We start from the raw sequence: 72,089 nt of genomic DNA on the forward strand, positions 1-72,089 counted from the left end.
TGCTGTAAAATAGTTTATTACTAACTTGTGTTCTGGTAGGTAAGAGAAATGACATTACAGATCAGAAAACATTAGTGCAAACCTTTTCCTAGATGAATCTAAAGTAACTATACATAACGCTTTATAAAGATAATTGAAATATGCAAGGAAACCACTTTTCTTTAGAATGACCTTGACCTCTAAATAAACAGACTTCTAACCACAGTGTAAGACATCATGCTGAGATTTTATCTCTATGTACACTTATCATGTAAAGATCATTTTTCAATGACCTTGACCATTCACTTTTTGACTCTAAAGTCAATAAGCTTCTTCCCTACAAGCAAGTGAAAGTTGTCCACAGTGTTTGGCATCTGCAGACGGTGGACATCTTGTTCTATTGTGCTAGACCAATTTTCTTCTTTCAGAGAGTGACAATGACTTTTAACCAGATATCAGTAGGGTTATTCCTCTTATTAAGTGCAAGTCATCAACAAACTATGGTAAATGGACCAATCAAGTTATTCTTTACACCTTAAATTAGTAACAGTCACATAACTAGACAATCAGATGTCATCATAACACAACATAATCCACATTATGGCAGGAATATATAGAAATGCACAAATGTATAACATTGACAGAATACAGGCACTATTGTTCAACACCACCAAATGACTTTACCACTGGCCAAACATGTTCAAAACATCAGACATACCTGTTTCAGTTTCACTGCCATGAAAACATGTGACAACATAACCTGGAGAATAGTAGTGATATGAAATAAGTACTTATCAGGCAAATGAAAATATAAGAGGCTATTCCACTATGCTCGTTTCTTTGCAATTGGTAAAACTAGCAAATGTTAAAATCCTTATGACAAAAATATCTTGCAAGAGAACAAATGCACAATACAAAAAAGATCACATTTATAAACTGAGAAAATGAATCATTTTCCTATCAATTTTATGGAATTATGACTTGATGCAACAGTGCGTAAGTTTGCTACACTATCTAGTAATTGCATACCCTATGCAGTCACCATGTTGGCTTATAGTGATGTTTGACTTTCATCGATATTTACAAAATTCAAGGGCATTTCATGGTTGGATAAAACCTCTTTCTCATGACTTTTTCCTCGATTTTCTGGTAGCGTGAGAACCCTGTTAACCAGATAATTTCACTTATTGTGCAGAACTGAAATTATCATATTCTGTCATAACATTTCAAACGTCTGTAAACAAAGAATACATTTGTATTTACATCCAGCCTTTTCGTTTGTTTAATCCTGAACCCTTATATAGAGCTCAAAATGAATCAATAATATTTAAAAACGAAATTAGACACCTATGTTCCCAGCCTCTGAATGTTGATAGATCAAGTATTTGCACTAATTTAAATTAGGAAAGAATATTTACACTTTAGAGTTTAATAGAAAATCCCCCCATGCACATAATCATGCAAGTAATATGCAGTGTAATTATCAAATTTGAGTGTTATGCAGCTCATCCCATGGGAATGGCATACGATACAAATTATTACTAGAAAAGGAACACATGGTTGCATAAATGTATGAAATTTCTTCAGTTGTTGATGAATCCTACAGTTAAAGATGATACCCTTTCAATGAAATAACTATTTCATCATTTACGTTATATCAATTTTCATGAAGTCATATGATCAAAAATGTTCGAGTTACGTTTTTGTTATTAAAGTTGTAAAGATGGTACTTGTTTACACTTAAAGAAAACTAAGAAGAACGAAGGCACATGTAGAACACTAGTTTGATGTATAGAACTTTAGGAACATGTGTCAAAATGGATTTTAAGTTATGCTTACAAAACAAACCGTACAAATGTACAGCTTCTTTACTATGGAAACAGATATATGCTAATAAGTTCCTAATTGTACATCCATAATAGCAATTTGGGGGTAGACCGATTCCAAACATGTTCAGAAAAATAAATTTGGCATGTTCAAGTCATTTCCATGGAAAATGTTAAGAATGTTTAGTATGATATATTTGTTCCTTGTTTCGACAGTGTCTGTGTCAATTTATAACCCGTTTTCATGAAACATGAAAAGAAAGTGATCATGAAGTACTGAAAATAAGAAAAAGGGACTTTTATACCTCGTTTTATTTATGTGCAAACTTTCAAAAATATATACTAAATGGTTGTCAATTTATACTCCTGAAATGTATGATAGACAGAAGAGTTGGTATAACACTTTTGCTTTTTGCAATAAATCACGCCATTTAATCTAATTTATGATCACTACCTGATATGAAATACAAATGTCTCGACCTGAAAAAATATTCGTGTTACAAACATGCATTGCTGCTTTTACAGACATATTAATTTAGTAGTAAACATCTCAGATTAACAAATGAACAATACAGAAACACACTGTTAATCATGTAAACGATGTGGTATTTAAATTTCATTCGCAATAACATTATATCCATGTCGGAAATGCACGTCAAGTATATGCTTCATTACATTTGGTACTATCATTTAATTCCCGGATACAGGAATCATTACAGTAAAACACATCTTGTGTACTATGTGATAACTGGTATAGCAGTCATATAATTAAGGATACGTTTTTGCTTCTCTTTTCCTTTTCTCCACATGGTGAGATGCTTATATCTCAGTAATATTCAATATGTGTATAAAATTAAGCAAACCAAGAAACATAATTGTACCCTGAAATGAAATGGTGGCTACCCCAGTTACGACTTAGTATTGTTCGAGTCTAGTGTTTCCAAATGTCCCTAATACTCTCTTGAGAACCTGCAAATACTGCCCGATTTACACTATGAAGAAAAATGGTAGTGAAAGACGTAAGAGAGACCTTAGAAAGTGCCACAAACTAAATGAACAGCCATCAATTTTTATTGTTACATATACTCTCACATCTCCAGCATCTTTATCCCTTGATGGAGTGGAATGCATAGACCAAACGAAATAGAGATCTGTTCTCAAAAGAGTTCAGGTACAATGATTTGTCAACATGCACATCTGATGATGATGAATAAGATCTGTACCAAGTTTCACAGTAATCCACCAAGCCCTGCACATGCAGTTGCATTCATAAAAAATGGCATACACTATATCTAGCATGGAGTCTAAAAATGTCACCACTTTACATAAAAACCTGATAGAGAATAAAGATTCATATATGCACATCTTCTGACGGTAACAATTATATGTACAAGTCTGGCACATAATCATAAAAAAATACTTGCTGAAAACCACTAATAAGATTGTCTCATACAGTGCTTGCTGACAACAAAAATGGCTACCAAATCCCACAAACATTACTTTAGCACAGTCACTTGTTGATATGCTCATGTTCATGTTGATATGTAAAGTCCCTCAAAGAGCCATGCTGTAGAATCTTTTCAGCATTCCAATATAAGCCCAAGTTTCAGCAAGATCAGCTATTCTGCCAATCCAGAGATAACATGAATTTCAACATGGCTAGCAGAACATCCCTATTGCATTTCCAATGCTCACCGTTTTCATTTCAAATTAAAATATATAATAGAAGCATTTCAGTGAGAAAAAAAACCATGTTAATGCGGGAATCCATTGATGAGGAAATAGCAGTATTTTTTAGGATTACCACCATGCTAGCTAGATAATCTTTAGTATTCCTTATTGATGAGCTGGAGTCATTTACTCTTAATGTATGTCTTTGACCACCTCTATAGGTACATTTTCTTATCCAGCAAGCTCTCTTTTTGGCGGTATCCTGGAAGAAGTCATTTAATGAGCAGGTGGCCGAATGCTGTTTTAATAGTGGGTACATTTATTTTAGTCCATTTAAAATGTTTTGAAACAAATCTTCATACAACTTCATATAGATTTTTCAATTTCAATATGCAGTTACTTTCATATGTAGTATGTTAAGTCCTTGACTAAGATAAGGATATGATATGTACATATTTAACTATTATTGAACTATGATGATACAATTTTTAATACACACACACACACACACACACACACACATATATATATATATATATATATATATATATATATATATATATATATATATATATATATATATATATATATATATATATATATATATATATATATATATATATATATATATATATATATATATAGACACACACACACAGAGTTTTATATCACAATAATGTCTAACTGTTCAATGCTGACTTAGTTTAATATCAATGAACAACAGAATCCTCTCCAAATATTTAACCTTGTGTCTTGTATGCCTCCTCAAATTAAAAAATAAACATGGTACATGTTGTTTTATTTTGTCATATATTGGTCATTTCTTGGTCAAAGCATATAAACAAAGACATACTTAAGGCATGATATTGTTTTTTAGTATATTAAAAGTGCATGATCAGTAAATAGTAATACCATATGTGACTAAATGTATCTTAAAAGTAACATTGATATAAAACTATGGTCATTAGAATATATATTTTGAAATGAAAACTTTTGATCAAGATGTCACATGCTTTGTGCAAAATAAACTTCATTCACACATTCACAATACAAATTGATGCAACTGGGATAATGGGCAAATTATTTATTTTGTAGTTTATCATTATATCATTTACCAATCTTTAATCATCCAAATATGTAAAATATGGTACCATTATACTGACTTCATATTCTATATGAATGTAGATTGGATTGAATTATATGTCAGGTTGTTAAATAATATCATTCTTCAACAGTTTTTCATTTGCATACTATTTTCAAAAGTCTCTATATCTCAATAAAAATAAGGATGTTCCTGTCAAACCATAGACGATTGTGTAAAGCTCCTTAATCTAATTATTTGATAGATGAAAAGAACAAAATTGTGAAGGAAACTATTTTACGAGAATTATAGAGACATGATTGGCTCAGTTGTTGTCTAAATTCTTCATCACTACAATGACTTCCAGATTTGTAACGTTCTATTTGACGAGCCCTTTAAACAACATAGTCTGTATCGTCAATCACTTCACACAAATCAACATCATACCTGTATGCAAAATTAGCATTGTTTGATATCTTATGAAATGTCATGACTCTGTGGTCTTAAATTAAGGAATGTATTTCTATAAGCTAAAGAGTGAACATTTAAGAAGAACCTAGAGTATTGCAAATTAAATCTCCAATAATCCTAAACATTTTATCACAAGTGCAAACACAGAGAATGTTCCCAATTAATTCAAATAATTTTCAATGTGCAAATGTACCAATATTTGTAATGTCTTTATATAAATTCCCAATAATCCAAAGTCTAAAAAGTCACTAGGAACTTTTTAATTCCATCAAATAACTTAAATAATTCCATCCAAATGATGTTTGAACACAACTATAAACTCTGATCATAGATTCCGTAAGACTGATATTAAAATCAGGACCGAGAACTTTGTTTACAAAACCTATATATATTATTTCACTTGACCCAAGACACAGCAGAGTTTCCCAGGGAAAAACCCAGGTATTAAACTCGAATCAAAGTAAACATCTTTTTTGTAAACTATGAGAAAAGCATGTATGCCTAAACTCTAAGTCATAGACAAAAAATCAAACACACAATACACTGGTCAACAGTGAAATCATTACTGACTTGAAAAGGCCCTAATCTGTAGTATTTTGGTGTGCCGAACACGAATATAACCGTGAAAAATTTGTATTGGCTCTCGTTTTGAAGATATTCATATACCTCATTTTCTATGTTTCACTGTGTAAATTTCTCCAGTAGGACTGCAGCAACATCCGGAATAATGATGTAACATTGCATAATACCATCATGCTCACATCATCCACAGTTGATTGCATCATTTTCTGATGCAATGCAATACTAATGCCATGCGGCTGCTGAAGTAAGTTGACGTCAGCAGTGTACTATACATGTGTAGGCCTATTATACTAATGCCAGGCGGCTGCTGAAGCTGACGTAAGCAGTGTACTATATAAAGCCCAATCAGATAGGTTCAGCATTTAAAATATTTTAGACGTTGTGCGAGACAGTTCAAGCTACTGTTACATAAAACTTATTATTTTATCCATTTACGTACAATAAAGAACAGTAATGCCTCGAAAGTGTGTTAATACCGCGGACAATTTTTGCTATATTTGTGGGGAAGTGACATTTGCCAACCAGAAGAAAAGTATCAATTCTCAAGTGAAGAAGGCATATCATCTTTACTTCGGATGCAAGGTTGGTGACCAAGACAAGCCTTGGGCTCCGCATATATGCTGTGCTACATGTACAACACAGCTTTCACAGTGGTTGAATTGCAAAAGGTCATCAATGCCGTTTGCAGTCCCAATGGTGTGGAGAGAGCCAAGCAACCACCTAAATGACTGTTACTTCTGCTTGGTTCCTCCTCTTTCCGGCGGAATAACGAAGCGAAAGAAGTCGAGAATAGTCAACCCAAACATTCCGTCTGCATTGAGACCAGTTCCACATGGTGAGGGACTTCCTATTCCAGAACCTCCAGCAGAATATTCTCTTGATTCATCTGACGAAGACAAAGGTGAGTCGACCTGTTCTTCTCCTGGTCCATCAGCATGCAGTGATCCAGATTTTCACTGTGGTGCATCATCAACCCCACACAGAATAACACAGGAAGAACTAAATGACCTGATTCGTGATTTGGACTTATCAAAGAACAAGGCAGAATTGCTAGGATCAAGACTCCAACAATGGAATCTTCTAGAAGAAGATGTCACAATTACTGCATATCGAAAGCGCCACCAGCAATTGGAGCCTTTCTTCAGAAAGGAAAGTAATCTGATATTCTGTTCCGATATTGAGGGCCTCATGAATGCTTTAAAAATCACTCATGACCCACAAGAATGGAGACTATTTGTGGACTCTTCGAAACTGAGTCTCAAGGCTGTGCTTTTGCACAATGGAAACATTCTTCCATCTATTCCAGTAGCGTATGCTGTCCACATGAAAGAGACATACGATAACTTAAGGCAGCTACTGAATTCCATTGAGTATAACAAGTACAGCTGGCACCTCTGTGGTGATTTGAAGGTAGTTGCCCTTTTAATGGGACTGCAGCAAGGATATACAAAATACATGTGTTTCTTATGCGAGTGGGATAGCCGAGCAAGGGAAATGCACTACATGAGGAAGGAATGGACTCACAGGCAGAATGTAGCCATTGGAGAGAAGAATATCCAACACCCAGCTCTGGTTGAGGCTCAGAAAATCTTGCTACCACCCCTTCACATCAAACTAGGTTTGATGAAGAACTTCGTGAAAGCCATTGACCGGACTTTGCCAGCATTCCGATACCTGCATGAAAAATTCCCTCGACTCAGCGAAGCAAAGATTAAAGAGGGAGTTTTTGTGGGTCCTCAGATTCGAGAGCTTTTCAAAGATGACCGGTTCAACAACTTGCTGGAAGGTGACGCGAAACAAGCATGGAATGCTTTTCGCCTAGTTTCTACAAACTTCCTCGGAAATGTTAGGGCAGAAAACTATAAGGAACTAGTAGAAGACATGTTGATGAAGTATAAGAAACTTGGCTGCAATATGTCTCTAAAGATTCACTTCCTTCATTCCCATTTGGATTTCTTTCCTAGCAACTGTGGTATTGTTAGTGATGAACACGGCGAACGTTTTCATCAAGATATCGCAACAATGGAACAAAGATACCAGGGAAAATGGTCCACTACAATGCTGGCTGACTACTGCTGGACACTCCTCAGAGATGCTCCCGAACAGCTGTACAAGAGACAGGCGAAGAAATCTAAGATGTAGTCAATGACTTGATTTTTTATAGGTAGGCTATTACAGTTGACCTTTTACTATTGGAATGCATTTCGTTATGTAAACATTAATTTCTTGCAGATTACAAAAAAACTAGAGCCAATTTTGCAATTTGACTGTCATATTCGTGTTCAGCACATAAAAATTGATAAGAATTGACTAATTTTATTTCAGTAACATGACTTTTGTAAAAATTTGTTGTCCAGTGATATCTATTAAATATACACAACAGATGAAACAATTAACAACTTGAATATATGTAAATTCCATCTTTAATTAATGATTACAAAACACAGTTCTAAGACAGTGAAAGGAATAAAATTTCCACTGTTGAAGTGGCATTATAGGTCCTTTTGTAAGAAAGCAGTATATGGCTATGAAGGTTATTCATATCTGGTATATGGCTCTCAAGATCAGGAAACAAAATGGTAATTCTTTGGATTATGTAAAGAGTTGGCAAAAATTGCAAAACAATGTTGCAAAATACGTTGATATATCTCTAATGGTTTATGACTCTCAGAATAAAATCCACCATGCCCCCAATATACTTATGATTCACAAAAGCAGTCTTATGGATGATGAAAGTGGCTTGTAAACATGAGCTAAAATTAGCCTAACATGAGTATGTGTAATGGGCTGTATTGGACCTGGTATTGCTGGACAGAAGGATGTGTGTGTGACGGGTTTGGATTTTAAACACAGTTTTAACAATTTTGCTGTCGTATCACTATGATATCTGCAGCATGTCAGTTTATAGTGATATCTAGCACTGGGGCATCATGCCGATGACATGTTGATCATGACCCACCCAGTTCCATTATCCTGACACCAGGCCAACCAGTCTTAACACTAACATCTTAATGCTGAGTACCTAGCAAGGCAGCTGTTAGTATCAATTTCATAAGTTTTTGGTATGACTTGGCCAGAGTTCAAACCCACAACCTCCCGCATTAGAGGTGGTCAATCTAACCACTAGGTCAGTGAAGTGATCACTGGACAGAAGGAAAATTTACACCATGATAGTGGTCTTAATAAAGATGTTGCTGGACTCATAGTACTAATTCAGGTCCCATAGCAAAACTATGGAAGCATTATAATACAAAAAAAAAAATGTGTATAACTCTAAATATCTGAATGCTCATGATCAAATCTATCAATATAGACATAGCCTTATTTTTAGCTTATGTGTAGAGAAAACCAAATGATTCACAGCATATTTTGGATCTACATGATTTTGAAACACAATTCTGCACTAAATAAGTGGGTGCTAATTTCAGTAATGAATTTTCTAAAGTCAAATATTTAAGGGACTGAAATTCCATTAGTAACAGACAGTCTCTTTTTTCTGCTACAAATAGGATAAGCTTCCAAACCATTCTTTTAAAAAAATTATTTTTATTATCAACCAATCCTGGCCAGACTAATATACCCTATGTAATCTTCATCCATTTTTAAATTGGTTCCCATTCTTCCATTATAGTTAGTATCATGACTCGATGTACTAATGATATATAAGAATTGGAACCAGTCTAGGAATTAATGAACAAAACATCTACTTTATAATATTCATGGTTTTGGCTGGCCATGATTGTCTGATAAAGTAAACGTTAAGTCAAATGAATCTTCTGAGTGGTTATCTTAATTGTAACTGAAAAAGTAGACAATATTTAACTGATTGAATTTCAATCCTTTTACAGACGAAAGTGACTGGAAAACTCCTTTCTCAAGCTCCTTACTAACTGGTGCTGAATTGAAAACACATTTCAGACACATTTAGAGGCATAAAATGCTTTAAACCTCTATGGTTTTTCTCGACATATAAGCTGGAACTAAGGATGCGTTTGTGCTGATATACATTCAAAAATTTAAAGTTATTGAATTTTTAATATCATGGTGCATGCATGGGTTTACTATGGGAGTTGAATTAGTGTCTGCAGTCCTATAGACCATTTTATGAATGTTATCTCCCCTTGAAAACACCGGAGGGAATCTTGGTGCAACTCACTTCCTGATAATTAATTCAATAAAGATGACAAATGTAGATCAAGAAAATGTGACAGACTGCTCACATTCCGCAAGCAAGATCGATATCTTAAAAAGAAATTCTATCAATATTTTATCAATCGTTTTTACACCTTTTACTTTTTTCACTAACTTTTGGTGTTCCCAGCTTTAAAATAAATGTTCTCTGTTCAGAATTTCATTATCTTTCCAGTACTACCTCATGCTCTATTTTGTATTATTTGATTGTGCGAAATTGTATCACTGCGTACAAAGATTGTTACTGCAATTTATCTTGCTTGAAGAATAATGAAAATATTTGTACAGCTTTAATCATTTCAGTTAGTGGAGGTTGGACGACAACGAGAAAAGGTATAACTTCTTAAGGGTTTTCTAATATTGATTTTGATTGCTGCATTTCTATTAATGTTCTTTATATTTTTCATGAAATGGCTTGAGTTATATCAAGGCAAGATGTATCTTTTAAAAATGCAGAAATGTCATCCATGCCTAAACAGACAGGCACACGTACAAGTCTTCTTGATGATTTTTTTATAAAACAAATTTCCTTGAACAGTTGGAATTTTTAAGGTATACAATTTGGAAAAATATCACTATGCATGCATAAGACATTTGTGGCATTCACTGTCTGTCTGTCTGTCTCATTTCATCTGGTGCATGGGTATGTACATATGTGAATCAATGTGTTGTCATATCTATATTACATAAACATACTTCTGGTTAAAAACGAGTATATAATGGTGCTAAGATAGAAAGACTGACTGATTGATAAAGATGACAAGTATGAATATTTGTGAGTATCCATTTATCATTGACTTGAAGAGCATGTTCTTACAAACAGTCTCTTTTTTAAATCATACTGTCTGCAATTTTACATCCGGTCATGTGGATCAATATTGATTTAAAAGGAAAACCAAAGTAATAGGAGGGAATCTGTTAAATAATTGGACCTTTTAGACTTACATATTCAATGCAAGGAATGTAAAACAGAATTAAATTATTTTTACGAAGGTTGTTCCACAATGATTTGTTGGTGGCAATCAGAGATGTTGTCTTAAGACCCCAGCAAATTTGAGAGCTATTACAATGTGTCAGCATAAGCAAAGAATTGTTGTTGCTGTTATAGTGTTTAACGCCATTTTTCAGCACAAGATAGAGACTATATATGGTGTCCAGTATTAATTGTGGAGGAAGAACCTGGGAAAACCTCGGAAAGAACCACCGACCGACGAGAAGCTACCGGCAAACTTTCTCACATATCCACATTGGCAGAGCCCGAGATTTGAACCCACGCAGAGGTGAGTTGGCAGTGATTCGGGACAGAGAGCGCCATAAGCAAAGAAAAATCATGCTGAAAGATTATGCTGAAAATTACTGCATGCACCGTCCAATATTTGATGTAAATAATTAAATATTAGGCTGAATGAATGCATGGCTATATTTGACTGGACATAGCAAGAAACAATATGGATATGAGGAAACACTTTTTTGATTGTTTAAAGATGGGAGAACCCCTCCCCTCCCACCAAATAGTAAATGACACGAAAGACGTAATTGGGCATGTTAATTAATCTGGATAATGTATGACATTTACACCCAGATATGAATAAATATTTCATCTGCATTAATTACACTAATTTATCTTCATAATGGTTAATGTAATTATTGCTTTGCTAAGTTCCTCTGAATACATTAATATACTGTTCCACTTTAAAAAAACTGTTCTAGTTTAAATTACTTAGCAATTATTCAGCATTATAGATCAGCTGACATATCGAACTCGTGTTATAATTTTCTTATCAAACTCGTTTTATAACTATCTTAACTCGAGTTATAAATGAACTAGTACCCTTGAGAAAATATTGAGAAAGAAGGGTATATCAATGTGTGAATAATGCTAATTGTTGAGATGGTTTTTGTTAAAGTTATGCAGCCAAGAATGTGCAATAAATGTTTAAAATCGGAGAGCAAGGTGAAATTTTCCTACAAATGTATTTGAAATTATGGATGAATCTAGCTGGTATTAAATAAATATGGACAATGTATTTAATAAAATGTTTTGATATCATTTAAGTATGGACAGTACATATTATTTAATTATCTGATGAAATATAAAAATGGACACCGAATCTAATTATCTGATGTAATGTTTATAATTATTCTTATAGTATGAACAAAAGATGTTAGACATAATTTATTCAATGGATTGACCATAATGATCTTTAGTACAGCTAAGATTCCTTATTGTTGACTTTATGTTTCACTAACCAAGCGTAAAACGGTACAAAATTCTGAACTATCCAAACTGGAATTTTTTGTGGGGATGCGCATTGGAGCTAAGGGAGGTAATTTTAAGTGCTACGATCAGTAACTCTGTTGCAACTGTGAAACCCTCTATAGAGAACAGCAGCCCTACAGTAATTCAACACAGGCATAAGCAATTAACTTTACATAAATGTAAAATTATGGTTCTATTTGTTGGTAACAAACAAACTGAATACCGTTTCTATACCTCAAAGTGACTTTCAGTAGGGTATTACACATACTTTCAAATATAGCGATTACTGCCATGAACGAGGAAGGTCAGGTTGGTCTCAACAAGTGGGTATTTTTGACTGCTAGTTGGAGTGTTTTGCACACTGGTTAATATCTGTTCAATCAGGTGTATAGAGTTTATACAATTTACCATTTATAGAGTGAATGTGGTAAGCAATGTGACATCTCCCAGCTGTATTTTCAAAACACTGTCTTTCCTTGTTTCAGATGCAAATAGGATCAGCTTTCAAATATCTATAAAATAATTCTTGCATTTATTATCAACCAATCCTGTCCAGCCAGACCCATATATGTAGAGAGAAATACTACTAAGTTCAAGAATATATCCGAGGAATTATCACTGAGAATAATAGCAAACTAATCATCATTTAAGTTAGTATGGATGGATTGTCCTTACATATTGTATAATAATACCAATAATTTAGATCAAATACTATCTTAATAATATATTTTTAGCGATCCAGAAATTTATATTTTTGTATTCATCACAGACCATTCTGCTCAATAAAAGTTTCAAAACTTGGACATGATGATGTCTTTTAATTGATATCCAAAACTGAACAACAAGGAAAATAATCTTGCAGTTTAAATAATTGCTGCTAGACAACAAAAATGTGCTGCATTTTAGCTTTGGAGGCAAACAAATATTAATAGAATGATCCTATGTATGTCATCTTCTATGCAAAGCAGAGACAACTATATGTCTCTCTTGACTGTTTAAAAGTACTTTTTAATTATGTTATTAAATTGTGAACTTTGACGAGGAGGGAAATCAACCTATCTTCCCAGATGTGAAGAAGCCTTGGGCTTTGTATTGTTTATATACTTGTAAGGTGCATTGTAATAAAGTTCTGGTGCTTATATGGCATGAACAATTCAACCAAATTTTTTTCACAACCTGTCTCAACATAAATTTTGGTGTTCGCATTGTGATACCAGGTGCAGTTGAGAAAACATAAAGTCACACATGTATTCATGAAAGGAATTAATTTTATAGTATATCTGCAACCAACATTTGTCAGCAGATTGCCTTGGAAGAGAGTAGTGCAATGGATATTCAACCATGGGTGTAAACATAATAATATATATTTCCCTAACAGGTGGTTTAGATAACATACAAATTGTGCACGATTTTCAAGTATTCCTTAAACCAATTTCTCAAAAGCTACACATGCTTTTAATTTCATGATGCCTAATTAGCCTACAGGATACTTTCAGTTGTTGTGATGTAAATTTTAGATTTATTCTATGATGCATTTGATAAGTAGATTATTAAAGTATAGTTCATAGCATTGTCAGACCCATTTTAAATTTACATTTGTTCCATGACTGTACACGTCCAAATTATTAAAATAATTTAACAGTCCTTTTAAATATTGTTCAGTCAAGATTCAGTTAGTTTGTTTAATTACTCATTCAGGTGACCAAAAAATTAGCCAGTGAAAATTATAGTGAATTGTATGTGTATACAGAACTTTGTCACAAACAACGTACATGTAATATTTTCCCTTGTGCTCAAATCGGATGACTATATAAAGATTATATCATTGTAATGCTTTGTCTGATCATATGGATATATGAAAATCCTATTTAATAACATCTCTAGTTTGTTGTGACATGCATATACAGATAAATAAAATAAATTCTGTAAATGGTCAACTGAACAAAATCCTAATCATCCAGGAACCATAACATTGGTACGAGACTGTTAGGAGCAAACAAACAGCCCATAGAGCATCATCAAGGCCTTGTTGGCTATAAAGTCTTGCCATCATGATTAGATTACACAAATTTGTAATTAAATATGTTCTCCCAAGGGAAGTAGGCTTTGAAATTTGAGAGATGGTGCTAATCAGGATAACCATTGTTAGATGTCAAACTGTTAGCATTGGGCTACATGAAAGGAAGAACATGAAAATGTAACTTGATCTGACTAACAGTAAAATTTTACCCTCCACCATGTTCCAATAGAGTGCATTATATATATTTATTTTATCAATTTTTTGTGTTCCAAGTGCTTTTAGACTCTCTTCAAAACAGTTATAGAAGAGACACGGTGGATTAAAATTTCGGTAATAAATGGTAGTGTATTGTACTGTTATAATATACATCATAACATTCATTCTTTACTTATTTCTAAGATAGATAGGTAGGCAGGTGGGGAGATTAAATCAAAATAAGTTTAATGTCTCACATGCAGAATACAACTGATTTACCAAGTGGATTTTGGGACATTTAAGTACAATTAATGAAATTATGTGAGTCTGAATATTGTCTTTAACAAATCGTGGGAAGTAAAATATTGAAATAACTCAGCATGTGATTCCTTGTTATTGGTTCATTATGCCCTCAATATCTTTGACCAGTATCATTTAGTCTCATGAAAATTGGTATATTGATGCATCTGGGGGAGAATCCAAGCAGTTCAGCAATTCCAAAATTAAAATTAGGTCAGTGTGACTTAATTTTCATGCTTTAATGGCATTATTTGCTTCAGCTGTGTGATTATTACACCGCCTTGCTATGCTAAACTCTATTTCACACTCACTCATGAAATTTGGTATGTGAGTTGTTTATAGAATTGTTATGGCATATGGATATACCACAATGAAAATGTTTCAGTCTTGTCTAAAAAAGTTAATCAGTGTGACCCAAATTTAATACTTCAGAGATATGGATTTTCAGCTATCTGTTCATTACACCTTCAATGCCGTGGACCCTATTGCACTTGCACTCATACATTGTCATGAGCATCAGTAATACAGATGATAACTCCACCATGCCAAAAATATATCACTGTTGACTAATTTTCATACTTTGGAACTGTTTGTCTTTCTAACTATCTGGTGAATATGTCAAGCCTTTTTTATCTATACTCATGAAAATTAGCATACATATGCATCTCAGGGAGAGTTACTCAACCACACAAAGGTTAGGTCTTTGTAACTTTCACACATGAGAGTATTTTGAACTCTACATTTGCGTCACACTTGATATAATTATCAACTGTAACATTATGAAATTCGAAATATAGGTATATCACAGAGTGAGTAATTCTGTCATACGAAAACAGGTCACTACGGCTTCATTTTCAAGTGTGAATGACATTTCTGTCTTCAGAAGTTTGCTGACATTTGTCTTTTCAACCATCTTGGCTTAACTCTTTGCGTCTACAGCCATATTACAACTGAGTAGTCTACTTTGTTTAGACTCTACAGTGTCTACCGGGATGAGACCATACTATCTTAATGCATCTTAATCTATAGTAAGTAGAGCAGTATAAGCCTTCCTTTATGGCTTTAATGGGTGCAGCAAGGTGTATATCACATGACATTTTTCCATTATGATACTGATGTCACCCAGCACTCTGTACTATGTAATCTATATTGGCACATTTACTGTAAATATTTCCACAAGCATTTAGGTTCACAATGCATCCATTAGAAAATAATATTTGGCAAACTGATTGCCATAAAGTTTCATTCTTGTTTTACTTTTGAACTTTTCCTGTGTAATTTTGTACAATTAATTCATTTTTACGACAAGTTTGTAATTCATGATATATTCTTAATTTCATCAGTTATTTATTTCAGATTTCTATAGTTTGAATTATTTCACCCAACTGTGTTAAAAAGACTTTTATTTATATTATTTGGTCCTTACCAAGAAACACCAACTAAACTAAGAGTTTTCATAAATTCATCTTCATTCATATATTTTTTCGTTCACACATTCTCATACATTTTTCTGAGAATATCACATAACTGAATTATATATGCTGATAAGCACACTTATTAATGAATAATTATTAACTTCACAAAATTATTTTCATTAATTGATCAATAAATTCAAATTAATTCACTATGGCAATATGTATAACATTTGTAAATGTCATGAAGACATAAAAGCTACATAGGAATTTGACTGTCATAAGACATTGTTTAAATACTTTCTCTCATTTTCAACCAAATTAATGTTTAATTAGCAATTATAAAGGTGATTATTTACTTCCTTATTTAGCATAAACTATATCCAGTAAAAATGTTAATTCTTTCCACAAAATATTTAGTTTGCAAAATCTTGTAAATAAGCTGACGTTTCAAGGATTTTTTCTATAGAAACTATTATAGTGTTCTTTTTTAAAATAAAAAATCATATATGGAAGTGTTGATATTTAACTTCTAAATTGTTTGTAAAATAATGTATTTACCTTTAATCTTTCATTCTAGCTTAAACGAGACAATGCTTGTTAACCATGCAAAAATATACAGGATCTCCCCAACATACTTATTTTTTAGCAATAATTACTTAGTACATCTTGAGTTCTAGATCACTTACTTACAAAAACATTATAAAACCAGCCTGCTTTTATAAATCAAAATCATTTAAAATCTTACTTCTTGATTGGAGAGTACATAAAATCCACTTCTATGATGTACACTATGTAAAACAAAAACCAATCTTAATACATTCAATGTAGATTGACTAGGGATATCTGTCGGTAAGCCAAAAGCAACAAAATTTTCCCTAATATCAAGTGAATCACAATGAAGCAGACTAACAGGACACGTCATATTGATTACATATACATAACTTATTCCCCCTTGCAAATGAATATATTTGTTTTCAAAACCAGCCATATTAAATTAAATATTAATGTTAGAAACTACCATATTAACCAAATAAAATACTAATTCCCATTTGTCATCAAGTGGGCTTATGTGTATATTACTTTGAATGGATTTTATAAATAATTAGAATATAAAATGAGGAAATATAACTATTTTAAGTTCTCACTTAGAAGAAATATGATAGTACCAAATTATTTTGTATCGTGTGTAAAGTTTAGTAATTTGTCTTTCACTCTCTTCTCTCTCTGTCTCTCTCTTCTTTCCTTCCTCTCTCTCTTTTTCTCCTTCATTTTCTTCCCCTCTGTTTTCTGTCTTTCTCTATTTTTCTCTGCTGTTTGTCTTCCTCTCTCTCTCTCTTCCTATCTGTTGATCTTCCTCTTTCTTTTATTCTTTATCATCCCCTCTCTTTCCCACCATGTCAACATCTCTTCATTTCGGTCATCTACTCTGTCTTCCTCTCTCTATACCTCTATCTCCTCCTCTGTCATTCTTTACCTCTCTCTTCCTCTCATTTTATTCCCTGCATACACTGCCTCTTTTCTCTCACCTTCTTAGTCTTTGTGCATCTCTCTTGAAATTTTTCACTGTTTTCTTATCTCTCGCTTCTTCTTCTCTCCTGTCTCTTTTTCTTTTCTTCCTGTCATCTTTTTTTTTTCTATGTCTTCCTTCTTGTGTTCCCCTCACTTCCTCTGTTTTAATCGCTCTCCACAGTCTTCCTCTCTCTCTTCCTCTGTTTGTCTTTCTCCATCATTTACTCACTTTCTCCCTCTCCTCTCCTCTCGCATCCTCTCTGCAAATTGTATGAGGTGATGATAATTGTATGCTTTGAGCTATAAGATGTGCAGTTTCATTAAGTGAAGATAGCTACAAGATTTGCAGAAATAGTACTTTCAGGCATACGCATTCCATAATGGTTACTCAAAAGCTTAGCAATTACCACAACAACAATGTAAATAAGTATTCACAGGACAGTAATATGGAGTCAAATACTGTGTTGGCAACTGATGCCAATATTATGGGTGTAGCATTACTGTTGTCTACTGACATGTATGTGTATATTATATGTGGATCCAATTCCAAAGGAGCTATTCAGTATGATTGGTTGAGGTACCAAGCATAATTTTCCTTTCACACTTTCACTCATTCTAGAATTTATTTACAAAATTTTGCAAATGACCATTTAAATGTGTGTCAGTGTGTGTGTGTGTGTGTGAAATTTGGATATCTTATGTAGCTTTCATATTGCTGCAATGTCTGCAGTGTGGCAGTTATAGTGATGTCGAGCACTGAGGCATCATCCTGCAGACATGTTGTTGTTGTTGTTGTAGGGTTTAACGACTTTTTCAGCACATGGTAGGCTATACATGGAGGCCAGTATTAATGGTGGAGGAAGAACCCGGGAAAAGCCCCCGGAAAGAACCACCAACCCTCGAGAAACTACTGGCAAGCTTTCTCACATACCCACATTGGCTGAATCCGAGACTCGAACCCACACAGAGGTGAGATGGCAGTTATCGGTAAAGGAGAGCGCTTTAAACCACTCGGGGCCCCTTTGCAGACATGTAGCATTATGTCCCACCCAGTCACAATATTCGGACACTAGGTCGACCAGTCCTAAAATTAACCTCTTAATACTGAGCGCCAAGTGAGGCAGATGCTAGTATCATTTTTATAAGTCTTTGCTAAGACTCAGCCTGGGGTTCGACCCACAACCTCTCACATCACAGGTGGATACTGTTACGTATATCTGATTTAATTCATATTTATTTTAATTGAATTGTTTGTCAGTATTAAATTTTTTATTCTATTATATGCTATTATAATGTAAATTCCATAGAGATGATACTTTTTCAGAAAATTGTTTGAGCTCGACTGTTAGTTTATTAACACCAGGTGATGATCTAACTTCTGACCTTGTTTCAGAACTTGTAGCTACTTTCATAAACAAGTACTATTCATTTTAAAATGAATGGTTGTTTCCAAGGTCATGATGGGACTACATGATTTAAGATGTAAACAACTTTTTTATTTTTTAATTCTTGGAGTAAAATGATTGGTTGTCATCAGGGTCATTTTTGGTGTATGTGGCACAAACACGGTCACGTGATCCCCTTTTTGATTTCACAATTCCGGTTTTTCCATTATGCCTATTTGTTAGTTTTAATAGAGATGCTTTGAGAGAGATTTTTCAGTTTTGGGCTTTTTATACTGATGTCAAGTTATTTTCTTTTTTCTCTGGAAATATTTTGAGGAGTGCTCACACAGACATTTTGGAAAGACATTTCATATAAATTTAGTTTGGATTTCCAACACCAGAGTGCCATTATTTGTATTTTCACAAGGAACTGTAGATAAGCATAGTACTGACTACAGCATATGTCATCATCATCCATCTTGGATTTTCCATCAGGATTCGAAATTGAAATTATTAGAACATTTGTTACTAGGACTTTTGCAATGTAATTCGTGGATTATTATTAGATTATTTTTGGATTTGATTCTTGAAACCATAAGTTCTTCTCCTTTTTTTCATTTTTACAGAATTTTTCCAGGAAAATAAATTATTTTTTAAATTTTAAAAAGCTTGTTGTTTTCACTCTTTGTGTTACTGTTTATTCGAGCCTAAACGAGTAACAATACTCTAACCACTTAGGCCATTGGAGTGGTCCCCATTTTTAATGTAATGTTAGTTTCCTGAGAAGAACCAGGAAGATTATTTAAAAGTTGTGTCTTATACCAGGATTTATACAGAATTCTGAATGATACATTCAAAGATTTTCAGAGACCATAAACATAGATTTCCAAGACCTATTTTTGCTAACATTCTGTATGCAAGTTATGTTATATGAGAAAATAATGAGTACAAAATACTACAATATTGTTTAATGATGAAATGAAACTGAATGGGTTATCATTTTACTTTACTACATTTGAATCTAACAACCTTAGACAATTGTATCTGTGATTATGGAAAGAAATTAAAATGCTTGGGTTTATTTCAATTTTCAAAGACTTTTAAAGACCTTAGGGTCATCTGCTAAATTTTATCAAACTTTCAAGACCTTGAAAATGCTACCTAATTTTTCACAAACTGTCAAAGACCATATGAACCCAGTTATACCATGTAAGTGTCGACATTTGAAAATTCTATTCGTTCAAAATTGTAACCGCTATTAATTGTAAAGGTTCATTTGAAATAAACCATATGTGAGATTATGTAAAGTGAACCACTACCTGCATTATATTTCAAATGTGGGCATTAAGCAGATTAGGAAAGAGTTCATTAATAAAAAGAGACAAATTGCTGTAGGGAGAAATAATCAGCTAGCTGATTCTGTCACTGCACCCCTAATTTATTTTATGACCTGTTACATGTATGGCATTTCCTTATGTTTAATACCAAGGAGACAATTCCTAATAAGGAACTAACTGGTAGTAGTGGGAAAAGAATCAGCTAATTCTGGCTCCACCCATTTGTTAAGGGAACCATTATATTTTGATATCTCACTTGTATGCCTGAAGTGTATTTACCAAAGGGCCAATTAATGAAAAGAAATTCTTTGGTTGAAGGGGGAAAAGAATGAGATAGCTGACTCTTCCCCTTCCCCATTTGTTAATTTACTCATTACAGATATATTTCACATGTGGCAGTTAGGTTATTACCAAAGAGTCCATTATTGAAATTAAACTAATGAGTTGAATGGAGGGGGGACTAACTAGAGAGGGAACTAATGGATTGTAAGGGAGGGGTCAATAAATAATTAAGGGGGATGGGGTGGAAAAATTGGTTCTTAAACTATGAAAATTAAAAGTTAAGAAAAGGAAAGCTAATAATTTAGAAATGATTTGTATGTGGTTATAATGACTGCACATTGTGAGATCAGCACTTTGACCATGGCAACTTCAGTATTATATAATTTGTTTTATAATATTCAGTATCTTGTAACAAACAATGTATCATCCAAGAAATCAACACTGATAATCCAATCAGCACAGTTTTAACAGCTCCACATCATCACCATTAGTATCAAAAGCCAGAGTAATAGGCCATGTGATCCAACTCCAAGATCAAAAGGTCAGAACTTCTATAGGACTGTACAGAATTTTATTGGACTAAGGCACATTGGCTTTGAGAGGTTGAATATTGTATGCCCATCTAGCAAATGCCAGCTTAGTAATTCACACTTGAGCCAGGAAGAAATATAGTTTAACAATGTCATCGGTTTATTATTTTCATGAAGAAGATGAAATGGAGAATGATTATGAGACAGTAGAGGCTGGTGTGACAGGAGAGAGTAAGTACAATTTATATTGTTCAAATGAATGTTATAGGCAATAGAATTGCTCAAAATGAATCAACTGAAACACTTCATGATTAAAACCCTTTACATAGAAAATGGAAATTACTAAACTAATATCTATATTTCTACCTGAAACAATTTTGAAATAATTTTTTTTTATACTTATGTGTCATATAAACACGAAATTAGAGGACTTGTGACCTTTTATTTTGAAATTTCAGTGAAAGGTTTAATTGTCTGCAAATGATAACACTTATTCCATTTTAGATACATAATGCAACAGCACAATGATCAGACAACCAGCCAGATTTTTGTGCACTGTAGAGGACCATTTCAGCTCCATAAATACATTTCAAACTGACACTAGATCCACACTATGTATGTAAAATTAGAAGGTTTCTTCCATGGAAATGACAGGGTTATGTATTAAGTTTGTTTTTTCTTCATTTCTTAATAATACTAATACTACTACTACTACTACTACTCCTACTACCACTACTACTACTACTACTAATAATAATAATAATAATAATTGTGCTGTAAAGAAAAAGGAACATTGCTAAAGCTGTTATTAATAGATACAGAAACATTTATAATTTTTGTAGGGTAAGAAATTTCTCTCCTCAACAGATGGCCTTTGACTCAGTGGACATAAATGATTTGTATAAATCTTGATGGCATATATATTGATACCTATGTAAAAGTGAAATGTAAGTATATTTTTATATTTGACCAGACACTCTTACCAACTGGTGTTTTTTTTCTTCTCCAGATTCTAGTTAGGGAGATGGCAAAATATTTTATAAAGGTGATGACGTTTGTAGAACAAAATGTTTTTCTATGGATATGTATTGCAGTTTAAAAAGCAGATAAACTTGAATAGGGATTTTATTTTACCTTGGCAGAAAATATTTAAAATGGCAGTGTGTATCCATACATGCATACGTTATTTATTGACAAGTTGCATATGCAGCAGTTCTAATATCTGCTGAAAACATTTTCAAATCATATTAAGTTTTTGACCAAATCTCATATATCATACATTTTTATGTTAATATGCAAATTTGTAAGCCAGAAAACTTCAGCATGCAAATTCATTCAGGGTGAGTAGCAAGCGAATATCTTGACTGACAAACTAATCTCTGATATTAATTGCACCACTGTTTACTACAGAATCAAGTTTCCATTAACTTGCTGACTGTGACTTAAGGTACAGTTCCCAAAGAATTAGGTTATAACAGTCTTAGTTTGTGACACCTATAGTCACACACACCCTCCAAATAATGTGTGAGCTTGATTACCTTTCAAGTTGGATAAGTAACTCTGACACTTACAAATTTAATCAATTAATTAACACTCCAACTAGAGCAACAGATAAAAGTGCAACTATCATTGATCATGTCTGTACTAATAAACCTGAAAACATAAGTGAAATTAATGTGCCAGTGTATGCACTGAGTGACCACTAACCACATGTTGAATGACCACGATGGTCTTTGAGACTATCCTATTCTTGGGGACCTATCTTACGAGGTGATCAAAGTTATAATATACAAATATTTCATTTACAATGACATATTTTAGTATTTAACACATTATAAGTTAGAACTAACTGGTCATAGTCCTAAAAGGTAGGGGTCAGGAGGTTTCAGTAATGTCATAAAATGCACTGGGATTACTAACCATCTGATCCCCACCACAATAGTCTAATAGTTAATTTGCTGCATGCCCAGTTACAAGGAAACAAAAATGTCCTATGTCTTATAAGATCCTGCTTAAGAGAGATAAACTCATTATGCAGAGAAGCAGTGTACAGGCTATTCTGTTTTCATTTTGTTTTTGCAATGGAAATTCATTTGTGACTGAATTTACCTTTACATGTCTGGATGACTGTATTATTTTATCATTATTTACACTTTCCTTGGGATAGATGAGGATATGACTCATTTTATTAACTTTAAGTTCTAGCTTTTGTGTTGTAGTTTGTTATAGTCTATGGCATAAAACTGAGTAAACATGGTGATAAGAAAAAACAGTTATATATAATATTTCTCAAAATAAAATTGTATTCCTCTAATATTTGAAAATGTTAGCAAACAAAACAGAGCATGTATCATTCAAGCTAAAACTTTCTGTCATGCTTTCTTTGTCATGATATTTTCACATGCTTATGATTGTTAGGCATGGTTTATGGGTCCAGAGCTTTACTGCAAAAATGTCAGAATATATTCATATTGTATGTGCAGCCTTAACACGTCACATTGCATGCCTTAGATTTTCTGGTGGAGCTACCAATATGATTTAGAAGTGACTGACTTCAATTAAAAAATGTAATGCCGTTTGGCAACACAGTTGTTTCCATAGGCTTGTGTGCTTATTAATTGTGATTCATGTGCTTTTTATCATTCTGTGATTGCAAATGAAAATTAAACATTTTTTCTACTATCACTAGTTTTATGTCGAATACAGTTTATCAATACCCAATACCAATAATAAAAGATTATTTAGTGCTAAGGGTATGACAAAACTTGAATAATACTGATGGTAGGATGTGATCCTATACTCTATATTGATTCCTTCACTGTCATCAGCACAAGCTATTCATTTCAGGTACTAACATCATATTTAAGAAATTTGGACATAAAAGTCAATATACTTTCTTTTATGAAAACAGTTTTATCTTTAAAGTAACATTAATCCACAAAGCATAACGTACAAAAGGTTAATTTGTTAGTAAATAATTTATTTTCCAGACCCAACGATAAAGAAGAAAATGATTTGTCAATTATGATTTTCTTTGTAGGTAATCTCTCCAAAAGCTATTGGGCTGGTGGAGTACAATGCTGGTGCAATCTACATGGGACTACAGAAGGGTAAAGAAAGGACATACTGCAAAAAGCTATTTGGGAAACTTGAGAATGGAAATTTTGAATTTCAATTTGTTGATGGTTTAGGAACAACATTAAATATGAAAGATATCCAAAAAATCAACAAAATTTATTTAATCAACAAGTTTGAACTAGAGGTAGCGAACAACCAAGTATGTGTTATGGAAAAGAAACATGAAAAAATAAAGGAAGCAGTTGCAATATACATTAAAAGTTAAACACGGGTATGAATTATTGAACCACTCTCAAGAGCTTCATTGGTTGGATCTCTTAGATAAGACATGCCTCCTTACTGTATCCTCTCTCCATTTAGCTAAAGAGTTTTAATTTGGGAGCACTGGATTTGACTGGTAGTAATAGTTCTCCTAAATATCATGATTGGGTGATTATTATCGAAGAAACATATTATTCTAGAACTGAATCGTTATTAATGGGTAAAACAGCATCTCTGTATAGTCACTAGGTCACATCAATTATTTTTTAATTATAATAGAAGACATGTCTTTAGAGTGTGTAAAAATTTAAATATTTAACCACTTGACTTTAAATCACGAAAGTTGAACCTTTTCGATACTGATAATATATGGAATCTATCCTGATAACACTTAAGATTTAAAGATGTTACAAAATATCACAATTTAGAAGCAAAGTTTTTACATAATTATGAACATGTACATTTGAACTTGAAATAAAAATATCATTATGTTTGTGTTTCTGTTATATTTAAAGCTGGAGTCACATTTCGTATTTGATGTCAGGTTTAAAAATAAAATGGATTACATACTTGATAATATGCTTCCTTCTTATTACTCTATCTGACCTATATACTATCATCCAATATGTGCCGCCTATCCCTTTTTATGAAATATTCAAATAAAGACATAATATCAGTTGAACGTTTTCTCCTTCATTCATTACATTCTTATTGCTAGACAATTTGTTGGTTGAATAGATTATACATGTTAGCCGTACTGTACTTTATTTCTGTGCTGCATGTTTAGTTTATGGCTTACTGAAGGTTAAAGCCAATTAAGGCATTCCTTACAAAGATTTATATACAGGAACATGCTGGTCAAGTGTACTGAATTTTAAATGTGCACAAGTTATGTCATCTCATCAGTTTATAGCCTGAAATAAAACAATTTCAGAAAGTTCTAAATTTACAGTTAAAATAAGGTTATTTAAAGGTCATATGTTAGTATTGTTAAAAATGTGGGTATTTGATAGGAATGTTGTATTATTCTTGTGAATCTACTCATTTCCTATGGATTACAGGTCAGTAAATGTGTATTCACTAGACAGTATTCTGATTACACATTTATGAATGGTAGGGTTGGCACACATTAGAAAGGGAGGTAAAATAAATAATTTACCTCATGAATTTATGTATATAAAAAAAATCTTATAAAAATCACTGGGATGGTTTGGTATTTTGTCATTCATTAAATTTTAATGTTACACTTAAGTTCTGTAATCTATTATATACATTTTAAAATGGCATGCAACAATGAGAAGTCCAACATAAGGATCACATATGTTATTTATAAGTGGCCTTATATACAAATGAGTGTAATGTGCAAGGATTTAAGAGAAAGGCATGATACAACAGAATGAAGAGAGAGAAAGTAAATGAGAGAGGAAGGCAGCAGATGGAGAGAAAGAAAAGAAATAATAGTTGGCCAAGTACGTATAAGTATATGGATAGGTAGATGGATAGATAACAGATTAGTAAGACATAGCACATTGCAAGATTACAATAAATTGAATTGTATATCAAATAAATGCAATTAAAGGCAGTTGTTCAAATCTGTCAGGCAGTTGAGATTACAAGCAAGTCTTATTAAGTGTGGTTGAAGAGTTCAGGGATGGGAAAAGAATCATGCTTAGATAATCATGGTCACAGTACACAAGGATCCATGGAAGCAAAAACATATGCAGGCAAACTTGATAGAAAACTGAAAGGGAAAGGATGACTTTTTTATGAGCAGGTGGCCACTAAACCAGATTTTGACTACTTATTACCAAACTCGACTTGCAATTAAAAGGGTGCCCTACAGCATGAGTCTACTGTATAAACACTTGTTAAGAAATACAGTAACATTATTATTTTTATCATTCCAAGCTTTTATTTCAATCCTTCCAAACAATGGCTAATCATCCACTTATTCAAAAATGTATTTTATTTCTTTGATACACACCATCAGTTTATGACAATAGTTTTTGCGGCTATTAAACAAATATTGGCTAAACATATATTTCTCGAAAAATTGGTTTCTACCTAAAGGTCATACATGTACATTATGGTACGAGACACACAAGTGGATAGCTAGATTTGGCGAATTACACAGCTTTTAAACTTTTTCCATTCTAACAGCCACACATGCAACTTTTACCAAAAGCTGTTGCTGACACTAGCCAAATTTTGGCCAAGGATGGATTTATCCATGATTTGGTTTCTGTCTAAAAGTCATACATGTACATTATGGAAAGGGACAATGTTGCAGATAGCCAAATTTGGGCTAATCATAGTTATCTAGATTTTGGTTTTGTACAACCACACATGTGAGTTATACTAAGAGGCATTGCAGGCACTAGCCAAATTTTGGCTAAGAGTACATTTATCCAAAATTTGGTTTCTATCAGCCTCACTGAGCATGACAACAGCAATCCTTAGCCAAATTCTGGCTTATTTAAAACCTGCCTAGCTCCTCCAACATACAGTAAAGCTATTGAATAGTTATAGGCCAGATACTGGTCAAAGATTCTCAGTATGTGCCATGGTACTTAGGATTAATAGATTTTAGCCCACAGCAGAGGCCTGATTTGATTAAATGGAAAAACTCAAGTGAAATTGGAAGCTGTTTGTAGTAAATTCACTTTCCTGTACGAGTTCAAAAACTTTGCAATGTTGGAACCAAGACTCATCTCATTTGACACATTTGGACAATGAAAAAGATGAACAGTAACAAACTTTAATCACATTGAAAAGGAAAATGAAATTTATTGTGCTCAGATACTTAACACTTATAATATCAACCAAACTGCTACTATACCTCGGATATGCTATGTGCATTGTCTGAAAATAATGGGTTATGATAGCAATCAACCAGACTCTCTATTGAAATGAACAATGAAACAAAAGTCATCTCACCTAATGTTGGTATCTGGAAGAAGACATTGGTTTCAATGACATTTACTGGCTTTGCAATAGCTATATGTTTTAAAACATAAATATCACATTAAGTCCTTTTGCACTTTCAAGTAAATTTTACACTAAAGGCTGGAATATAAAATGATGCACAATACATGCAGTAATTATACCATTAAGTCAAAGGAATTGATTGCACACTAAAGCAGGAGAGTCAAACATGTGGCCCATTAAGGTCTTTGGAGAACAATGCCTGATTATGGCTCTGGAATGTTTCACACGTCTGACGACTATCAATAAATGAAACATACTGAATAATGAGAAAATTGCTTTCTTTATTCCTTTCCCCTAGATTGCTAACCGATCCCGGCGAACCCTACAAAGAAAAATGTGAAAGATATATAAACTGGTCATAATACAATACAAATAAATAGTAGGATTCTAAAACAAGTACGTTTGTTTCTGCTTAATTATAACTAAGCATCATCACATGTTCAAAGATGTGACAATAATGAGAATGAAATTATTCTGTACTGAATTCACAAGATATTTGTCAAAAGCACAATTGCTACTATTAGTACATGGAATGAATGATATTGGGTATTTCCCTCATAAAATTAAAAGTGTGTGAAGCTATATTACTTTTAAGTTTCAAATGATAATTACTGAAAATCGAAAAAGACACAAGGAGTTTTGTTTATGTTCTAAAACAATATCAAGATCTGTACACTCGTATTATCCTTGAAGACCCTCTCTCTTTACCAAGAACTTCTGTACATTTGATGTACCTTGACTCACCAGCGAAACATCTTTCAATTTACATTTGATATAATGCATACATCTCATCCTTTTTGCTTTATCACTTAAATAAATTACTTCGAATCATGGTAATGATCATCTCCACAAATTACATTTTTTAATGTCATTACATGGAAAAAATCTTACGGTTGTTAAATTGTAAAACAGACTTTGAAGCTTTCAGATTATTTCTCTCCGTTTTCATACATTTTTATCGACAGTATGATAGAATATAAACGCTTGATTTTATGCAAGAAACAAACAGACAGACATAAGACCATGTCAAAAAATGTAACTGGTTTAAAATGATTGTTTACATACTACACATATTCTAGTTTAGTTTTACTTAGCAATAGTACAAGTGGCACATACAACAATATGAGACCTGATGGTAAAATGGGCAGCCTGTTTACACAAGTAGATACGCTGAAATATCGATCTGTCAAGTGAAACAAAAATGCTTGTATATGTGACATGTATACTGGAAGAAGAAAAATGGGGATTTAACTGTGTGACATATGTGGATACACTGCTTATCTGGAGCATAAGTGCAGAATGAATACCATATATATGTACTTCATTTGTCACAGATAGGTACCTGAGATATTTTACCCTTCAACGAAACCATCCTGAGAGACAATGATTCTTTTTTTTTATATCTACCGCCACAACTTCCCCTTTTTCTGAGTAATCCCCGTCCTTTCCTTGCGCACACACTGGTGTTCTACTGGGTGGGAGGAGGCACTGCAGGACATCCTTCTCATTATTCTGAAAATAAATATTTATTGTGTGCATAAACTATACAAGTGAAGCTCACATGTATTGTAAAAACTGCAACTTCCAATGCTTTGATGGTAGTCACAAACTCACACACATCAATACATATGTTACAGTGCAGAATCCGAGTTGACTTTGTCTTTCGGGAGACGCACATGACAGCTGGTGGGGTAGAGTGGACAAGCCTATCCAGTCCCCATAATTAAAGGTATTGGATGACTGAAAAACAATTACTACTTGTCTGCATTATTCTACCAAACACAATATTGCATCTTAATAGTGGAAATTAAAACATTCAGTGTTTGTGCTATCAGTCGCAGTTGATAAGGTTAAGAACCTTTCAGATTAAAGTTGCAAGTATGCCTACTCCCTTTTTTCCAGTAGCCTTAACGAGAACAGAAATGACGTTCATCCACATGCACCATCTTTTATGTAATCAAATATCATTTTAATTCAAAAGACAATTCATTCATACAAAATGGATGTTCATTTAGAAGTAAACTATTTTTATTCCCATATAATCTTGACTAATTTGCCATTCCTTAGATGCTGAATAAACACAGATAATGTAGATTTAATCTCTCTAGTAGACTTACAAAAGTACCTTTTCTTACAGATAATAAATTTGCGAAAGAGAATGCAAGCATGTCATATCAAATATTTCCCAGTATCAAATAATGTCAAGAAAGAAAAATACATTACCCATGTTCCAATCATTATCTTCAATGTAAATAAAACAACATATGTTTACTTCATCTAATATGTAAAGAAGTAAACGATTCAATGTTACATGTGAATTATTTCTAAACATTGCCTTATGGCAGGTGTACCTGCTTTTTACTTTCATCAAGGAAGATCAAGTTAGTTTCACACGGGTACAAATATTTTCCGCACATTCCAGATGCCAGCTGAAGCTGAAATTACAAAATGAAGTTAGTTTCAGTCTTTCTTTTCAAAATGTCCTATATAAAAAATGAACTAAATACATATATTACTTATTTATTTAATCAATCATCTCTCCCAAGATGTTGATCCCATAAAGAATATGCAGCACAGTATATGTAGAATACATCCAAAATGTACAGAAAATCCCATGCTAACACTCCACTTGGAAAGGTCATTTTAAAATTAAATAAAAAAAAAAAGAAACATAAAATAGAAAAAGAGCCTTCCTCGGCAGTCCATACGCTGTGCAACTATGAAAAATCATTTTCTGATATGGAAATAGCCAAAGAGCTAAACGAGAAGAACGGTATTAATCTTCATATTAATTATAAGAACAGATGCAGGTAATGGACCTTACTCTGTTTGTTGATAAAGTCTTGATAGATTTGATAAAGCTAGGGAAGTTTTAAATGAGTAAATTAATTTCCATTATTGCTGATGGAAGTATTGATGCTACCATCTGATTATCAGAGCACAAGGTAGACCAGAAATAAATAGTACATATTTTGTGAAAGTGTACAAGAAATGAAACAATGGCTAGACTGTGCATAAAAATGGCCATTCAAAATATTAAGGTACTAACAACATACAGGAATGGTGTGGTGTGTTTTTTATGGTGCTATAAACTTATGAGTGGTAAATGCAGATAGTATGAAAAAGTGAAACAGAGTCATCAAAGGGTCAGATTTAGACCTGCACGAGTTAGTTACTTTGTGTCAATTAGAGAATGTGTGTTTACTTTCCCCTTGAATCAAGTACCTGTAGGTGGGGGAGAGGATGTTATTTTCTTTTGTATTGAAATGTCTTTTTATCTGATGAACATATTCCCAAATGATAAGGATATAATAATGTGCCATTTATAATGTAAGATATTTTTCACAGTTATCGACAGATCGAAATTAACATTAAAGTTTCATGTACAACCAGAACTGCACATGGAAAATGTCAAGCATGAATGTATATATATATATATATATATATATATATATATATATATATATATATATATATATATATATATATATATATATATATATATATATATGTATATGTATATCTGTATATATATTGAGTACAAATTGAGTTAATGGGTAATATATATATATATATATATATATATATATATATATATATATATATATAGAGAGAGAGAGAGAGAGAGAGAGAGAGAGAGAGAGAGAGAGAGAGACAGTAAGAGAGAGAGAGAGAGAGAGAGAGAGAGAGAGAGACAGAGACAGAGACAGAGAGGGAAACACATATATATATATATATATAAATAGATAGGTTTGTGGTAATAGAGTCTTTTTAAGATAAGTAAAACAGACATGTAACCTTAAGAATAAGCCAAAGATTGGGATGGTTTATTGGGCACCTAAATAATGAGCATATACTTTGGATAAATGCTTTTGCAATCCAGATGCCCACAAAACATTCCTAGTCTTCTTTTCAGGTTGCATTTCAACGGCAGATACCTTAGTGAACTTGTATGCAAATTTATACACATTCTTCAAATCAGAGAAGTGATCAACACAAATTCGAAAGTCAATAACAAAGAAAAAAGTCAGGGTATAACATTTGTTTCGGCTGGGTGTTGCCAATATTGTCAAATTGTCTGCCTAAAATATAAAGGTCATTACAATTAATGTTTTCTTCATTTGAGGATATTGATAATATCCAGTAATTTTAATAGCTAATTAGTCAAAGCATAGTATAGTAAAACAATTTTGTATGGAAGAAGAGTACCAACATTTTCTTTTAATGTTGAAAATAAGTTTTAAGGAAATACAGATTTTCACTCATATCCCCACCTGAACTGGTGTTTTAGGCAGTGCCTCAAATTGATTTGATTATCATCTTTTCATATGTTCGCTTACTTAAAAACCACACACACTCATGCGTATACACAGATACATGATAAGCATTCCCAATAACTCCATAGATTACTTATATACAATATTATTCTTGTGGGTGACTTAAATTATGAGCCTTATATTTTAGTGCTACAACGCCGTTTCGGTAACCAAGTGTGGAACTGTGTAATATCCCGAACTGAAATCTCCGGAACTGAAATGTTGGCTTGGCATGTGCATTAGAGCTAAGGATGGTGAGAAGCGCTGCAACCGTGAAAACCCATATTGACAACAGCGTGTGATTTAATGTTAACAAAGAGGTGAGTTTATGTCATTGTTTCCGCTCATACGTGAATATCTTTATGTATCAGTATGTATAAGTATATAGTAATGCTAATATGTAAGAAACAAATGTCCTGCAAATCTTATTTCATTACACCACGCATGTTTCCCTGATGCTGTTTGTGTTTTCATCATGGCAGACAACTCCATGTTTTTAAAAGGTAGCGCGAGATGGGAACTAGTGTTTCTAGGGAAATAAATTGTTTGTTAAATTTTACAAAGGTTGTTGACTTCTCTCTGTCTTGTTATTGTTTAAAAGAGCCTAAACAAGTAACAAACTGAATTTGGCCCTCGTTCTTGGGATATATGAATTTTGGCTAAAATATTTAAGAAAACTGATTTTTGAAATTTGGATTCCCCTAGTTTTTTAATTTTTTTGTTAAATTCTAGGTATTATTTTACGAGTTTGAAATCTTGAGATAAATCAGCATCCTTTTCTTCAGTGTCATCAAAAGTGAAAATCTTTCTTGCAAATCATACCCAGGAACTATTAGACCTTTTGAATAAAAAAATGATTTGATTCAACTAGTTTTGGATGAAGGTGCTTTGGTTTCAATCAGTAAGTCTCTATTAGACTCTGAGATAAAAGGAAAGGAATTAAAATTAAAATGCAAGATGGAATTAAAGAAACCGGAACGTCTGAAGAGGAAAAACAAATGCAAATGCAATTAGATAAGGAAGAAAGAGAGAATGAAAGATGAAAGCAGTTGCAAAAAGAACAAACGAAGTTACAGAAGAGAGAGAGAATCAAATGCAGTTTTAGAAAAATAAAGATGAAGAACAAATGCAATTAGATAAGGAAGAAAGAGAGAAAGACAGACAGATGCAAAGAGAGAACGAAGAGAGGGAATATCAATTTAGAATAAAAGAAATAGAACTGGCAAGGGGAAGTCACATTCCCCTTTAAGATACAAATTTATTTTTTTATGTTTCCAAGACAATTAGGTTAGTGCCCCCTTTTAGAGAAAAAGAAGTAGACAAATATTTCCCTTGTTTTTAAAAAAATAGCGGAAAATTTGAAACGGACAATGGATCACTGAACTCTATTTTTATAATGTGTAATCACTGATAAGTTTGTGTTATTTACGATTCAATGTCATTACAAAAAAGTGCTGATTATGATGTTGTTAAGGAATACATCTTAAAGGGTTATGAGTTAGTCCATGAGGCTTATCGGCAAAAAAATGTAGAAACTATAAAAGTGAAAGTGGACAAACTCATGTCGAATTTGCAAGAGACAAAGAGCAGTTATTCCTACGTGTACCTATTGTAGGAGGAAAGGACACATTATTTCTAATTGATACAAATTGAAAAATAAGCATCAGAATCAAGACAGACCTATTCCAAATGTTCTTATTTCTAAGAGGTCATGGTCACGGTCATGTTTTGAAGGCAATACATTTCTTGGTTCTAATAAACCCCAGTCTGATTTTATTATGGAGAATTATGAACTGTTGATTTCGAAGGGGTCTATATTACTCTTCCTCTTCGGTGATTGGGCCAATCTATCCCTATTAAAATTTTATGGGACACAAGAGCTTCTCAGAGTCTTTTATTGTCAGGTACTTTGCCTTTTTCTGAGAAGTCTTCTTCTAATGAAAGTGTTCTTATTCAGGATGTAGAAAGAGGCTTTGTTAATGTTCCTCCCTATTGTGTAAAATTATCATCAGACTTAGTTTCAGGACCCGCGACAGTCGGAACAGCATGCGCGTTACACGTTGATGGCATTTATTTATTACTAGGCAACGACATAACTGGAGACAAGGTTGTGGTTAATTCACTTGTAACTGACAACCCTTGTTTGGATCAAAAAGTCGATCCTATTGAAAATGGATTGCATGATGTATACCCAGCTTGTTCAGTTACTTGAGATATGGCAGAGAAAGCTCTTGAGAATGATGTTGATAAGAAAAGTATTCCTTTAGCTGACACATGTATTAGTCAGGTTTGTGACGAGGTCACTATCACTCCTCATTGGATCAATGAAAGAGAATTGATCACAGTGATCCTCTTTTAACAACTCATTCTTTGTATTCTAATGAGAGTGACACACAACAATAACTTGTCGTCGAACAGGAAAAATATCCTGAGATCTCCTGATTGTTTCAAAGCACCATTATCGAAACTGAAGCCACTGAAGTACCAATTTGTTATTTCATTAACAAATTGAATTTTTATGAGAAAATGTAGACCTCCCGATGTACCTGCTAGCGACCATTGGTCAGTGAACTATCAAATTGTAGTTACAAAATCTCACAGACCGGAAAAACTTAGTCTGGGTCATGAAATTCCTTTGATTGATCTTTCAGGGATTAATAAAACTTATCACAAGATATTGACTCACTTTTATTGGCCAAAATTCAAAGTGATTTTTATAAATACTGTAGATCTTGTCATACTTGTCAAATGATAGGTAAACCCAATCAGAAGATACCTAAGACTCATCTGCACCCTATTCCTACATTTGAAGAACCATTTGGCAGAATTATGGTATATTGTGTTGGTACCTTACCTCAGACCAAGTCAGGTAACCAATACTTGTTGATCATAATGTGTGCGTCAACAAGGTTTCCTTAGGCAACCTTCCTTGGAGGAATATAAAAACTAAATCAATCGTAAAAGCTTTAATAAATTTTTACTGCATTTGGCCTTCCCAAATCTTTCCAATCTGATCAAGGGTCAAATTTCATGTCTGGGATTTTCCAGCAAGTTATGTACGAATTAGGCATCCAACATTTCAAATATTCTGCGTGTCACCCTGAGAGCCAAGGGGCTTTAGAAAGATGTCATCAGACTTTGGAAAAAAAAATATTCGATCATATTGTTTTGATACGGGTAAAGATTGGTATGATGGCATTCATTTACTATTATTTCCTGTTTGGGAATCACATCAAGAATTTTTAGGATTCAGTCCCTTTGAACTGTTTTTTTGGACGTACTGTGCGTATACCATTTAAGTTGTTGAAAGAGAAACTTCTTTCTAATGAATATACTGAAATTAATCTCCTTGATTATGTTTCCAATTTTATGTATAAGTTGTCAAAGGCTTGTAAGGTTGCAAGAGCGAATCTGCACTCTATTCAGTCAACAATGAAAATAAGGTATGATAAAAACTCAACGGAAATGAGTTTTCAGCCTGGTGATATAGTTCTAGATCTCTAGAACATTCCTCTTTAGGCCAATTATTATTGGCCCTACACAGCTAAAACGAAAGTAAATGATTTAAATTATATCATAAATACTCCTGGGAGGCAAAAAACAAAAACAACTTTCCCGCATAAACATGTTAAAGGAGTATATTGAGAGAGCCAGGTTAAACATGCAATTAATTTAATTGTACCTGTCCCACTCAGTGAAGAATTAAATGAAGGAATACTATCAGACCTTACTGATTTGGAGCGACAAATCTTCGGAATTCAGAAATTATGAATGATATGGACCAGAAACTTTCACATTTGCAACAACAAGAAAGGAATGAACTTAAACAGTTATAATTTGAATATGAGCACTTATTTCCAGATGTTCCTACAAAAATACTTTCCATGACGTTGAAATTGTAAGTTCCACTCCTGTGAAATAACACCCGTACAGGATGAACCGTCTCAAACAGGAACACTTGACAAAAGAAATTCTGTTTTTCCTGGAGAATAATTTCATAGAGCCCAGTTAAAGTGACTGGAGTTCACTATGTACATTTATTCCGAAACCAGATAAAACTTTCCGTATGTACACTTATTATAGGAAGGTGAACAGTGTGACAAAAACAGAATCATTTCCATTAAAAAAAAATTGATGATTGCATTGATAAAATCGGAAATGCCAGGTATATCACCAAATTTGACTTTCTGATCGGATTGTAGCAAATTCCACTGACGGAAATAGCAAAGAAAATTTCGGCATTCGTGACTCCAGATGGGGTAATGCCATTTGGGGTGAAGGGTTTACCAAGTACTTTTCAACGTCTAATAAATATGATCACTTCTGGTCTTGACATTTGTGATGCTTACATCAATGATGTCATCATCTGCAACGACACCTGGAAAGAACATTAACCGAGAATTCGGAAATTCTTTGACAGACTCACTGATGCAAGTTTGACAATTAATTTATCCAAATGTGAGTTCTGCCGTACTAATGTAACTTTTCTAGGACATATTGGGGGACATGGATAAGATAAACCTATATATTCTAAGGTCAAGGCTATCTCAGAATTCCCTGTGCCTGAAGTAAAAAGCAAATTTGCGATTTTTAGATACGGCTGGATACTATCGGAAATTTTGTTCCAATTTTTCCATAATTGCTGAACCCATGACAAATTTATTGAGCAATAAAACATGTTTCTTTCGACTGAAAATGTCAGGAGGCTTTTAATAAGTTTAAAGACATACTTTGAGGCGCACCAGTTCTTACAGCTCCACATTTCAGCCAATCATTTAAACTGTTTTTTGATGCAAGTGATGTTGGGGATGGAGGCGTATTTATTGAATAAGACGAAAATGGTTTTTATCATCCAGTGTGCTATTTTTCTAAGAAATTAAATAAGCATCAAAGAAATTATTCAACATTCGGGAAGGAATGTTTGGCCTTGATATTGGCATTACAACAGTTTGAAGTTTACATTAGTTCAGGTCCTTCTTCAATTATTGTGTTAAGTAACCACAACCCCCTTACTTTCATAGGTAAGATGAAAATTAAAAATCAAAGACTACCAAGGTCTGTTTGTTGCTACAGGAATATAATCTTGACATCAGGCTGATCAGGGGAAACGATAATTTAATAGCAGATACACTTTCCCGTGTACAGAAATGTATTATTTCATGCATAGTTTATATAGTTCTTAAAGGTTCTTATTATATTTTTTAAACCTCATGTGTAATGAATCTATGGTAAAATGAAAGCTTTATTATATAAATCTTTCTTTTTCTTTATGGGGGAAGTGTTATGTATATTTGATTTAATTTATTTTTAATTATATTTAATTGTTTGTTTGTTAGTTTCATTTTTTTATTTCATTAATGCTGTTGTAATGTAATTTTGTTTACTGGATTTGACATTTTCCCGAAATTCATTTTCCAGAATTTCAGTTTGACCTGATTGCTTTCCATTAACCCCTAATAATATAGATGTGTATCTGATGCTGACCTAGTTCCTGACCTTGATTCATGAGTTGAAATAAACGACTTTTAAAATCTGTTTTAATTATTTCTTAGAGTAGATTCATTAAGTAAAATAGAAGCTATACTTAGAGTACGTGACAAATAACATGTAGCAGTAGTTTCACACTCTGGGTCTTTCCTTGGACTGACCCACATCCAGGCATCTGTTTTGCGCAGTAGTTAGATTTAATATTGATGTTTTGAGAAATAATTATTATTCTTGCCTTAATACTGAATACTTCCAGTGTGTTATGTTGTGACCAGTTTGAGTTTAATTTTTAATTTTTCTTCAAATTATTTGGATTCTAAGAGATTATTTTTCCCTGGAAATTTTTGTGCTCTAAATTAATTCTTGAACAAGGACAATTATCGAAATTTAAAGACTTCAAACACTGACATATTATTTTCTGTGATTCAACAAAGAACTATTGACATATTAGTACGACACTGACCATAGCATATGTCATCTCCTTCCATTTTGTATTTCATGGGGATTCGAACTCAATTACATTAGGACGTTTTATTACGATCATTTCTATTTTTAAATTCTTGGATTATTCTCGGAATAATTTTGGATTTGATTTGTGAAAGCGTGATTAATTTACTCTTTTTTACCTTGTTGTTCTAGGTAAATACATTATTTGTTATTTTTTACAAAGCTTGTTGTCTTCGCTCTTTCCTTGTTACGGTTTAAAAGAGACTTACTACGTAACGCTGTATATTACTTTTTCCAAAACCAGATAATACTTTTCGCGTGTGCACTGTCTGTCAAAAGGTACAAAGATTTACTGAATCACATTCATTTCCATGTTCGTGAAACGAAGATTGCATTGATAAAATTTGAAATGCAATGTATGTCACCAAATTTGACCTTAAAGGATTCTTGCCAATTCTATTCACTCCAGATGGAAGTTATCAATATAAAAAGATGCCGTTTGGATAAAAGTTGCGCCTCAATGTCTAATCATCATGATTACATCTGGCCTAGATAATTTTGATGCTTTCATCGATGACGGCATCATCTACAATGGCACCTAAGAAAGATCCATTAGAGACAATTTGAACATTCTTAGACGGACTCACTGATAAAAATTTGACAATTCATCCTTGACTTTTGCAATGCTTCTGTTACATTTTTATGACATCTCGTAGGACATGGACAAATTAAGCTATATCTTGTAAGGACAAGGCTATCTTTGAATTCCTTGCGCCCCTCAGTGAAAACAAATGATTCGATTATGGGGTATTGCTGGATACTATTGGACATTTTTGTTCCAATATTTCCATTATTGCTGAACCCCTGAGAAGTTTGTTGAGCAATAAAAACCAAGTTTTTGTTGGTCTGAAAAATGTCAGGAGAATCTTGATAAGTTATAGGCTTTACTTAAAAGGTCTTTAAACTCCAAATTTCAGTCAATCATTTCAAGTGTCTGTTGATGCAAGTGATGTTGGGCTTGGTGTAGAACTGATTACGGAAGTTAAAAATGGTGTAGATCATCCAATGATTTTTTCTTCTAAGAAATTAAACATGCATCATATGAATTATTTCATACACGAGAAGGAATGTTTGACTTTGATACTGGGATGGAATCACTTTGAAGTCTATATTAGTTCAGCCCCCTCTCCGATTAATGCATTTAGTGATGGCAACCCCCTTACTTTCATTCGAAAGATGCATTGCAAAAGCCAGAGAACATTTCGGTTGAGTTTTGATGTTGCAGGGATATAATATTAACATCAAACACGTTAAATTAAAATGACAATTTAATAGCTGAAGCACTTTCACGTGTAGAAATATTGTATTGTTTCTTGTATACTTTGTGACATTCATTAGATATCATCTTATATAAACATCTTTATTACACGTATAGTTGACTAATAACTAAAATAAAGCTTTATTTGTATAAAAAATGTCTTCTTCTTTATTTGTTGGTTATTTTTTTAAAAATCGTTTTTATTTCATTATGTGCCATTTTATTGTAACATTGCATGATAGAGTTGACCTTGTCCAAATTCAACTTTTTTCCACTTGACCTAAATTTATTACTTTTTTCTGTAAGCAATTAATACATAGCAAAAATATTCTCTTAGTGCATGTGTTTAGTATTATATTATCATTATTAATTGAAGTAAACATGCTTATTTGTGTGTGAATCTAGGTAATTGAGAATCCCCAGGTGTAATAGGCATACTCCAGGCTTAGATATTATATTTTTAGTAGTGGAATTTTTAATTATAACTAACTTTTGTTTTGGAAGTATTAATAAGTTTATAGACTATTTTTCCAATAGGTAATTTTTCATTTAAATAAAAATTCTAATTGTGACCTGATGTCAAGTAGTGTACTATATAATCTTGTCTCTGGAAAATTATTAGTCGGTGCTTTAAGATCTAGTAGAATGAATTAATTCATTTGGTCTGGAATTTAAGTTTTCAAATTATTTAAGTAATTTTTCTCTGGAAATACAGAGTGCTCATATAAAACGTAATATTCTTGGAGATAGACATCCACTGGGATTTAGAGTGAATTGAAACATGAATGAGATTGCTGTGTTTCAACAAAAGACTTTTGGTACAACACCACAGTATAAGGCATCACAGACACATAACCCGCAGTCAGAGTTGGGCTTTTTAAAAATTTTCCACTAAAATGTATTGTAAACTTTTGTTATTAGGACTTGTTTCTGTAATTCTATACTTAGTTTGGGATTTAATTCTCAATAATATAAATTCTTTTTATTTTCACATTGTATTCTAATTAAAAAATATTTAGTGCATTTTACAACGCTTGTTACCATTCAGTTATTTGTTTTAAGAGCGTATACTCGTTACATTATGTAAATTCGTGATATTTCTATGTTTTCTCGTCACTGCAGACTGAATTATCTTTGTTTTGGCTTTTTTAAGTTAATGAAGGCGTTTTGTGATCCTTAATGCTAATATATAAAATTAGTTTTTTTTATAACCCAGGTTACCACTTTTAATGCTGTGTACTTTGATTTCAAAATTACATTTAGCTAAACTAGCAAACGCCTAGCACTAGGTGCAGTTGAGCAAAGGAGGCCCATTCACATGCCCATGAGATGTAATATGTTTTCTCAAATTGCCAACCAAATTTGTAGCTTCAGGAAAATATCTAGCACATTGTTTGCATTTCGAAAATTGAGAACATGCCATCTAAAAATGTTAATACCTTCCAGCTAGCCTGGTCAAAAGGGTCTTCAGTGTGGATGAAAGGACTTTCCAAATGTCATGTCTAATATGTGCAGAGATTTCATCACGCAAGAGAAGAAGAAACTGTAGATCAGTATTATATAATCGTGTATTTTCAGAAGTGACCTTGCATGCAAATTTGTACACTTACATCAAATCAGAGAAATAATCAATACAAAGTCGAAAGTCAATAACATAGAAAAATAGCCAGGTTATATCAATTGTTTCGGCTGGGGTATAGCCAATATTGTCAAATCGTATGCCTAAAATATAAAAGTCATTGCAAGCAATGTTTTCTTCTTTTGAGGATATCAATATTGTTCAGTAATTTTTAATTGCTAACTAGTCGAAGCGTAGCATAGTAAAACAAATTTGTATGGAATAAGAGAACCAACATTTTTTTATATTGAAAATAAGTTGTCAGGAAATACACATTTTCACCCACAACTCCACCTGAACTGGGCATTACCTCAAACTGATTTGATTCTCATCTTTACATATGTTCGCTTACTTTAACGCCACACACTCTCATGCGTATACACAGATACGTGCTATATATTAAGCATTCACAATAATGCTATAGATTACTTATATATCAGATTATTCTTGTGGGTGATATTTAAATGACTTAATTAAATTTTTGGTCGCCAAATCAGGTATTTTATGAAACATTACAACTAGAATGAAGATGTCTTTTGCCATATGCAAAAGGTAGACTTTTCAACAAGAACGGTTATTGGAGGAAATTTAGAAATTAGATAAAGATTGCGAAACGTGACCAAGTTTACTAGAGCTGAAGAGGAAAAAGGAAGAGCTGATGGAGTAGAGGAGGAAGAAATGAATGGAGTTTTGATCCGTTCTATAGCAAAAAGAGTTGCGAATTGAGAAAAGATTGAAACATTTTTCTGCACCCATAGAAAATCAATTATGTCAGTACAGTGATCAAAATAAAGGACGCAGGCAATAACTCAAAAGAACATTTTTTGAAGAAACAAAGAGTTATTTTGGAGAATTTGTACAAATCCAGAAAAGTAGAATATATCAATTCAAATGAATGCTTAAGAATACTGATATAATATTGATATCCACAAACTATAAAACTTGAAGAAACTATCATTAGATGGAACTATATATCTTGTATGGAAACATTTAGATGCTTAAAACAATTGGAAGATAATAAAAGTCCAAGTTTAGATGGTTTTACTGTTGAGGTTTTAAGCCGTTTGTTAAAGGTTCATGCCATTTCCGTGTCAGATCCACAAACTATGGTTGCTATATATAAAACGTTAATCAATAATTAATATTCTCACACTGAATGCGACGTTAGGATATTGAGTCTGTGAAGTAATTGTATGAATTGATAAAACAATTTAATCAAATACCCCGAGGATTTCATTGTTTCTAAATGTTGCCATCTTGACCTCAGCGCTGACCACTGACCATTTTAATCCAGTTTATTTTCTTATATACTAACATATTAACTGAAAAGGTTATCCGTAGTTTACTTTCTAAAGACTGATATTAAATTTCAATGTAATTTTTAAAAAACAGTTGGAAAACAAGAATATGCCCCCAAATAAAACGATAAAGAAAACAGTGAGAGAAATACTTATCTTGCTTCGTTCTTGGGCTAAATTATCCTTGAAAAATATATCCATTTTGTGAATAGGTCACATTTTCCATAAGAATAAGGAAAAGTTTCCTCAACTTAATGCCAAGTCAATGCTTAGCTAAAACGATATGCAACCTGTCTCTTGCAAAATGAATATTGTTTTTTCCACGACCATTTATTCCACAATCATTGAAAAACATTATTTGGAGGGAACGAATAGTCTCCATTTTAACAAAGAATGATTGCTTGCGAACACTAAATGTTTCCTTTTTAGACACGTAGAATATATCTCCATTTACGTCCGAACTTGGCAGAGTGATGCATTTAGGATCGGTTCACATGGGTGGGAGATCTGAAAAATACAATTATTTGATTACTTGTTAAATAATCAAATACGCTATGGAAAAGTGCATGCAAAGAAAGCCGATAGGTTTTATCTATGCAAGATTTTGAATTAAAAAAACATAGAAATAGCAAGCTTTTTAAAAAATTGAGGATGAACAAATCAAAGAAATAAACATAACTAAATTTAAGATGACCCTTATCCATGCACTCATATTCAGACAATGCTACCTTTCGCTATTCATACGTCCAATCCGCTAAATACTTTCTTAAATGAATATGCAGAATAAAGAAATAAAGTCTAGTATTTTTTTTTTTTTTTAAAGCAATGATTTCCTTCCATACTTTTCATACTCTGCCACCATTTTTTTGTTTGGTGTGGCTTTGTGTTTTTCTTGGGTACGGGAAACCACTGCGTCCTATTTTTCAATTTGTTTTATCCTCTGATGGAACATGCACGGATATAGAAATCCCACGTGCCTTTGTTAGTCTGAATACGAAACGTTGTAACTTTGGAACCGATAAAGGGAATTTAATTGAATTTCATAGGTAATATAATAATTATTCATGTCCATTCTTTGAACGGATTAAGAGAATGTTTCGTGTGCTTCAAAGAGATACGTCCACCATAGGCCAAGCTAAGAACTGATGGTCAAAAGTTATATGCATAATATTCGCGTCCAGCAAGTCAATGTGTCGCGTACCTGAACCGAGCTGATACCCCAAAGATCAAAATCAGAACTGAATGACTAAGAGTAACTTTAGAATGAATGAAAGTAATTGAATGAAACTGACTGGAAGCAATTGTATATCTCAACACGACGATATGCTGTATATATTAGCTAGTTAAGTGCCTCACTGAACAATATCGCAAATGACGGTCAGATAGCATATGATTGGGGGGATCTGACACTCTTCCGATCACTGTTTCATTGGTAGGATGGGGTTGTTGGGGCTATGTAAAGTACCGTAAGAGAAAATGGAATCACCCAATATACATGTTGGGCCATTCCTTACGATGTAAAGGATCAGTATTCATGTTAGTAACATAATGCAACAGTCTTTTCTTATGTGTACCTTATTTGTATGAATAACTGTTTCACATCATATATATATATATAGTAATCGGTATCCACCGTATGAAAGCTTTGTTAGTCTATATGTGAGAGAAGAAATTCTTGGCAATCATCTTTCTTTTGAGCAAACACTTGTGCAACGTACATCTTTAGGTAGGAATTTCCCTGCTGTCCAGTATGTTAGAGTCGATGCAGTGATCTAAAGGGATTCGTTTTCTGTTAGCCTCATACTGACGTTTTCTGATGATAGAAGTAGATTTTTTTAAAAACCATTGACAACTGCGATTCTATCAAGTTATATAAGAATACTAATTTAATAATTTACTTATATATCTAATTTTAATATTAAATTATCTCTCTTACTGACGTTTATTGCATTATGTGCAAAGATCTCTGCACAGAATATAAATAAATGGAGGTATGGATCACCATGCCTACATCCCCGGCGTATGTAAAACGATGAAGAGATGCAATTATTTACTGTATCACATGCTTTGATATGATTATAAAAGTTGGTATCCATTTTATAATCAAGTCTCTAAGATGTAAAAAATGAAATGTATGATATCCTTGCTATAGAGCGAAGCACCTTAATCGAAGTATTTCTCAATGTTAGTAATATCAATATTTGGAATTGTGTCTTTTGCGATCGTAAACATTACATTATACAACAGGTTAAGACCAGTTCAAGAGTGAAATGTACTGAAAATGGCGAAAGAGTTGCTAAGCATTTCTCTTCCCTTGATAACAGAACTTATAATATCAAGTTAATGCATGTGTTATTAACGGATTATAGTCTGAGACAACAATTCCAGATAAAAGTTTACAAGAAATCATGGAATATACGAAATTAGGTTATATTAGTTTAAATAAACTTTCTAATAACATTAATGCGGATATTTCAAAGCTAGATAACATACGGAAGCTATCTTAAGAAGGGCATATGTCTTATCAGGAAGCAATACAACATTTGAAGCATATGACGGACAATAACATTCTTGGTTCAGATAGTTATAATGCTAAGTTTTCTAAAGGTTTTCTTTTTCTTCCTTGGATGGTTGTTTTATGTTCTTTTCTTTTCATATCCAATACTTATGTTTCTAATAGAGGGGAATGTTCATCGACACTGAATGAGGGAATAAGTACTTGTATACCAAAAGCCAAAAGCTGACAAACATAAAGATATATGTTAAACACAGGAGATAAATAACATTAAAGAACTTTTAATAGGCGATGGGGTCAAAAGGATTTCACATAAACGAGGATCAAACTAATATATTTTTTTAAACGTGATATATTGGTGAAAATATTGAAACCTTTCACAGAAATTTTCTCTTGCATTTCCTTAACTCTTCATATTTCCTATTCAGTTTTAGAGAATAATTACAAGTTTCAAAATCTTTGTCTAATCTAATTTCGTCTCATAACTGTACGTCCATTATAACGTGCTTACCTTTCCTAAATGGAGCATATTAAAATGCCTCATCACTTTCTCTAATAATAGCTTTTCAAAACATAAGGTGTCCGTTATCACAAACGATATTTGACGTTTATTGTGTGAATAATCAAGTGCGTCTTCCACATAATTGTTCTGCAATATCATGTACAGTTTATTTAGCAGGAATTGGTACATCTTCGAAATGGAATTTTCAGACCACCAAAAACATTTTTCTATTGATAATGTTTGAAATTCACAGTTAATAATCACCATAAAATGATCTTTAATATAATCATGTTCCGTCAAAGCTTCCTGTACATCCAATAATACATGTTCTGATACAAATAATAGAACCGAGCATGTATTAAGCTTAGTTCCATGTCTACCCGTAAGCGTCATCATATATTTCTCTCAAAGTTTCAAACAGATCATATTCATGACAAATGTTTTACCTTGGAATTATTGATATTAAACTAATTTTATTTATCTATCCAGAATTTCCTGTTAAAAATAATTTGTATTATGTAAATTAGTGATACTCCGTGCTTTTTTTTAATATGTCTTTGGTAAACTTATGTTTTTATATATATATATATATATATATATATATATATATATATATATATATATATATATATATATATATATATATATATATATATATATCCCAAACATAAGTTTGCAAAAGACATATTAAAAGAAAGCACGGATTATCACTAATTTACATAATACAAATTATTTTTACTATATATTGGAAGGGAGTTTTGAAGTCCCAAATAATAATATCTAAATAATCTATCTAAATAGACTTTATTGGCCTAAATATTACCCCAATAGCTATGGAGACTAAATGTAAAATTAATTTTAGCAAAGTAACAACTCTGCTAGCGTTATATGCGTCTAATCTATCACAAAACTATGTTATATGTTGTTCTAATTTATAATAAAATGTGCATCTTGTAATTATGTGTAGAACATTTTAAACAATGAGATCATCCTTTTCTTCTTACTGGCCCCAACTTATTGACAGGATATATAATATATGTGAATACCTTTCAGGTTGTTTCATGATAAGAGTGTTGATAGGGGATGAGGGCACATGAGAAATGCAAGATATGTGCAGAGTTTATGTTACACAAGATACGGGAGATACGGGAAATTTGCAGATCAGTACCAGATAATTGTGCATGTTAAAAAGTAGAAACGAGTAAAAAAATCTCCTGCGTAGAGTTGTATTTTTCAGGCTATTTGTCTTATGATAAAATTGTTATCATGGGAATTACAGAATACTTTAGAAATTTTAGTTCAGTAGGAATGACCTAGAAGCTGCGAATGCCTCTTTTGATCGGAACATCATTGACGTTTCCTCCAAGTGGAGGAATAATATTTGGATAGGAATATTGTTGGACCATTTCTGTCAGGACGCGACGAAAAAGGCAGATAATGATGCTATTGATAATATATCTAAACTTGACGGAAATGTACAACTGATGTTCCCATCAATGCTTACAGTTCACCCCAAAGCAAGTAATGACAATGATAACCATACTGTTGTAAACAAAAGTGAAACTGATCAGTTTGATAATAAGGCCATTCTTCTTAGTAACAGTTTCTACAGTTTAATGTTCTTATCAGCGTATGCATGATATAATTATGCTATTCAGGATCCTCATCGAAAATAATACCACACAATCCTTCCTGAACTCAATTCTGCTATCAGGCATACACTAAAAGCATATTATGAAATTTGGCGTCTATTGCCCTCCTAAACCCAAAACATTGTATCGAAAAAGTTAAAGCGGGATTGAGCAAAGCAGTTGTTATGTGGCAGTCCACGAAACATCTACTTTAGTTCATTCAGAAACAAAGTTAATCAACCAATACGTAATGCGCCTACTACGTGCGTGTAAATGATTTGTTTATAAAGTAGTTACCATACAGAAATTACTGCACGTTTCCGATATCAAGTTCAGTCGTCTGCTTCGTTGAAGGTTGTGTTGAGTCTATGAATTCATCAAGATTGTCAACTTTGGAATCGTTACTTCCAAAATGACTCAAACAGTTGGTTTAGCTCCTCCACAGACAAATAACATAATCAAAAGTGCTATATATCAATCCCTCTCTGACGAACGCCTTTATTAAAGTGCTGGCGTATGCGTCCATTGATTGTTTACAAATAGAAAGCAGATCCGTCATTCCCGTGAGTTTAATATGAATCGAGCGCGAGTGAAATATCGTAAAATAATGCACGATTATGAGAATGTAAAGTTAACGGAGAAACAAATGAGCATAGAATAATTCTTATTACCAAAGTTTATTAAAGTATTATGTTGAAATTTTATTTGTAATTTAAAAAAAAAGATAGATTATGATAAAGGATATATTTAAGAGGGAAGGAATTGTGTTTCATCATACTAATAGTGACGAGAAACTTAGAGCTATTTACTCGAGGTCATTACTTTCTACAGTGTTTAAATATTTATTGCTGAGGTTTAAGGCAATCTTGGTAATCCAACACATATAATTGATTACAACCTTTTAGTTTCTGCAGTACCCGTGTAAAAAGATGTGGCCAAAACAATGCATAATAGCCAAGATGGGCACTGAAATGTCAATAATACAAATTGAGAGAATTCTTTTAGAACGTGCACTTGGAAACAAAAGACACTCATCACCAATGAACAGTCACAATGATTTTCATTCTAAAAGAAATCTATATAATGAATATTTAGCTTCCACAAGCAGTGTTTCTATCTTTTGTTTACATGGTAACTAGAAGGAACCGATACATACGTACTGTTGGCCTATGAATTAAATTGATAAAAATTATGTTCTGTCAAATCATCATCAAAAGTGAGTTTCTCATATATTGATGTGTTCTATGTCACTGATTACAAGGTGCCTATGGGGATAATTATTAAACATTTAGGTAAAATAAATGTTTTCAAATCATGATTTACAAGTATAAACACATTTAAATTTATCATTTCACCGTTTTCGACTTTCATCATGTGTTGGTAAAGACGTGTTTGCTAATACATCTAGGCCCTTCTAGTAGAAAAAAGGAAAACATAATTTTTAGTTTTAAGGAATGTACCTATTCATGTTGCATCTATTGCAGAGATTGCTGCAGGAAATGTTATAAAACATTTGGTGGCATGACAGTTGAAGAAGTTATGAGTGGACACAAAGCTCCACAGAATCTAAAGCAAAGAAAATGATATCTGACTATTTAGAGCGGGACTTGGCTTAACCTTGTTTTCTCACTAGAGGAATCCGTTAGTCTTCATCATCAATTTAAATTTAAGTGCAATATGCATGTTCAATTAAATTCAAATGACATAAAGACAACGAAAACAAATGCTATGAGTTTTAATACAACATTACTAAATTTAATTTGTCATTACTGTTATTTGCTGCTGCATTTTGTTGTTTCAGGTCTTTTTTTAATCAAACATTCTCTCTCTCTCTCTCTATCTCTCTCTCTCAAAAACTGATGTTTTAAAACTATTAATAACCTATTTATTTTTCTATCTAACAAAATACACGATAGAAGAATGTTAATAGACGGTTTGTACTATATTAATTTTTCTGAGTCTTTCTGTAAATATGTGTCTGTGCGATTTTGGATTTTTAATATAGTTTCAACAGTCGCTAATGATGTCTACAGTTCGGCTGTTCATAGTGATCTAGTACTGAGTATCATGATGCAGATATATGGCATCATGTCCCACTCAGTCACATTATCCTGACACCAGACTTATCAGCTCTAACACTAAACACCTAAGGCTGAGTGCCAAGCGAGGCAGTTGCTAGTATAATTTGTATTAGTCTTTGTTAGGAATCGACCTGGGCTCAAACCCGCGACTTCCCGCAACTTTCTCTAGCTTGTTCAGATTATCTGCCTGCAATATGCATGTATCTGAGAAATAAACATTTTCCGATCATTTCTTTTGCTCTATATTGTGTATGGGAGACTCGATGGCTCAGTCGCTAACGTGCCAAACTGCCAAATTAAAGTGTGCGGGTTCGGCTGGATCTGCTGCCATAGTGCATACTTTTGCAAGGAAATTTAATTGAATTATCTTCGCATTAAATCACCTACTTATTTTTATGTGCTGTAAATATATGATAAATAAACATTTTGCTATGATTTACATCAATTCTGTATTGTGTGACTATGTAAAGAAATGATACTTTAATAATCCTTTCTATTGGTCTGCCCATTGATATCATTATGTAAGGGTACTATTGTGTGGTACTATTTTCTCTGGGTCTGCCTGAAAGCAGAATTCTTTTAAGGAGAAACTGTATGATAATATTGTCTTGGGCCGACCCAAAAGCAATATATATATATATATATATATATATATATATATATATATATATATATATATATATATATGTCCTCTGATAGATAGAAAAGCACTTTGGTGGGATGGATAGCAGTTTCCGTTCTTTGTGGTGTAAATTTTATTTCTCTCTGTCTGTCTCTGTCTCTCTGTCTGTCTGTCTGTCTGTCTGTCTGTCTGTCTGTCTCTCTCTCTCTCTCTCTCTCTCTCTCTCTCTCTCTCTCTATATATATATATATATATATATATATATACACTGCTCCGGTGGCCTAATGGTCAGGGAGTCCGCCTTGGATGAGGGAGGTCGTGGATTCGATCCCCGGCCGAGTCATACCAAAGACTTACAACAATGGTACTAACAGCTGTCTCGCTTGGCGATCAGCGTTAACAGGTTAGTGTTAGGACTGGTCGGCCTGGTGTCAGGATAATGTGACTGGATCAGAGATCATGCTACATGTCTGCGGCATGATGTCCCAGTGCTAGACATCTCTCAAAACAGTCACAATGTAGACATCGTAGCGATATGATTGAAAAATTGTTAAAGCTACGTTGAAATTCCAAATCACACACACACACACACACTTTATATACATACGTGTATCAACTGGATCTTTTGAGGGTACCTTGATTACAATTTCGTAAATATTTTCAAATTAATTTAAAATTTAATTACTTATGTCAGAGATTATGTTTGCTTTTCTGTGATGCTAGTTTTATGAGATTAATTTTGACAATTATTTTATTTGTTTCAAGCAGAACACACATTTTCTTGAGTGAGAACTACATCACAGTGAGTAACATGGAACCAAATGGGCAGGTAAGTATAGTTTTAAGTTACGATCAGTACAAATTATCTCAAGGCTAATAACAAAATGAAAATTACATGCAAAATAATTATTGAGAAAACCTGGACCAAATATTTACTCTCCCAAAAAAGAGACGGCATCATTCAACATCAACATGTTCTTATGGTTAAGAGTATGAATCGAAATGGACATACAACAATAATTTTTAATTAGGAAAATTGTATGCCGTTTTAATACGTGAAAACGATGTAGTATATGTAGTTTGTGGTTTGTAATGTATGTGTTTGAGTTTATTTCAGTACGGAGTTTGTAATGCATATGTGTCGTGATCCCTAACATCACTACGGTGGTAAAAGAGAGTGTATCTTGGATTCTTAGCTTTTGACTCCCTGAAGCATTTACTTGTACCTTTTCGGAAATCTACTCCATTCATGTGATATATCTAATTTGATTTACAACGTTATTTACTTTAATAAAGCAAGCATATCAAATAAAAATACATTCCCTAACGCTCATAGCATGCTATTAACATGAAGAAACCGTGTCAGATGTTTGAGTATTACGTCATTTCTTTTGACTTCATGGGTGTCTTCATGTGACATATGCTTTAGCAAAATATTATATTATACAGCAACATTAATAGCACCTAAAAACACAACTTTATATGAGGCATTATCAAAGAAGTTTAATTTAGCCTTCTTGATGCTTTACCTATATTTGTCATAATGCTAGTTTGGAGAAAGATTATATTAAATTCACGAAGAATAATATTGGAACAATAATAATAGTATAATAAAAGTATTACTTGTAAAATAAAAGGTATAGATATAGCTTTAGAGCTGTGTTTGTTTGTTTATTGAATTCATTGGCACTGTGGACTTGCAAAACATCATTCCTGGAATGTACAGTTATTGGAACTTCAAAAACCTTGCTTGCATCCTTCGTAAGTTATGTTTCTTGATGTGTAATTAATTGGGGAGAAAAACTTTGAAGTTACTGAGGTTACAGAAGAAGACAATTTATTTATTTATTTATTTATTTATTTATATATTTATTTATTTATTTATTTATTTATTTATTTATTTAGTATTATTATTATTATTATTATTGTTATTATTATTATTATTATTATTAGTAGTAGTAGTAGTAGTAGTAGTAGTAGTTGTTGTTGTTCTTGTTGTTGTATTATGATTTGTAATAGTCGTTGTAAAAATTTCCATTATCTACGAATCAAGAAAATTAAATAGGTCAACATATGTTAAACATTAAGATTCTTTAAAAGACTAGTCACAAGAAACCTACCAAACAGTTATGTAAATCGTGTGCTTTAAATGTAATTTCAGCCTGATATAGAAAGAACAGTCCATACTCTTTACATTTTGTATTGCATGTGCTAAAAGCAATACAACAAACTGTTCCACATCTTATCTTCCTAAGATGTCGGTATCATTGAAATTATATATTTACTTATTGTAATGAATATTGGTCAAGATCGACGTACAACGATATAATTAATTATCTGCTTTTAATGACATTTTGTATCTTAGAATTCTGAAGTGTATAAATCTGGGTTTGATATTTTGTTAAATAGGGGATTTTATGTGTATATGTTGTAATCCTGGAGTCCTCGGTTTTGACCCACTTAAGCATTTAATTTCAGTTGTTCAGAAATGTACACTTTATACCTGCATAGTGATACCTCTCAATTCATTGAAGCATTAATTATTTTAGGAAAGAGTGCATATCAAATGACTATGATATATTCCATCATACCTTTCTTGTATGTCACGTCACTTCTGCAAGACCATTCGCTAGGTGTCATTCACTATTGATAACAATATGTTTATGTATTATTTCTCTGAAGTGCATATGCTTTTTTAGAGATAAATTACTTTGAAGAATGACAATTGCGAAAAGGCAAATAAGATACATTATAATCCCAATATCTAGTAAATTAAGCCCCAAATATGGTACTTTATCGTGATGCAATAATCTCTAACATAGAGGTCAACAGCAGTTAGCTCCCGTACATAGAATCCACCATAGAGCACAGAGAGGAAGAAGAAGGTAGTAGAATGTGACTAATGCATTAATAATTACTTACACATACGAAAAGTCAGCCATAGCAAACGTCTGAGAGACATTGGCCGAAACATTCTCAAAGAATGCCTCATAAGTGAATTATTCTGAAAATTTCGCTGTGTAAAAAACTTAGAAAATAATCTAGGTGTCAAATTTGCTAAACATTTCACTTTCTGAGAGTTATAAAACTACCCTGATCGAGTACTTCAGCAGGGAAAGATGATATCCACTCTCAATTTGTGAAACATATATCTTGTAAGGTCTAAATACTCTACACGAGTTTTATTAAAATGTAGGAAACGTCTCTCAGTCGTGACGAGAAACAATAATAATAGCAGTACTCAAATATAGAAATGACCAGACCGATCTATTCAACTATCGCCCCATAACATTAGCAAGCTGCATTTACAGAACTATGAACCGAATGATAAATTATAGACTCATATATCACAGTGAGTCCACTACACTGCTATCAGTGTGGATTCAGAGAAGTCCAATATACTATCTTGTCAGAAGTGTTGTAGTTGTTGTTAGGTTGGGTCAAACGCAGTTGTTCAGCACTATACTTGGCAGCCAGTATATATGATGGATGAAGAACTCGGAAAAATCTCCAGATGAACTAGGCATAGGTGAGATCTCGGTGATCTGTAAATTCGAACGCCACCAAACAGCCACTAGGTACAGATCTTGTTCGACGTTAATCAATTATGTGAAAAGCATTTGTTAAGAAAGACATATAGTTGCCGGCTTTTACAACGGAATGATAACTTGCGACAGCACGTGCATCTACTGCATAATGAATGATCGATGCAACCTGTGTCGAAGGGACCACCTAACTAACTATCTCTATACATTATTTAAAAGATAGAATCTTTAGAGTTAAGGTAGGCAGCATCCTTTCTGAAAGCTATCCTCGGGAGTTGAATGTACCTCAGTGCATTAAATTATCAGTCACCCTTTTCAAGATTACATTGAACAGTGTAGTTCAATGCCTTAACGTAGGAGTTGACTGTACATTATATTCTAATAACATTTGGACCTGATATTGATGAAATAGGATGCATACAAATGAACATACAGTTGAGACTAAAACCAAATCAGAAATGAACAGAAGAAAAGGAGTTTACGTTATTGAAATCAATAACTAATTTTATGCATTAATGCCTATTGCATTGTGTTCTTGATTACTCAAAAGGGTCATCGTTAGAATTGTCTTATTCCTGTTGTTGACGGGAGCTAATCGATTGTAAACTACCTTATATATATTACACCTTATATATATTACATACTTCCAGGACAAATTTTTAAGACCCCGAGATTTTATACAGGCAGTGACTAAACGTGGATTGGAAAGATTATCGGAAGTTCTTGCTCCGGTTAAAGGTTTCAAGCTTGATATGATAAGCAGATAGAGATTTTAACTATGTATGTACATTAGGAACTTACCCTTCAGAAATCCTCTATGCTGAGTCCAATGGAGCATACGTTTTCCCCGGACGCTTTCGTATTCTTCCAAACTATCATCTAATCCGTCTAAATTCAGTGAAATCAGAACCTTCTATCTTAGCAATACGCTTCAGAGTATGGAGACAAATTTGGAGCTGCAGTTGCTCTCCCTCCCCATCCATTCCATTGGCACCATCTCAAACCAGTTGCCAAATAAAGCCTGAATTCATACGGCATAACCACGGTAACACTCAAGGCTTTGCGCTAGAATGAAACCTTAAAGACCCAATTATAACATCTTCTCGAATTCCCTGTCCACAACGAAGGTCTTTCAGAATATTAAATCTGACAAAGCGTTAATAACCAGGATATTACCTAATATGATGTTATTGTACCATCTGAAAAAGTATTCGACAGTGGTAGCTGCATAGTCGCATTTGCATAAAATGTAATAAAAGGGTAGACAAAGCATCCACATTTGCCCTGCAGTCTCCTCCTAAAGAGCGAACCCCTAGGTAATGTGAACCCTGGCAGTGTCCACTGAGTGTGGGCATATCTAATATGTCAATATTTACCCTGTAAGACAAGAGCATGTTGACTTACAGTGCTTGAAGATACTGTATGAGTTTGTAGCATCATAGGAAAGACTTTTTAAGCTAATGCGCTTCATACAACAAAGTCTAGTAATGTATAAGGAATTTTTCATGTTCAATCTCTGTGTGGTATTATATATAAGCAGAGAGTGCGAACAACCTCTAATTGATTCACTCAAAATTTTGCAAAATAAGCCTTCCTGGAAAATTGCAAAAAAAAGAACACAAAAAATCGCGATTGTCTCAGTATCCAGTATAAGACAAACCTGTTAAAACTCTAACTGACTTACCCATCCTATTGCTGATCGCAGGAAAATACACGATCACGTCGATGCCAAGTTGCAGGCAGCACCCTCTCTGGTGCTATAAATTAAATCATTATTATATCAATAATGGCAAACCTCGGTGAAGCACAGACCACTAAATTAGCTCGAGAGCGACTAGAAGCAATCAAAAAATTTCTTCCTGTTCGTGATTCTGTAAGATTAAAACTTCAGGAACGTTAGGAAAGGCAAATTGAATTTGCTGCGGGTACAGAACAGTTATTTAAACCCAGTACAGCGGTTGATGAAAAAGCTATATGAGGAGATATTAAGAATATGAGGAGAGAAAGAAGGGTATTCTTCCAGTATTAAAAAAAAAACGCTGCGCAGACTAAAAGAAATAGCAGAAATAACGAAAGAAATCAAAAAAGATTTTACGAGATCTTCCATCTGATATAGATGCAGCTCAACCTTCACCCGTCGAAGAAATATAACAAATATTTGACGGTATTGATAAAGTCAGCAAGGAGGTCAGTGATGTAAAGAAACTTGTTACGCCAGAATTAAAACCACCTCCAAAACCACCAACTCAATTTACCAAAATTGGCTATAAACAACTTAATGAAAACCTGCTGCGATTGCCGCTCTCGGATATAAAGATCGTGATAAATTGTTAGATCCAAACATCGCCGATATTTCAGAAGAAAAATGGACCCTTTTTATATTTCGAACATTTTAAAATATACAATGAATTACTAGAAAACACAAGGAAAAATACGACCAATTTGTGAAAAAAGTTGAAAATATAAATAACATCCGTTACCTGGAGATATTTTATCATCGAAAAGAACTTCATTCGCTCCACCTCGTGTTGAGGAGGAAGAATTTTAAAATGCGCCTAGTGCTACTGGTAATGGTTTGAGAAGTGGTCTTATTGCTTGTCCTAATAATATTCTCTAGGATGTGCAACGGTTAGAAATTCATATTGGTGGTAAACAAGCTGGGAATAATTCTCCGGAAATAACCAATGAAGCAGCTGATATTTGTCGATGATTATTTGAAGGCGGTATCATGGACATTAATGATTATCGGGAACTCATTGATGAAATCGTTGATGACTATCACAGTGACTAGTTGTAATCACGATTAGATAAATAAATGAAAAATAAGATAGTTATGCACAATGCTCATCGTGGACCTGTAGTGGTCAGGGTAATAAATTCGCGATTACCAACCTATAAAGCAACTTATAGAGATGGACTCGGTGATGTTGTTCAGGGTTTATTCGCGAGGATAGCCCCCAAAGCAAAATCGATCGCTAAACAATTATCAATGAAAGCTATTAACGTTGTTCGTGATAAAGCTACTGGTGCTATTGGTAATGTTGCCAGCAAAGAGTTCTTGGCAATCAAGGACAGACTAGCACGATTAATACGCAGTGAAATTAACAAGCACTGAAGTGATGCCTGCAAATGTCAGTAAAGTAATAAATCAAACAGCAAATCAAAAACTAGCAGCCTTGATGAATCAAGGGGCTGAACAAATAAATACAAGTCTAAAATAATAAAATGTTCAAGTGTATATCAGACCCAGCGTTTGACATGGATGCACCAGTAGTCAACAATGAGTCTGTGCCTGATTATCAGTATTATTCTTATGAAGCAGTATCGACAAATCAACGCGGACGAATTGAAATACAAGTTCAGGATACAAGTATATATTTCTTGCTCGCTGAAGCATATATTGAAGTCACAGGTGAGCTTGTAACAGACGTTGTCGCTAATACAGAATACGGAGCTGAAGTCAGAGTTGGCTTTGTTAATAACGGCATCATGGCCTTATTCAAAAGTGCTACATATATGATCGATGGAAAAGAAATTGAGACAATCCAAGATAACGTTGACGTTGCTACAGCGATTATGGGTCTAGCAAGATATTCAGATGATTATACTAGATCAGCTGGTTCGACTATGCTCACCATCCTGAAGGGAGGCCGTATAACATAAGACGACCAAGAAACAATGCCAATAACGCTGACGCCGATGTGTGGCCGGTGGTTCATGGTGCTAATCCAAATTACAGTTTAGGTTTTGGAATACGTCAATCAATGCTGAAAACTAATCGTAGATGATTTTCATGTGCAATTCCATTGTCCCACATCTTTGGATTTTGCAGAAATGTCAGAAAGGTTATTTTTGAAGCCAAACATATAATTGCTCTTCATCGAAAAGAAGATAATGATGCTATCTGGCGAGAAGATGGCGCTGCTGCTGGTAAAGTGATATTATTTAAACTTTCGTTGTGGAAGCCGGTAAGGACACAATTACTCGCTGACGAACCGCGTATACTTCCTTTTATGGATCAGGGCGGTAAATCGATATTATCATGGTTAACAACAACGACCGATTGTGTTCAAAGTGAAATCTTGGGTTTATTTACATGGCATATAGCATCACAGCAAGGTGTTTCTGCACCAAGGCATATCTCTGTTGCTCTTCAAGATGTTGCGCGAGTAAACAATCAAGAAAGAAATCCAATGGTATTTGACAAACTTGATGTCACTGAAGTATCTTTAAGAATAAACGAACATCAAGAATCATCTGAAGATATATTATTGAATTTCGATAATAATGTTTCACGTGTATATCATCGTTTGATGACATTTATGGGACGTGATCAAAATACTGATACTGGTTTGCAAATATCAGTTAGATTTTACAACGCTGTACCCGATTTATTACTTTTCGCTGGAATATCTTGATTTACTTAAGCAATATGTCATGCTATACATGTTCGATGCATTACCTAAAATTGCAGATGGTCCACCAATTGAATATGGTCCTTACAGAGCGGTTGCAGATATCCTCAGCGATAAATCAATTTTACTTGAAGATGTTGGTGGGCGAATGTGAGTTATTGATGCCTCAGTGGAAAATATGTAGACATTTAGACGAACCGTGTTATTATAAAAATGTCATATAGTCACGTTAATGTCACTCTGGTGAAAAAATTACATTACAAAACGCGAATGTATGCGGAGTAAAAATAACATTGAAGCGAGATCAAATTGCTAGTGGTGGTCCAAACAAGTTATCGTGGACTAAAACTCAACTAAAACATTTTAATAAAGCGCAGCAAGCAAAACCCGGAGTCCAACTTAATTTCGCTCTATGTGCCATCAAAGGCATGGTTAAAACCGGTGGTATATTTCCACTTCTCGCAGCAATACAAGCATTAATTGCTGCAACTCTCAGCTGTTGCAAAATCAACCTCGTTACGGGTTGTTGGAACCGATGCTGGAATGGCATAAAGAAAGCAACTGGGAAGGGGATATTACACAAGGAACGCTTAAAAAAGATCATCACGGACACAAAGACCAACACGGCGTCCAAAAAAATCAATTATACCTTAGCCGGATTGTGTAAGACTACCAGTGAAACAATGCGGAGCGGGTCTAAGTCTTCCAGGAACTGCACCATCATGGTACCCCAAATGGTTTTATACGCAGAGCGTCTCACGCCGATGTCAAAGTTTGATTTACTTGATGCCGATAAACATTTAAATTTAAAAAATGTTAGAGGTGTTTTTATACGAGATCAGTTACCGAGTCAAACAAATACCAACGAAACAGGAATTATTGATCTTGATAACAGCGATGATCCAGGAACTCATTGGGTTGTTTACGCGATTGATCCACGTGGAATTGTTCATTTCAATTCGTATGGGTTAGCACCTCCAGTTGAATTTCTAAAATACGTACGAAGTACTCTATTTCAAATTCCAGTGTGGAACTCAACGCTACCAACACAAAATCAACCGATCCACCAGTATGTGGCCGTGAAGTAATTAATGTACTTGACGCGTTATCCAAATCAACCAAACCACCTCACAAAGTCGTGCACGAGTATACCGCGGATACATTTAACATTTTAAACAATCCCTTGGACAATAATGGTTGATATTTACGGAAGATATCTCAGCACGAGTAAAAGTAAAAAAACGCGACAATGTAGATTTATCAAAATATGCGACCAAAGATGAAATCGATAATCTTTTAACGTTGTCCGGGATAGACCAGATGAGGTAGTCATTTTCAGGACCGATATGGCAAGTTTAAAACCAGCAATATCAAATGGGATGACATAGTTTGACGAGTACTCGGTGTGGCCACAGATAACATCCCTGTGTTCAATGACACCGGAAAAATCAGAGACTCAAATATATCGTTTATAACCATCAGAGATGAAATCATACAGAGAGTTGCTAATCGCTTAAAATATACCGGTGACACAATGACAGGTGACTCAACATGAACGGAAATAAAATAGTGGTATTAAAAGATCAACAACAGACGTTAACTACAACATAGTAGACACTAAATTATCCTCATTGCGGCCGAGTATGATTTTCACGTAAGCGCGTTTACAAATCTCCGTAGAAACTTTAGCAAAATTAATGAAACCGCAGAGGAATTCTTTGTTACCCTATTGGCCGTTGATGCAAAACTCTCTGATATAAAAAACAAACAAACATTGGAAACGATTACAAAACAGAAGAAGATGTCGTAAGTGGAATTCCTGAGATCGTTAACAAAATTAGTCTGATTAAAATTCCACCTGGAGTAACTCACGGGCATATTACCAACATCGTATACACAGTATCATCTGGATTCGCAACATGGTCAAAGTAAAATAATACTATCAAATATACTGCAACAGTCACTGGTGCGTACAGGTTGTCTGTGTTCAGTGCTGTACAATTTGAGATATTTACAAAGTATCCATGGCGGCATTCAACTGACAAGTTTTCTGGAGTTGTGTCTATCATATTAAAAAGCGGAAGCGAAGAAACATTTATACTGGAAGCAGCTGGTATAAATTAACCACAACATCTTATTGGTGGTGTCAGTTAGTTACTGTGTAAAATAATAATGGCCCTGACGAAATCAATGACAACGTCAACGACATCATTAAATGTCCAGCAATATAGACACGATCAAGCGCGCGAATGGCACAGTTAAAAATCATCATAGACCAGTACACAGCAAAAGTAGAAAAATATAAACGACGTGCAGCTCTCATCGATGTTACAGCATGCTCGGTAGTTGCATCCACCGGAGTAGCATTATTAGCGCTAACACCGGTAACGACTGTAATCGCGGCAACAATATGCGTTTCATCGGTGGCGGCAATCGCTTGTGTTTTTAATATGATCGCGAATAAAATGTCAAAGTGCTCTAACACAAAATAACACGACAATGTAAGACTATTAAAAACAGCCACGGACGAAATTATCGTCGCTGATATCATCAAGCCTTGAAGACACAATAATATAGGATTCCGAATTCGCATTAATGGTCAAGACATACAATACAGTTCATCATTTGAAAAAAGAAAAAAATAAATAATGACAGAAGAACTAACTACAAGCGCAAGACCGGATCAAGAAATGAGAAAAATTGTATTTGTTGTAAAAGAGAAACATCATGTGATTTTAAATTTATCGACGCTGGTCGAACGGGATGGTTATTTCATTGTGAACCGGATAATATTCGTCTTTCTTTGAATTCTATCTGAGAGATCTTCGTAGAAATTAAGCTTGAGCATGATCAACAACTGTGACGACTATGAAAAAACATTCAAGAACTCAATTACAACGAAATGGTGAAACGAGCTGAAATATTAAAACAACTTGTACCTGATGTGGAATGTTTTAACCAGCGGCTGGTTCAGGAAATAATCAACAACCGTGATGAAACGAAGATTTTAACTGTACGTTGTCATCTCGAAGAGGAAAATCTACCTGATTATACATTTTGCAATGTATCCGAGCTAAAAGAATTCGCCGCAGTGGCAACAATGATAGGATCCTTCTTGACATATCTATCTATCTATAAAGAAAGAAAACATTAGAAAGGAACGAAAATAAATAAATGACAGAACTGCTTCAGCAGATAGCCACAAATACAACTCCGCCGAAAACCACGATGATAACAAAATGCTGAATCAAACCTGAATTCAGTATTAATTTTCCAACTGCAATCAGGGTAACCGCTCGTGAACCAACGCTGTCATCTGCAATCGAGATAAACTCTCCCGACTACGCTGCGGATATATATCAATCTTCGATCAGAACAGTGTTAGGATGGCCTGAAATTCCACCGCCGATACGACCACATCCACATGAACCCAACAAGTATAATTATACCACGGACAAGCAATCATACCAAGATGTTACGCCACGTTACAAATTAACATTTACTTGATATAAAAAATACTATGTTGGTTAATGATTTTAGCTTCCTTAGCAAAGACGATGTAACTTTGTATTTTATTTATGAACAAAATACCAGAACAGGAACTAAATCGATGTTTATTCAACTGGATAAAATTATTGAATAATTTAAAATCATTAATTGAGAACATAAAATACAGCAAGAGCAACTACGGCAGCCTTTTCAAGAACATCTTTTTCATATAACAAGTTCATGAGGCGAAATCATTAAACAAGAAGAAATAGTAAATCCATTCGTATCCGACATGGAATATATTAAACAGAGAGTAATCCAGGGAACAATTGATTACACTGATGATATAAATAGATATAAACAACAATTTTTAGATGCATACTCGATAACAGAAGCACAGCTGCCAAATTATAAATTTCCCGGGTATAAAGCAGTCGAGTTAAGCAAATCAGTTATTGATATTATTGATGAGTTCTTTTCTCATATAATTACACAGTACAAAAAACATTACCACCGGCAACTATTCTCTGATACAACAATGATCCACAAAGGCAAAAACGACATGTATCTCCGGAAATCGTAAATATAACCCATAATCATGTGTGTGATATAATTGATGGAAGTTACAGCACAGACACAACAATATCAAGTGAGGCGCAGCAGGGATTTATTCTTTATTCGTTCACACCGAAAGAACCATCTGGATTTTTGATTGTACAAGAAACGATCAATCCGGTCTCTCTACGATGTTATAATAAACTGTTATCAAGAATAAATTTGAAACTAACTGACCAGTCCGGGCACTTGTTGGATTCAGGAAATGGGACTGCAAATATAAATGTATATGTAAAATCGTAAAAATCTGCGATTTTCAGGGATTTTCAAACAGAAAAAAAAAAACAATTCCCCATTCCCGTAGATAAAATCAGGGACAAAGTCAACGAGGCAATAGCACCAAAAAGGATAAAATAATTCCCCGTCCTTGTCCTTGTATCAACGAGGTGGACTGACATACTATTTTCACTTTTATTTATACGAATAAGTCTAACTATCATTTTCAGTACTTGAAATACAATTTTTTAGTTGCCTCACACGAGTATTGATTGTCTTCTTTGCCTCATATTCACGAGATAATTCTGATCTAATTGTTACGATTGCACTAGAGAGACTGGCGAATTCTTTTACCCGCGTTTCTTCTATTTAAGATAGTGATTGGCCCATTGCTGTCAGAATTTTCTTTACGAATCGATATTCAGACGGTAGAGTATATGGTCCGTATTCTTTTTCTTCTTGCAGTGTCTCTAAATCAGAAATCATTTTTCAGGATTTAGTTCATCAGATATATTTATGCCGTCGCGTTCTAATATTTTAATAGCAGAAATAACATTATTGATATTTTCGTAATTCATTATATTTTATATACCGAATATTATATATTTAAAAGAAAAATATTTTAGACCAAAAATAAACAGTTTCATGATGAGTGATTATTATTCATGGGTCTCTACACTGGCATGTGTGTCTTTCATTGGGTACATTTCTTGAGACTTTTGTATTTTTTGAGACTTTTGTCTTTCTAGATACCATTTGTATGGTCTTCTCGACATTCCTATGACCGTTTATTTTCTTCAAAATTCTTTCTGAATTTTTGTTTGTTTGTGGAGTAACCAAGTGATTTAGAACTTATGCATCCACGCTATTGTTTATTTTGGGAGCGAAATGCATTTCATGTACACCCCCAGGATCAAACCCAGGGTAGTGCAAACCGCACTCACCACGTTGTTTGACGTGATGAGATATAAGTACACGGGCTGCTGGTGCCCCCACTATATAGAAAAACCTATTATCGGTACCGTTATGAGATTCAAACAACTGACCCCCAGAACGAGAATCAGCAACTCTACCACTGCGCCATGTTCCAATCTACTAGTATATTATTCAAAAATTATTATATAGTTACCTTTATGGGAAATGTGATACAGACATGACTAAGTAAATTTACTAATTTCAGCACTGACAAAATAACAGTTACATCATGACTGTCGAAGTCCATATACCTACAACTGTTTAATCAAATGATCCAGATTGATAAAATGACCGAAAAAAATACATTATACATTTCTCTAACGATCTAAAAATAACTAACTGTATTGTACTGTACAATGTAACCGAAGTTATTTTGTCTGTTTGCAAGTTAGAAACCATAAATATCCTTCCACGTTACTTCACTCATATTAATTACGACATATATAGTTAATTAATTATTTACAACTACAAATTAAATCACGATCTACGGAGAAAGTTATGTTGCAGAATTATCTCCCTTTTTCTGGTCGATAACGATTTTTGACCAAAGAGAAAAATAAAAATAAAATAAATAGTAAATATAATAGAGGTAACTACACCTTAGCTTGACAGTTATCTCTCTTAATGATATTCGAAAATAATTCTTTTGTTTAAATTTATTTGAGAATGCGGACATATATATATATATTCTGCGAATCTTCGTACTGAGAGTATGCAAATGTCAAAATATTTATCAGCCTCATTCATTGATTGAAATATTATTTTTTCGCCACTCTCTAAATTTATGGATACAACTGCTTTGGCGCTATTATTATTACAGCCAGTATTACCGGATTTGCAATTCTGACTTTGCGTTACAGCTCTCAGATTGGATAAAGAATTATCGGTTTTCATACTGTTGATGTGATCGACCACAAGACCATCTTTAATCAGCCCCTTAGAACACTGGTACATGAAACGAACACAGCAATACTTTTTCTTGCTTCCAACACTAAACTCGAGACATCCATGGTTGGTAAAAAAACCCAATTGGGCTTTTCAAATTACAGTATCTTATCGTACCATCACGAGATGCTTTATAATTCTTGATGATGGGATGTGGGACAAATTCTTTTTGCTCCATTTATATGTAATATTATTTGTCTAAATTATAACTTATCTTCAAATCCTGCTATATAGTCTTCAGGGGTTCTTATAACTTTAATGACTTGACAGAGTTGTTATTTTCCTTGTCATATTAACGCTTCAATTCTCCATACCGTTTACCACTATACCAGGCACACAGATGTGTTTTTCATCTAACTCCAACCTCCAGCACCACACCGTAAACAGGGTTTTGGACCTACGCTGCCTTTCTTTACACTTTGCGAATGCTGTCCGCAGGATTTGTTACAAGGAGTTGCAGATCCTATCATAAGCCATTTGCACTGATTCATTATATATAATATTTTTTATTTAAATACTTGTCTTAATTATAACATGGAGTTTGAGAGATTGCCCATGATCAAGCCTTGGAAAGCTTCCAGATTCGATCTTGACAGACTAACCCTGAATCGCGGAGGCGAGTTCTGACTGATCTGATTGATATTATAAGGGATGCCAAAAAAGAATTTCGTGATGATGGGGCATCTCACACGTGGTCTACATTCAAAACTGTACTCGATTACAAAGTCATCGACAAAGGTGTCGACGTCATTGATGCTACAATGAACGATACACGGGCGAAAACGATTATCGATGACCTCTTTGATAATCAGAAATATTTTTTCAGAATAAAGTTTATTGTGCTAGCAAATTCCGCTACGTGGATTATTCGTGACAAACGTGACCCTGTCCTTGCATGGTGGAAACACCGTTTTGTTAAGTAAACATTCCAAGCCAGGAACACTTAGTGATATTGACAAATCATATTACGCTCGAACGTATCCTGTCACCGCGGTTGTTTATGGAATTTATCAGCTAAATGATAAACCCAACATCGATAACACTGGTCAACAGTGAAATCATTACTGACTTGAAAAGGCCCTAATCTGTAGTATTTTGGTGTGCCGAACACGAATATAACCGTGAAAAATTTGTATTGGCTCTCGTTTTGAAGATATTCATATACCTCATTTTCTATGTTTCACTGTGTAAATTTCTCCAGTAGGACTGCAGCAACATCCGGAATAGTGATGTAACATTGCATAATACCATCATGCTCACATCATCCACAGTTGATTGCATCATTTTCTGATGCAATGCAATACTAATGCCATGCGGCTGCTGAAGTAAGTTGACGTCAGCAGTGTACTATACATGTGTAGGCCTATTATACTAATGCCAGGCGGCTGCTGAAGCTGACGTAAGCAGTGTACTATATAAAGCCCAATCAGATAGGTTCAGCATTTAAAATATTTTAGACGTTGTGCGAGACAGTTCAAGCTACTGTTACATAAAACTTATTATTTTATCCATTTACGTACAATAAAGAACAGTAATGCCTCGAAAGTGTGTTAATACCGCGGACAATTTTTGCTATATTTGTGGGGAAGTGACGTTTGCCAACCAGAAGAAAAGTATCAATTCTCAAGTGAAGAAGGCATATCATCTTTACTTCGGATGCAAGGTTGGTGACCAAGACAAGCCTTGGGCTCCGCATATATGCTGTGCTACATGTACAACACAGCTTTCACAGTGGTTGAATTGCAAAAGGTCATCAATGCCGTTTGCAGTCCCAATGGTGTGGAGAGAGCCAAGCAACCACCTAAATGACTGTTACTTCTGCTTGGTTCCTCCTCTTTCCGGCGGAATAACGCAGCGAAAGAAGTCGAGAATAGTCTACCCAAACATTCCGTCTGCATTGAGACCAGTTCCACATGGTGAGGGACTTCCTATTCCAGAACCTCCAGCAGAATATTCTCTTGATTCATCTGACGAAGACAAAGGTGAGTCGACCTGTTCTTCTCCTGGTCCATCAGCATGCAGTGATCCAGATTTTCACTGTGGTGCATCATCAACCCCACACAGAATAACACAGGAAGAACTAAATGACCTGATTCGTGATTTGGACTTATCAAAGAACAAGGCAGAATTGCTAGGATCAAGACTCCAACAATGGAATCTTCTAGAAGAAGATGTCACAATTACTGCATATCGAAAGCGCCACCAGCAATTGGAGCCTTTCTTCAGAAAGGAAAGTAATCTGATATTCTGTTCCGATATTGAGGGCCTCATGAATGCTTTAAAAATCACTCATGACCCACAAGAATGGAGACTATTTGTGGACTCTTCGAAACTGAGTCTCAAGGCTGTGCTTTTGCACAATGGAAACATTCTTCCATCTATTCCAGTAGCGTATGCTGTCCACATGAAAGAGACATACGATAACTTAAGGCAGCTACTGAATTCCATTGAGTATAACAAGTACAGCTGGCACCTCTGTGGTGATTTGAAGGTAGTTGCCCTTTTAATGGGACTGCAGCAAGGATATACAAAATACATGTGTTTCTTATGCGAGTGGGATAGCCGAGCAAGGGAAATGCACTACATGAGGAAGGAATGGACTCACAGGCAGAATGTAGCCATTGGAGAGAAGAATATCCAACACCCAGCTCTGGTTGAGGCTCAGAAAATCTTGCTACCACCCCTTCACATCAAACTAGGTTTGATGAAGAACTTCGTGAAAGCCATTGACCGGACTTTGCCAGCATTCCGATACCTGCATGAAAAATTCCCTCGACTCAGCGAAGCAAAGATTAAAGAGGGAGTTTTTGTGGGTCCTCAGATTCGAGAGCTTTTCAAAGATGACCGGTTCAACAACTTGCTGGAAGGTGACGCGAAACAAGCATGGAATGCTTTTCGCCTAGTTTCTACAAACTTCCTCGGAAATGTTAGGGCAGAAAACTATAAGGAACTAGTAGAAGACATGTTGATGAAGTATAAGAAACTTGGCTGCAATATGTCTCTAAAGATTCACTTCCTTCATTCCCATTTGGATTTCTTTCCTAGCAACTGTGGTATTGTTAGTGATGAACACGGCGAACGTTTTCATCAAGATATCGCAACAATGGAACAAAGATACCAGGGAAAATGGTCCACTACAATGCTGGCTGACTACTGCTGGACACTCCTCAGAGATGCTCCCGAACAGCTGTACAAGAGACAGGCGAAGAAATCTAAGATGTAGTCAATGACTTGATTTTTTATAGGTAGGCTATTACAGTTGACCTTTTACTATTGGAATGCATTTCGTTATGTAAACATTAATTTCTTGCAGATTACAAAAAAACTAGAGCCAATTTTGCAATTTGACTGTCATATTCGTGTTCAGCACATAAAAATTGATAAGAATTGACTAATTTTATTTCAGTAACATGACTTTTGTAAAAATTTGTTGTCCAGTGTAATCTTACACCAATGAGATTTTTAAGGTTCAATTATGTAGCCGAACGAGTAATTGAGCATTTTACAAAAACAAAACGTGGAAATGGGTTAACTAATCAGCGACGTGAACAAATAGCCAAGTGGGCTGAATCGATCAAAGATATAGGAGCTACAATAAATGATGTTGCCGAGTTATCAAGTAAATTAAAATTTCCAATAGTAGTAAAAATATTAACCGTAGAGATTTTATATGAATCAGCGAATAAAGGAAAAGGGACACCAATTGAAATTATTGATCACAATGCGCACGCGTGGACTAGAGCAGTAACAATATTTCCACGGAATCGTACTGTAAGATTTTACCCGTCGGAAAACATGTTTGATTTTATTCACGCGTTAAGTAGAAATGCTCCTGTGTCTGTGTGGTTATATAAAAGTTATGATGAAGAATATTATCAATTTGTAATAGCCAACGGCGATTTATATCGTCGAGAATCTCTTCAAGAAACAATGAGCAAACTCGCAGAAAGATTCTCAATGTAAAACATTAAACTGTTACTGAGCAATTGTTTTACAGTTCCGTCAGTCGCGTCTCATTATGCCAGGGAGAAAAATTCGTGTAAACCAACACTAACTCGATCTCTTGAAGATGTTCAAGCTTATGATCTCAACGACATGATACCGGTAGATATGATTGCGTGTTATCCGGGGAGTGTTCTAGGGATGGGAGGGTGCTCTGGATATTTTAAATGATTTGGATATCCCACGCACGAGATGACAAGAGTGGCAGTTAATAGACCACTACCCAATTTTGACCTGACAGGAATCGCTCGTGTTGCATCATTCGAATTAGCTAAGGATCTTCATCCGTGCTGTTATGTTTGGTTTTGGTAGACACTTCTCGGATAAACGCTGTGCGCCAATAGTGTTATTACGATGTATGCTTGACAGTAGCGTATTAATATTGTTGACGGTCAGCGAGGCAATTATATCGTATAGGACGCAGACTGGAGTTTGGTTACCGACGCCGGAGCGTATTAGTCTTGATGAGGTCATCGAAGAATATAAGCAGGAATGTCCAAATACTCCTATTGATGTCGTCGTTGACGATGCTTCTAATATTCTTTGGATTAAGCTCGGTAACAGTGAATAAACCGCAAAGGATGTAGGTAGAAAAATAAACAGCAAATTTACTCAGGGTGGTGAATATGATCATCAACGGCATTGTGCAAGATTGATTATGGATCACGCCGAATATGAATTCGTCGTCGCTGATGCAGCAGCGAAAAATATATTTTGTAATCGGAAAGACGCTTACTTATCTGACGGAACACGGTTGGGTGCTGTTGTTAGTTTTATCGGTGGAAAATCTCCCCAGTATACTCATTTAAGATCTTCAATGCTCGCTCATGTGTCTATAAACCTATTATCAATGATAAAGATAATTCCTCGCACCGCTGTCATAGTTGCCACGGATTCATTTTATATCGATACAAACATTTAGAATTACAGGCTAGTTTTGCTGATCATAATGCATCAAGGAGCTCGTAGAGAATAAAACAAGAAATGTTACATTGCTATTGTGAATTTATTATCGCCGCGATCAGATATTATAATTATCGTCGGAGCTATCCGTGTATGATCCATTATCCAGACACAAAACCATTTATTTAAGCGGACCAGGAGGTTCTGGTAACACAACTCGAGTTATTGAATTATTTCGACAGAAACACGATGATATGATTGTGCTAACACGAACACACAGACTTACCAGGGAGATGAAACAACGAGGAGTCAATTCTTGTACTTAGAACAGATTTTTCAGATACAAGGGTGACTCATGGACGCCTGATCGAATGGGAGAGAAATATATTCCTGGTATCATCATTTGGGCTGAGATATGTACAGTGTCGTTGTATACATACAAATGTTTCTCGATTGGTTGTTACTGACAAACACAGCTGTGATAATGTGCGGCGATCACGGTCAACCATCTCCGTTTGTTGGACCATCTCCACATCATTGGCTAAAGGAATTTGTAGATTACTATGAAGAAGTAACTGACTATCATAGATCACTTGATGTAGAATTAAGAGAATTTAAAATATTAATCAGACTACAACCGAACAAATTTCATTGTGAAATAATGCGCTGGGTAATTCCAGAAACTTCCATGAATGACTTTTGGGAAACGTGGAGACCAAATTATTTGATAGTGGCAAGTAGAAAGATAGTCAGAGATTTTCTTCAAAGGAAGTTATTTCAGATACACAATAAGAAATTTTCAGCGTTACCAGTACCATTGTGTTATAGACCAACTAATACACGGCGAAAAAATATGGACGTTGGCATACCGGGACAAACCGAGAAACAAAATCTGGTGTTGAATGATATTGTTTTAGTTGATGTCAATGTTGTAGAGAATGCATTATAGTTGAATAAATCTCCGTGGAGGTTAGGATACGCAATGACAATTCACTCATCTAAGGGGTTAACTATTACTGATACAGTTGTTTGGATTGTTGATGATCGTATCGAATGGTCAAACTTAGCTTATCTCGCAGTGTCTCGAGTCGGAATAATATATCAACTGCGAAGGATTATCATGGACGGGCCAGTGATGAATGGTGATATTGACATCGATATAATAAGAAACAAATTAGCTGGTTATTTTCAAAGTGACAAAAAAAACAAAAACAAACGCGATTTTGATTTTGACGCTGAATTTATCAACGCGCTGAAACAACAGCAGAATAATCATTGTACAAGTTGCAATTGTATAATGTTGTGGCAGTACTCGGGTGATAATCCAAGACAATTTACCGTGGGTAGAAAAGATAACAATCGCGGTCACAAACGGGAAAATGTGATGCTGACCTGTCTTCATTGAATCTACGTCGACGTGCTAGTTAAGTGATCGCGGTGGTAATTATATGTCTTCGGGAATTACTTGTAATAGTTTAACGGGTAAACCTACGTTGAGGAGCAGTTGAATCCAGTGTGTAGATTGCGGTTCTACTCGAGAATTCTACTATGTTAGATATCGTGTGCGTCGTAATACTCCAGATAGCATCAGTTGCTCTCTTTTACCACCTTCAAGTTCACCGGGCTCATATAAATATCTTACAGTCACATTGCCCAGCACTGGCTGTTTTGAAAAATCACGTTGTTGTATTGTTATACGCGTGCCTTTGATTGCATTAACGGGTTTCAACGCAGCTGTTCGAGATAATTCATTATTTTGCGCAGTTATCACACTTGGTAATTGTGCAACCCATTCACGACATCTCAAGTCTTGAATGAATCTCTTCGCGTATTGATATCCAAATAACCGCTCATCAAGTGTTCCATTAAATCCCTCAACAATTGCCTAATCACGATGAATTGCAGTATGTCCTCGTTTGATTTCGACATTGTATTGCTTCATCAGCGATGATACTCCACCCTGAAATTTTTTGCCAGGATCAACTTTTAACAGCTGTGGTTATCGCAGACCACCTCGATGATAGATCAGTTTAAACGCAGAAGCTACCTCAGTTGCTGTCTTTGTTGACAACGGCTATGCTTCTTTGTATCTACTTGCAACATCAACGACAGTTAATGCATACTTGTACGTGCTACGGCATATAGTATTATGTGGTACAAGTAAAATATCGGCCTGATGAACTTCATTAGGACGCTGACATCAAAATGTGCAAAGCGAATTTGTTTAGGCGGTGGTTGATAAATTTGCCATATTGCTTGTCGTGCTAACCATTTTTCAGCAATGGCAGGTGTAACTTTCGTTGCTTAGGCGAGTTTACTAATCGCTGCGTTACTTTTCCAATATCCTCTTGGAGAATAATAAATCGATTCCACTATAATAATAATCGGTTGATTAATTAACAGCGCCTAGCACTAGTTTACCTTTCAGCGCGGAACTCACCAACCAATTAGCTAATGATTCCTTGAAAGATTTATCCGTAATGGAATTTAGCGGATGCACTAATTTTACATCTGCGATATGTCTATGCTGCAGATCTTTACTTTTATAAGCTACATCATGAGCATGACACGCTTTATCAATGGCGTTTATTAGATATTCACCTGGTTTTGCTTGGTCTTGGTTGTCAAGTCTGATATCATATTGTGATACATTAACACAATCAATACACAGCACAGTTTAGTATATAAAGTTCTCCATGACGTTTTCCTTTGTCAATATCTACCCTGTAAGAAATGAGCATATGGACTTACAGTGCTTGAATAAACTGTATGAGTTTTAGCACCATAGGGGAGACTTTTTAAGTCAATGTTTCATACAGCAAAGTTTATTAATGTTTAAGGAATTTTCATGTTCAATCTCTATGTGGCATAATATATATATATATATATATATATATATATATATATATATATATATCTTACATTGTTATCACATCCTACCCTTTTATATTTTATCTTGTACTTAAATTTTAATTTATGTGGAAACGGTTATGTTCAAAAACATTGTAACATTAATGTAGCACAACACTTTCAAATTAAGAGAGACAAAATATACATACCAGATTAAGTCAAATCCTCACGACTGTAAAATTCCTTCCTGTTCAAATATGCGCATATCTACTTATGCATGGTTCATGTGGACTTTGGGAACAATTGCCAAAATTAATTCAAAACATTGCCCATATTGTGATACATTAACACAATCAATACACAGCACAGTGCAGTATATAAAGTTCTCCATGACGTTTTCCTTCATTTATTTACCCAGACCATATTCGATATTTCATTTACTTTTTGTTAATCAGACCCACCTGTATTTACAACCTGGGTTTATTGATTATGTTTTTGGCAATGCACCAACACCAAGGTACTTTACGTGCGTCACATTGTATGTTCCATAAATAATTTCTATTATGACAACTTACTCAACAAAAGAATAATTGTCAAAGTATGAATTCAAAAGCAAGGTAATAAAAGGGCAGACAAAGCAGCCATATCTACCCTGCAGTCACCTCCTAATGGAACAAACCCACTAGGGAATGTGAACTCTGCCAGTGTCCACTGACTATAGGCATGTCGAATTTGTCAATATCTACCCTGTAAGAAAAGAGCATATGGACTTAATGAATAACCTGTTTGAGTTTGTTCATAGTGGAGACTTTTTAAGCTAATGTTTCATACAACAAAGTTTAATAATGTTTAAGGAATTTTCATGTTCAATCTCTATGTGGTATAATATATATATATATATATATATATATATATATATATATATATATATATATATA

At 34.0% G+C, this 72,089-nt stretch overlaps 1 protein-coding gene across 3 annotated transcripts; it reads right to left on the bottom strand.

Annotated features, from left to right (window-relative positions):
* Positions 1–26,259: 26,259 nt before the first annotated feature.
* LOC149782132 (uncharacterized) lies at positions 26,260–54,326 on the bottom strand. Of its 3 annotated transcripts, none has more exons than XR_016414239.1 (5): positions 43,564–43,659; positions 40,369–42,352; positions 29,713–29,796; positions 28,704–28,873; positions 26,260–27,683 (listed from the first exon to the last, which is right to left on the bottom strand). XR_016414239.1 is itself a non-coding variant. In XM_089933575.1 (5 exons), the coding sequence occupies exons 3-5, from the start codon at positions 29,776–29,778 to the stop codon at positions 27,522–27,524; spliced, it is 333 nt and encodes a 110-aa protein (XP_089789701.1). In that variant the 5' UTR covers positions 29,779–29,796; positions 40,369–42,352; positions 53,543–54,326; the 3' UTR covers positions 26,260–27,521. The 3 variants fall into 3 exon arrangements, 1 of the variants encoding a protein (XP_089789701.1); XM_089933575.1 differs by lacking the exon at positions 43,564–43,659 and adding an exon at positions 53,543–54,326 and having other exon boundaries at positions 28,769–28,873; XR_016414238.1 differs by lacking the exons at positions 40,369–42,352; positions 43,564–43,659 and having other exon boundaries at positions 29,713–30,776.
* Positions 54,327–72,089: the final 17,763 nt, after the last annotated feature.

The sequence above is a fragment of the Sinohyriopsis cumingii genome, chromosome 15 (genome assembly GCF_028554795.1).
Source record: "Sinohyriopsis cumingii isolate HCF-2022 chromosome 15, ASM2855479v2, whole genome shotgun sequence".
In the NCBI taxonomy this organism is placed as follows: Eukaryota; Metazoa; Mollusca; class Bivalvia; order Unionida; family Unionidae; genus Sinohyriopsis; species Sinohyriopsis cumingii.

Bases quoted from the DNA above. Each gene is read 5' to 3' on its own strand.
- LOC149782132 (XM_089933575.1), bottom strand. From the start codon at position 29,778: ATGTGCGGAAAATATTTGTACCCGTGTGAAACTAACTTGATCTTCCTT. The intron at 28,874-29,712 runs GTACACCTGCCA...ATTTATTTTCAG, and splicing joins TTGATGAAAGTAAAAAGCAG to AATAATGAGAAGGATGTCCT. The intron at 27,684-28,768 runs GTAGATATAAAA...TTTTCTTTGTAG, and splicing joins AAAAAGGGGAAGTTGTGGCG to GGTTCGCCGGGATCGGTTAG.